The following is a 72,089-nucleotide window of genomic DNA, read 5'->3' as shown; positions in this document are numbered from 1 at the left end:
AGTAAAATATAGCTTGATTCCAAATTGTGTGGGAGAGGACAGAATGGATAACTGTTAGGACTGTGTTTAGTGAGCAAAACAGAAAGTCAACTAGCACAGCTTAAATCGATAGGAATATTTTTCCATAATAAATACTCCTTGAGTAGGAAACTTCAGGTTGGTGCAACTGCTCAAGCAGTTGGTGGAGGATTCAGGCTCCTTTTAGCTTCTTTCTTTGCCAGTCATACTGAGTAGCTTTGGTTCTCTTGGGCATAAGATGACTGTTCTAACTTCAGGTATCATGTCTGCATTTTAGTCAGAAAGAAAGGGAGAAAGATGAAGGGGGGAAAAAAGTGCCTCTTCATCTGTCCATTTTTACGAGAACAACAGCACTTCTAGAAGTCCTATACAGTAGACTTTAGCTGTTCTATTTTGGACCAAAACTTGATCACATGGCCACCCTCACAGGCAAGGAAGGTGAATCTTTTTAATTTGGCACATTGCCTCCCCAAATAAAAATGAGGGCATGCTAGTAAAGAGAAAATAGATATTGTGTAGGAAACTACCTCCAGGATTTCTACTTCTGAGAAGACACAGTAGTTGTATTTTGTCCAATTCCACCTACTAAGTATTACTAAAGACCTTGGACATTACATATAAGACAAACACAAGAAGATTCTGAAAGGTGAAGAGAAGACAGATTGTCTAGGGACCTTTGAGGAACAGTAAGGTGGTGACTTCTCTAGGTTTGATTTTTGCCTCACATATCACAACTTCGGAGCTGAAGAAAACTGCAAACCAGACGTACTGACAAGTAAAGACAAAAAGGGCACCAACAAAAACCTTTAATCAAGGAACAGGGAAAGGAGCAGCCTAGCAAGTCAGAAAAACTTTTAGACCATAATCACTCCACTCAGCCAAACACCACAAAAGAAATGTAAGAAATGTGGCCCCACCTGCATACGTAAAAACAAAGGCTGAGTAATGATCCTGGACTACCACCCTTGTGAATCTGTGAGGATGTACTAAAAACTTTTCCACTGAGTTATGTAGAGAAGGCCATGTAGGAAGGTGGAACTTATATTCCTCACCTTTTCATCCTTCCCTGACCACCATCAGTAAAGGCCACATGGGAGGCCTGGTTTTCAGCATCACGTGATAGCTCCTCTCTGCTGGGCTAGTGTCTGAGGAGACCTAGTGGAGGACGGACTTGCAACATCATCCAATGTTAAAAAGACCACCTACCATGGTGTCAGTGGAGAACAATTGATAAGCCAGAACTCCCACTCCTACCTGGCAATAAAGAGGAGCATCCTCTTTCTTCTGGGTGTCAACTGAGGCCACTAGGAACCCTAAACTTTAACCTCCATCTGCTAATAATGAGGTAGTACTGCTCTCCCTTTCCCCTGCTGGGGTGGTACCAAAGCAAGCTAGCTAAAACAAAAGTTTTAAATAAGTTCCAGTGTCTCATAATATGAAAATGTCCAGGTTTCAGTAAAGAAAAAAGAAAATCATTTATCATGCCAAGAAACAGAAAGTACTTAAACTGAATTAAAAAATAATACAAAGGTGCCAATAGCAAGATGACAAAAATGATGCTTGAGACAAGTGAAAGAAAAAGAAAGAAGGAAAGAAAGGAAGAAGAAAGGAAAAGAAAGAAAGAAAAGACAGAAAGGAGGGAGGGAGGGAGGGAGGGAAGGCAGGAAGAGAGAGAGAGAAAGAAAGAACAAGCTTTGGCAAGGAAGAGTCTCGAAATAAATAGAAGATATAAAGAGAACAAAATGAAAATGTTAAAACCAAAAATACAACTGAAATAAAAAGTTCAGTGCCTGGGCTCAAAAGCACGAATTGCAAGGCAGAGATTGACAGTAGTTTGGAGTAGTAGTTTGGACTCCTTCATTTTTTTATGTGTGTAGAAAAATAATTATGTATATATATATATATATAAATTTTAAGTTGATGATCTCAAGTTCAAACCCATTTTAATGATCCCGCATTTTACTCCCTCCTCAGGTTTACTGTTTTTTGACACTATATTTTACATCTTTTGTTTTGCGTATACCTTAACTACTTATTGTGTATGTAAATGATTTTACTACTTTTGTCATTTAACCTTCTTACTAGCTATATATACGGTTGATTTTCTACATTTACGGTATATTTGCCCTTACCAAGGAGCTCTTTCCTTTCATAATTTTCATGTTATTAGTTGTAGTCTTTTTGTTTTGGCTTAGAGAAGTCCCTTTAACATTTCTTGTAGAGCTGGTTTGGTGGTGCTGAACTCTTTTAGCTTTTGCTTATCTGTAAAACTTTTGATCTCTCCATCAAATCTGAATGACAGCCCTGCTGGGTAGAGTATTCGTGGTTGTTGGTTTTTCGCTTTCTTCTATTGTTGATTTTTTTCTAGTGTATTTTTATTTTAGTTATTGTATCCTACACCTCTGTTTAGTTTTTCTTTATATTTTCTCTTTGTTAAAAACTTCTAACTTCTCAGGCTGTTTATCCATTCTTCTCCTGAGTTCTTTGAACATCTTTACAGTTCATTACCTTGAACTCTTTATTGGGTAAATGGCCTGTATCCACTTCACTTAGTTCCTCTTCTGGGATTTTATCCTGTTCCTTCGTTTGGAACATTTTCCTCTCTGTCCCCTCACTTTGCCTAATATGCTGTTTTTATTTCTATGTGTTTGATTGGTAGGTTATGTTTCATGACCTTGGAGAAGTGGCCTTTTATAGGAGATGTCCTATGCATCCCAACAGCACAATTCTCTCTGGTCACCAGAGCTATATACTCTAGGGGTGTCCCATATTTGTGCTACACTGGTCCTTCTGTTGTGACAGGGTAATTACGTGGGTGACCTTGTAGGCCCTACCTTGTGTGGAGACTGCCAGCCACTGGTGTGTGGGACCAGGTCATGAATCTACTAGTTGCAGGGGCTGGGGATCCCAGAACTAGTGTCAGCCTACTGGTGGCCAGGTCCAGTTCCTAACATGGCTGGCCTTGGGGTCTGGGGTGTCCTAAAGCTGTTTTCTGCCCATTGGTGGGTGCGGTTGGATCCCAGCATGACTGGCTGAGGGCCCCAAGGTGTCTCAAAGCTAATGTTGGTGGGCAGGACCCAAGCTCAAGGGGTCTCAGCCTTGGGGCTGTCCTTCTGGTGGGTGGGATTGGAGTCCAGGATGTTCCAGGGATGAAGCATGCCTATTGGTGGGTAAAGCCAAGGCCTAGGGTTCTTAGAGCTTTCTTCAGCCCCTGGTGGTGGGTCCAAGGCCCAGGGCCGTCCTGAGGCTAGTTCTAGCTCACTGTTGGGTAGAACCAGGTCCCTGGGTCTCTGGTTGCAGGGTCTAGGGGTTCCATAGTTAATGTTCTGGCCAGCTGGTGGCAAGGTCCAGGAGGCAGGAGTCCTGGAGCTGATGCCTACTCACTGGTGAGTGAGGCTGGTCCTGGGCTTAGGGCCAGCCCACTTGTGGGTGGAGCTGGGTCCCAGGGTCCCTTGGCTGCAGGACTCTGGGGGTCTCAAGGCTAGTGCAGGCTAACTGGTGGGAAGAACTGGGTCCCAGGGTCTCTGGCTGTACATTCCTGGGGGTCCCAGAGTCGGTATGTCTGCCCTCTGGTGTATGGGGCCAGGGCCAGGCGTCCTGGGGCTGTTGCTGACCTGCTGGTAGGTGGGCTTGGTCCTGACATGGCAGACTGGGGCTATGGTGGTCCTGGGGCTGGTGTCCACATGCTGGTGGGTAGGGCTGGGGCCCAGGGGATCTCAGGACTTGTGTCCACCCACTGGTGGGTAAAGCCAGGTCCTGGGTTTAGTTTCTGCTCCCCGTGGGTGGAGCCAGGTCCTGTGTTCTCTGGCTGCCTGGCCCAGATATCCCAGAACTGGTGCCAGCAGGCTGGTGGGTGGGCAGTGTGCAGGAGGTCCTGGGGCTGGTGTGTTCTCACTGGTGCGTGAGGGCTAGCTGTCTTTAAATACTTGAAGGGCAGTAATGTAAATGAAGGGGAAAATACTAGAGGAGTTGAACTTATAATGACATGGTAGAGAAACACTGTTAGGTTCAATATCAGGAAGAATTCTTAAAGGCTATAGCCTCTCAATAATTGGACATACTTCCTGTGAGAAGGGACCACCCCATTATGGAAGAGTTGATGAGGACCTTGGTGAGCATTAGCCAAGAGTGTTAAAGAGGAAATGCCTTAAGGTCTGTGAGATTGAGTCAGATGACTTCCAATTCTTTTCTATAATTCTATGAGTTTATGGCAAAAATTACTGGTATATTTTCACCAATTTGACCCTATGATTTTACTCAATCCTATTTGCAGATGATAAATTATATTTGGCCTGAATTAAGACCAAAACCTGTAACATTTTAATTTAAAAGTATTAATTGAGTCACCCAAGATTCAAATATATTGCTTGGATTTCATAAAACAGTGCTCCAAGTAACTCAACTAAAAAAATCTCATCTTTAAATGGGGCCTAATTTATTACCCAAGACATATTGGTAACTAAGGCTCTGGTACATAATTCCTGACAACTGTGGCCTATTTCTATTTAGGAAGATATAATTTTCTTTGATATTGTGTTTTACACAGAAAACTATTCAGAGATGCATGGTTGTTTCTACAAAGACAGCTCACTTTTAAAAACATAAAAATGGTAATATTGTCTCAGTGTGCAAACAGAATGTGTGTCTCTCCAAACAATTCTTAAAAGAAATTTATATGATAAATTATAAAAGACAACTCCATTTTTATATGGCTTACGTTCTATAGCCAAAATGTATTTGCCTTCATTTTAAAAATTAGGTATTTTGAGAAAAGTAATTATCCCTATAATTATGAATAGCCATATAGCCTGAAGTATTAACAACTATGCCAATGACAAAAAATGTGAGTCTGGAACATTCAGGACTCAATATCTGGCACCACACAGAGCAACAATAAATGCTATATAAACACTAGTAAAGTGAGTGACATGAAATCTCACACTCACGAATTGTGTGACAACATAGAGTTCCAGTTGTCACACCATTAAATCTGATTTCCACATATGGATGCTGGAACAACCAAGTTAAAAGTCCACAGCCCTTGGGTGAACATTACTATTTATGCCTTTATAACAAAGAAATATTAAATCACGTCTCAAGATGCACAATATGAAGAGATAAGTGGCTTTAGAAGTGATGTCTTAACATTTGTAAGAGGGAAATAGTCAAGAAAAAAAGACTGAAATAGGAGGCGTTTAACTTTAAAACAAATCATGATTCTTGACATATTATTATCAAGAGACTCCGAAATTTTGTCTAACTATTCTCTGGTAAAGAAGTTATATTCCTTCATAAAGCCCTAGAGATACATTCTCTAAGATCTGTGAGATATCTGGTGAAGTCCTTCGGGAAATATATGAGTAAACCAATACTTTCCTCTTAAATCTTTGAAGCACAAGAAAGAAATATACCTATTTAGTATAAGCAGAAGATTTAAGAAATATGTGAGGAAAATATGTGCTCATGAAACTGTTTTATAAAGAAAGGATCTCCCGAGAAGCATGTGACTGCAGAATTTCTTCCATCCACTTTCTTGAAAAAATTGCTTCATGCACGGCTGATAAATTGATTATATAAAGATGGAAGGAGACAAAAATAAATGCCTTATTACTTTTTAAACAACTCACTAAAATAACTGAATTCAGAGACAAGGGACTTTAAAACTCAAGGCAATCCTGATTGATGAGAAAGGCCTAGTTTGGAGGGGAAGAAATATGGTACTAACCACCTGGGTGATTTGCGGTGAAGACACAATATCTGTGTCACCAGGACTACTTTGTTACAAGTCATAGCACAAGGATTACTACTACTGAGTGTCCTTCCTTTGTTGGACGCTTCACTCAGCTACCTTTTCTAGTTTGGTTAACCTGGGTGTATTATTTAACACCAATCTTCAGTTTCCTCACTGAAGCAAGGTCAATGATAGCTGTGTAGTTGTGAAGATTAAATGGGATAAGGTACTCAGCACCTAGCATAGGGCCTGGCACCTAATAACCATTTCATAAATGTTTTCTTAGTGTTATTAACTCTTGAGTCATACCCTAGAGGTAGGTATTTTTAAAGTATGGGGATCACAGTGAGGTAATGGAATAAGTTAGAAAACAAAGTCATGACACACTTACATACATTTTGTAAACAGGCTGACATGTTTCTTTTGGCAGACAGTACAGTATTTGGCCCACAGAATGTTTTTCTTTTCATATTTGGAATTATTTTTCAATGTATAGATTTCACAAACCAATTTCGATTTCACAAACCAATTTCATTTTCCCGCTTTTATTGAAAATGTGAAATATCTAGTGATATTAGACCTACCAACCCAAATGGCAACCATCAGGGTAAAGTTGGAGCTGTTCTTTTGAGTAGAGGTTCTCAAGTTTGCCATGGTTTCCACTTTTACTATTATCTCCACAACAACAAAAACACAATAAGTACAAATTATGATTATGCTTACAAAATTGTCCACAAATATTACTATTGTTCTTAGATTTTTTCCATCGGAATTGCAAACCTGGTGGTGCCCTCCATTTGACTGAAGTACACAGACTCCTCCATGTGCCTGAACTACCCAAGTAAGTAAAGTAAGTAGCTCTATTTTTATTTTTTTTAGGAACCGCCATACTGTTTTCCAAAGTGAATAAACCAATTTACATTCCCACCAACAGTGCACAAATTTCCCTTCTCTCCACATCCTCACCAACACTTGTTATTTCTTGTTTTTGGGGTACTAGCCATTCTAGTAGATGTGACATGATAGCTCATTGTGGTCTTGGTTTGTATTTCCCTGCTAATTAGTGCGTTGAGCACCTTTCATGTACCTGTTGGTCATTTGGAAGTCTTCTTTTGAAAAATGATTATTCGGTTCCTCTGTCCATTTTTCACTTGGACTGTTTGTTTTCGTTGTTGAATTATATGAGTTCCTTATGTATTTTATATATTAACACTTTTTCAGATATATAGCTTGCAAATGTTTTCTCCCATTATATAGGTTTCTTCTATTTTTTTAATGGCTGTGCAGAAGCTTTTTCTTTGATATAGTCCCACTTTTTGATTTTTGCTTTCATTGCTTGTGCTTCTGGTGTCATATTAAAAAAATCATGGACAAGACTAATATCATGAGCATTTTCCTTACATTTTTTTCCTAGGGTTTTTTATGATTTTAAATCTTTTTTTTTTTTTTTTTTTTTTTTTAAACATCTTTATTGGGGTATACTTGCTTTACAATGGTGTGTTAGTTTCTGCTTTATAACAAAGTGAATCAGCTATACATATACATATGTTCCCATATGTCTTCCCTCTTGCGTCTCCCTTAAATCTTATATTTAAGTCTTTAATTCACTTTGAATTGATTTCTGTGAGTGGTATAAGAGTCTAGTTTCACTTTTCTGCATATGGTAATCCAATTTTCTCAACACCATTTATTGAAGAGATTATTCTTTCTCCATTGAATATTTTTGTCTCCTTTGTCAAATAATAGTTGACCATATATGCAAGGGTTTATATCTGGGCTCTCAATTCTGTTCTATTGGTATGTGTCTATTTTTATGCCAGTACCATACTGTTGTGACTACTATAGCTTTGTAATATAACTTGAAATCAGGATGTGTGATGACTCCAGATTTGTTCTTTTTCTTTTTTTCAAGATTGCTTTTGGCTATTTAAGGTCTTTTGGATTTCATACAAACTTTAGGATATTTTTTCTATTTATGTGAAAGATGCCATTTGAATTTTTATAAGGATTGTATTGAATCTGTTCATGGCTTTGGGTAGTATGGATATTTCAGCAATATAAATTCTTCTGACCCACAAACACATCATATCTTCCCATTTGTCTGTCTTATCCAGTTTCTTTCATCAAAGTCTTGTACTTTTCAATGTTCAGATTTCTCACTTCCTTGGTTAAATTTATTCCTAAATATTATATTGATTTTGATGCTCTTATGAATGGTATTGTTCTTTTTATTTTTTCAGATATATTGTTGCTAATGTATGCAAATGTAACTGATTTTGGTATGTTGATTTTATATCTTGCAATTTTACTAAATTCATTGATTAGTTTCAATAGTGTTTTTTTGGTGAAGTCTTTAGGATTTTTTTATATAAGATCACATCATCTGTAAAGATAATTTTATGTGTTCCTTTCTGATTTCTCCTTTTATTTCTTTGTCTTGCCTGATTACTCTGGCTAGGAATTCCAGGACTATGTTGAATACAAGTTTTGAGAGTAGGCAACCTTGCCTTGTTCCTGATCTTAGAGGAAGAGCTTTAAAACTTTCACATTGAGTGATGTTGGCTGTGGGTTTTTCATATGGCCTTTATTATGTTGAGGTATGTTCCTTCTGTACCAATTTGTTGAGGATTTTTATTATAAAAGGATGCTGTATTTTGTCAAATGTTTTTTCTGTACCTATTGATGATCAATGATTTTTATTTTATTAATGTGATGTATCACATTTATTGATTTGGGTTTGGCAATATTTCATTGAGAGGTTTTGAATTTGGTTTGGCAATATTTTGCTCTTGAATTTGGTTTGGCAATATTTCATTGAGAGATTTTGCATCTATATTTATCAGAAATTTAAGTCTGTAGTTTACTTTTCTTGTAGTGTCCTTATCTGGCTTTGGTATCCTGGTAATATGAGCCTTGTAAAATGAGTTTAGGGGTGTTCCCTCTTCTTCAATTTTTTGGAAGGGTTTGGGAAGAATTGGCATTAATACTTCAAATATTTGGTAAAATTCCCTGGTTCTGGACTTTTCTTTTGGGGAGGTTATGATACTGATGAAATCTGCTTACTAGTCATTTGTCCATTCAGATTTTTCTATTTCTTCCTGATTCAGTCTTGGTAAGTTGTGTTTCTAGGTATTTATCTATTTCTTCTAGATTATCCAACTTTTTGGCATGTAAGTGTTCAGGGTAGAAGCTTATGATCCAATATACTTATGTAGTATCAGTTGTAATGTCTCATCTTTAACTTCTGATTTTATTTATTGAGACTTCTCTTTTCTTAGGCTAGCTAAATGGTTGTCAATTTTGTATATCTTTTCACAAAATCTTGCTCTTTGTTTCACTGATCTTTTCTACTGTTTTCTTGTCATATATATTTTTATTTCTTCTCTTATCTTTGTTATTGTCTTGCTTCTCTTAACTTTGAGCTTAGATTGTTCTTCTTTTTCTGGTTCCTCGCATAGTAAATTGTGGTTGTTTATTTAAGATCTTTCTATTTTCTTAATATATGCATTTATCACTTGTAAACTTTCATCTAAGAACTACTTTTGTAGAATCTCATAGGTTTTTATATGTTGTGTTTGCATCTTCATTTATTTCCAGATATTATTTCCTTTTTTATTTCTTCTTTGACCAATTTATGGTTCAGGAGCATGTTGTTTAATCCCCACATATTTGTAAGTTTCCCAGCTTTTCTCTTGTTGATTTCTAGTTTCATACCATTGTGGTCAGAAAAAACACTTAGTGTAAGTTTAATCTTATTAAATTTACTAAGACTTGTTTTGTGGCCCATAATATGATCTATCCTAGAGAATGTTCTTTGTGGACTTGAGGAGATATGTATTCTGCTGCTATTGGATGGAATGTTCTATATATGTCTGTTAGGTCCATTTGCCCTAAAGTGTGGTTCAAGTCCAATGTTACTGTGTTTTTGTTTATATCTCCTTTCAGATATGTTAGTATTTGCTTAATATATTCAGATGATCTGACGTTAGGTGCTTATGTATTTGGAATTGTTATATCTTCTTAATGAGTTGATCCCTTTTTCGTTATATAATGACCTTCTTGTCATTTGTTACCTTTTTCAGCTTAAAGTCTACTTTGTTTGATATAAGTGTAGCTATTCCACTTTTTTTTGGTTTCCAATTGCTTGGAATATGTTTTTCCATCACTTCACTTTGAACCTATGTGTGTCCTTAAAGCTGGAGTGAGTCTCTTGTAAGTAGAATATATTTGGGTCTTGCTTTTTTACTCCACCCAGCCACTCTATGTCTTTTGATTGAAGACTTCAATCCATTTACATTTCAAGTAATTATTGATATGTAAAAACTTAATAATGTCAACTATTAATTGCTTTCTGGTTGTTTTATAGTTCCATTGTTCCCTTTTTTCTCTCCTGCTGCCTACATTTGTGGAGGGGTGACTTTCTGTGGTAGTATACTCTGATTCCTTTATCTTTTGTGAATGTATTATAGGTTTTTGCCTTATGGTTACCATGAGGCATACATAAATTTTTTTTAGATACTGTTATATCTATATATATAGATATATAGATACATATTTTATTTATTTATATCTATATCTATTTTATGCTTATAGAATCTTAACTTTCATCATATACAAAAACTCAGCCCTATTACAACCGCTTTCATATTTTTAATGACACAGTTTACCTCTTTTTATATTGTGTATTTATTAGCAAATTATAAGAGCTATAGTTAACTTTAGTACCCTTTTCCTTTAATCTTTATGCTATAGTTAAGAGGTTAACATATCATCATATTACAGATTAGAGTTTTCTGTGTCATACTGTATATTTACCTTTACCAGTGTATTGTATACTTTCATATGTTTTAATGTTACTAATTAGTATCTTTTTATATCAGCTCAAAGAACTTCTTTTACAATTTCTCATAAGACAGGTCGAGTGATAAAGAATTCCCTCGGCTTTTATTTGTGTAGGAAAGTCTTTATTTCTCCTTTATATTTGAAGGATAATTTTGCCAGATAGAGTATCCTTGGCTGGCTTTTTGTTTTTTCTTTTTCCTGCGATTTGAATATACCATCCCATTCTCTCAACCAGTAAGGTTTCTGCCGAGAAATCTGCTGATACCTTAATGGGGGTTCCTTTGTGGCTTACAAACTGTTATTCTTTTGCTGCTTTTAGGATTCTTTTTTTTTTTTTTTTTTTTTTTTTGCGGTACACGGGCCTCTCACTGTCGTGGCCTCTGCCATTCCGGAGCACAGGCTCCGGACGCGCAGGCTCAGCAGCCATGGCTCACGGGCCCGGCTGCTCCGCGGCATGTGGGATCTTCCCAGACCGGGGCACGAAGCCATGTCCCCTGCATCGGCAGGTGGACTCTCAACCACTGCGCCACCAGGGAAGCCCAAGGATTCTCACTTGGTCTTTGAATTTTGACACTTTCATTACAATGTGTCTTGGAGAAGATTATTTTGGTTTGAAATAATGAGATAATCCATTACCTTCATGAACTTAAACATTCTGCTGTTGATGCTCTCTGCTGTATTCTTCATTTCATTCATTGAAGTCTTCAGCTCCAGAATTTCTATTTGGTTATTTTTTATCTTTTCTATCTCTTTATTAAACTTCTCATTTTGTTCTTGTACTGTTTTCCTGATTTTGCTGAGTTGTCTTTCTGTGTTTTCTTGTATAATTGAGTTTCCACAAAACAGCTATTTTTAATTCTTTATTGGGTAAATTACAGATCTCCATGTCAGTGGGTTTGTTTAAGAGGAATATTATGATCTTTTGGTGATGTCATATTTCCTTGATTTTTCATGTTCCTTGGGGTCTTGCATTGATGTTGTCACATTTGAAGTAGCAGTCACCTCCTCCAATCTTTACCAGCTACCTTCAGGTAAGAGTTACTTTTCATTAGTCCTGCTATATAAGCTGTGACTTTCTTCTTCAGCCTTGTATACTGCTCCATGTACCTGCTACATGTACCTCCAGATGTACCTGCTCCATGCCTCTTTCTCCCTCTTGTGGCATAAATCTTAAACTTGTATGTTTCCTCTTGATCTTACAATGCACCAGGCTGGCTGGCTGGCTGGCTGCTGGAAACTTCTATTTTGTTTTCCCAAAGGTGGCACTACAGCTCAAGATTGTGGGCGAGTTCCTCCCTTGCCCACAGACCTTGGACTGTTTTCTGTACACGTTCCCTGTCTACTTGAGCTCACTCCCACTGCTATTCTCAGGAGTACACACAAGGAGCTGATCCTTCCTGTCATTTCCATTTTCATAAAATATCTTTTTCCATCCTCCCACTTTCAGTCGTTGTGTGTCTTTAGTTCCGAAGTGAGTCTTCTTATAAGCAGCATATAGATTTTCTTTTTAATCCAATCAGCCACCATGTGTCTTTTCTTTCTTTTTTTTTTTTTTTTTGGCTGCGTTGGGTCTTCATTGCTGTGCATGAGCGTCCTCTAGTTGCAACGAGTGAGGGCTACTCTTCATTGCGATGGCAGTGCACAGGCTTCTCATTGTGGTGGCTTCTCTTGTTGCAGAGCACAGGCTCTAGGTGTGTGGGCTTCAGTAGTTGTGGCACACAGGCTTAGTTGCTCTGAGGCATGTGGGATCTTCCTGGACCAGGGCTTGAACCCGTGTTCCCTGCACTGGTAGGCGGATTCTTAACCACTGCACCACCAGGGAAGTCCCAGCCACCCTGTGTCTTTTGATTTGAGCACTTAGTCCATTGACATTTAAAGTGATTATTAATAGGTATTTACTTATTGCCATTTTATTACTTGTTTTCTGGTTGTTTTTATAATTGTTCTCTGTTCTTTCTTCTTTTAGTTTCTTCCTTTGTGGTTTGATGATTTTCTTTTGTGGTATGCTTGTGTTCCTTTCTCTCTAGGTCTTGTGTACCTGCTGCAGATTTTTGATTTGCGGTTAGCATGGAATTCATATATGTTGACCTATAACTATATCTACTTGTTTTAAACTGGTAGTCATTTAACTTCAAACACATTCTAAAAGATCTATATTTTTTTAACTCTCGTCCCCCACATTTTGTGTTTTGATGTCATATTTTGTACCTTCATATTTACCCCTTCACTGTTTATTGTAGTTATAATTGATTTTACAACTTTTTGCCTTTTAATCTTTGTACTAGCTTATTTAACTGTTTGTTCCTCAGCCTTCAGTATATATTTGTCTTCCCTAGAGGGATTTTTCCTTTCCTATAGATTTTTACTTCTTTTTATAGCTTTCTCTTTTCCATTTAGAGAAGAGCCTTTAACATTTCTTTTATGGTAGGTTTAGTATTGATGAACTCTTAGTTTTTGCTTGTCTGAGAAGTTTGTTAGCTCTCCTTCAATTCTAAATGATAATTTTGTTGGGTAGAGTATCCTGGGATGCAGGTTTTTCTGTTTCATCACTTTAATTATATAATGCCACCCCCTTCAGGCCTGCAAAGTTTCTGCAGAAAAATCACCTGATAACTTTATGGGATTTCTTTGGATACGACTTTCTCTTTTTCTCTTGCTGCCTTTAGAAGTCTCTCCTTATCTTTAACTTTTGCCATTTTAATTATATGTCTTGGTCTGCTGATACCCTGATTTTGGACTCTCCAACCCCCATAATTTTTTATGTGAGAAATAAATTTCTGTTGTTTAAGCCACCCAGTCTATGGTATTCTGTTATAGCAACCTGATCTGACTAAGAGACTTGTACTATAGAGAGAGAGGTGTGTGAGTATATCATATCTATATTAATTTATTCTACTTTCCATCTTTACTTGATTAACATATTCTCTCTTCATATGAATCTTACACACTTTTCCTGGTCCCCACGGCAGAAAACATGGTTTTGTACCTTTCTTGAGTGTTGTTGCTTTACTACTTGACTCTTACTTTCAAGTTCAAAATAAGAAGAGATTCATTGAACCAATTGGTGCCCACCTCCTGAATGAATCAAGAGTGACCAGAACTTGGGTCAGTTGATAATATGGTTGCAACATCTGCAATAATATGTATAAAGTTTTTGCCAGAGGGAGAAAGGAGTGGGGGACAGATTATCTGAAAGGAAGGGAAGGATCATTTCCAAAGGAGAAAGTTCAGACACAGAAAGCAATAGATCTTCGATGCATTAGTATTTACAAGCACTTTTCAAAGAGACCAACACATGAAAGTATTCAGTAAATACTGGTTTTCTTCATTCTCTGCTTAGCGATTTTTAGTGGCTTCAAATTATCTTAGCAGCCTTCCATTTTTTTAGTCTTTGTGTAAGTTTGTCAATTAAGGAAAGAGCTCTTAATTCCTTAAACAAATCTAACATTTATTGTCCCTTATGTCCTTTTCCTCCCTTTCTCATCTCCAACTAAGAAACTGTAGGTGGTTTCTTTGGCATAAGTTACACAGGGATTTTTCTCTAAGAGTCTGTAGAGTGTGTTGGAATTGAGTGTAATGTCTGAAGTCCATAGGATTTGTAATTAAGTTCTATTAATTTTATAATCGGGTAAGTCGGGTTTCTCTACAGTTCAGTAGTATCTATTTCACAGCATTGTTTCAGATATCAAGTAAGACAACTGTGAAAGAACGTTGTATATGGGGCAGCAGGTCCCTAAGGTGAAATACAACATGGCAGGAAAAGCTTCAAAAGTTTGGAAAATGTACTAGAGAAGAAAAGGACAAAGAATTCTAGTCTTAGAATGTATGCAGTGCAAAACTTTCTTCTGGGTAATAAATGGGATTTCAAGAATAAATATAACTTCTCCTTTCTTTTCACTCAATGTAAGAAATATGAAAAAAGGCCAGAATTGCTTTAAGAAGACCAAAGCGTTGAAATAAAATTATGCCAACTCATCAGCTTCCTTCCCATTTGACTTAACAAGAATGAGAGTCTCGATCAGTGGGGAGACTACTAGTTCTATTATTCTGAAGTTTTATTATGAGTTATCCCATAGAGAAGTCACAGTACTAATAGCTGGAGAATTCAGGGCAGTCACTATTCTCCTGGGGTCTTATTTAGTCACTAGCCACTGCAGCCGCTGACTTTCAACACACTTTGAAGGGAGTTCAGGGTGGAGATCAGGAATGACATACTCTGTGTTCTGGGAAAAACTGACAGAACAGGTCTTTGGATAGCTCAATACTTTCAGGAATTTTTATGAGCCCAAATTTTTGCATCTTCTCATACCTAGAAAAGCACTAAAATTATTAATGGAAACATCTGCTCCTCGTCACTAGCAGAAACCTTCTGCAAAAAATATGTGCTTGATTGCATGTATCCCCCTTCACCAGTCACATATACACTGACTTCCCCTGCTACCTCTTCAGAAGTTTCTCAGAGCTCTCTGAGATACTGTCTCCTGGGCTATAGTCCTCATTTTGCCCCACATAAAACTTAACTCACAGCTCTCACGTTGTGCATTTTTTTTTCAGGCAACAAAGTAAAAGCAGGAAGTCAACATCTATACTATAGCAGTAACATCTGTAGTGTGCATAGTAGACAACTGAAGTTTAAAGTGATTTAACTTCAGAGTTGGGATAAAATTTTCTGGGGTTCCCTGGTGGCGCAGTGGTTGAGAGTCCGCCTGCCGATGCAGGGGACACGGGTTCGTGCCCCGGTCCGGGAGGATCCCGCGTGCCGCGGAGCAGTTGGGCCCATGAGCCATGGCCGCTGAGCCTGCGCGTCCAGAGCCTGTTGCTCTGCGGTGGGAGAGGCCACAACAATGAGAGGCCCGCGTACCGCAAAAAAAAAAAAAAAAAAATTTTATATTTGAATATTCAATGTTGTTCCAAAAAAACCCCAAGTGTTTTCTTTCAGGAAAGCAAGGGATACTTTATTTTATTTTTGTCTGTGTTGGGTCTTCGTTGCTGCAGGCAGGTTTTTCTCTAGTTGTGGCCAGTGGGGGCTACTCTTCATTGCTGTGCGCAGGCTTCTCATTGCGGTGGCTTCTCTTGTTGTGGAGCACAGGCTCTAGGCACGCAGGCTTCAGTAGTTGCGGCACACGGGCTCAGTAGTTGTGGCTCGTGGGCTTAGTTGCTCCACGGCATGTGGGATCTTCCCAGACTAGGGCTCGAACCCGTGTCCCCTGCATTGGCAGGCAGATTCTTTTTTTTTTTTTTTTTTTTTTTTTTGGGTTACGCGGGCCTCTCAATGTTGTGGCCTCTCCCGTTGCGGAGCACAGGCTCCGGACGCGCAGGCTCAGCGGCCATGGCTCACGGGCCCCGCCGCTCCGCGGCATGTGGGATCTTCCCGGACCGGGGCACGAACCCGTGTCCCCTGCATCGGCAGGCGGACTCTCAACCACTGCGCCACCAGGGAAGCCCTGGCAGGCAGATTCTTAACCACTGTACCACCAGGGAAGCCCACAAAGGATACTTTAAAGATATATAATGTAAAATGTATCACTAGACTTCAAATGTTAATTTTCAAAAATAAGTATATAATTTGAATTTAACTTATATGTATAAATTACTAAATTCCACTTTGAATTAGAATTATTTTCAAAATTCCTTTTCTGGAATTATCGTTTAATGAGTCTTTATAAGCAAGACATTTTAATTACCATGTTTTCTTTCTACATGATAAATGAGATTTTTACAGAAGAAAAGTGACACTTTCATAAAACACTTTCGAAAATATAGTCTTACAAAAACCAAGCATCATTGTCATAATGATTCATAGCTCAAATCTATCCATAGAATTAAGGTTCTCATGTTTTCATGTTTTGATACTTACTTATGGGTTCTAAGTAGAGATATATTTTAATTTTGAAGAGAAATAATGTGATCTGTGAATTTTTTTAAGTCATAGCAAAGTGAAAATACACATCATTTGACATGAAAGAAGGTTGTTCTCTGAAGTTAATAAAGTATTGTAGCTGGATGTTTTTTCCAGTTATTTGTGAGAAACTACACAGAGTTCTTTCAGAAAAACCACATTATCTTTCAAATGCCTTTTTATAATTAAAATATAAATGAGACATGTAGAAGAGACTTGTGTATCCTAAAAGTAAATAAAAATGTTTGCTTCACCCTGCACTGGATTATCAGTAGACAGGGAATGTATGTATTTAGAGCACAAGGAAAACAAGAACAGTACTATTTGTATGTATATGAATTTAATATTTCAAAAATGGGAAAATGCGGGCTTCCCTGGTGGCGCAGTGGTTGAGAGTCCGCCTGCCGATGCAGGGGACGCAGGTTCGTGCCCCGGTCTGGGAAGATCCCACATGTCGCAAAGTGGCTGGGCCCGTGAACCATGGCCGCTCAGCCTGCACGTCCAGAGCCTGTGCTCTGCAATGGGAGGGGCCACAACAGTGAGAGGCCCGCGTACCACCAAAAAAAAAAAAATGGGAAAATGCACCTCTATTGTCCTTTCTCGCATCTATGTTAGTGTACAGTATCGAATGTATGTGTATATGCGTGTGGTGAAAAGGGAAATGAGACAGAAATATATTCTGTGCAAGCTTCCAGGAAACTGCTGACCTTATTATCAACCATCCTTCCTTTAAACATTCTTGTTTCTTGTCTCATTCATTTCCTTTCATTCCTTCCTTGAAATATGAAAACTACAGTTTCATAAAATAAACTGTCAGAAAATTTTCTATATTATACTTTACATTCTCAGAAGCCATTGAGCACTACATAAATAGAATACATAAAGTTAGAATCATCTAGAAGCATCAGAAAATTTTCTCAGCAATCTGTGGAGATGACTTGTATTTTTCACAAATAAAAGAAGGGAAGAAGATAGTGATATATTTTTTTTACCTGATCTCATGTTTATAGAACTCTTAAGTGAAGGCAATGCAATCCCAATCATGTTTTTGAAGGCACCTAGGCAATCTATTTTTTTAATCATAAATTTGCATTTTGGTGTGATATCTGACACAAGAATAAACTTCCGTTTCATGCCTATGTTTCCCTTAAAAATCAGACTTTCTACTTTTCCAAAGATTATAACAATTTACATCCATTTACATACTGATCATGTATTGATCTCCCCCCTTACCAAGAGGCACGACTGTTTAAGATATTAAAATGAATTACTTAGATGAATTTAGTTTTTTTTTTTTAAAAAAAGATTTTTTTATGGACTTCCCTGGCAGTCCAGTGGTTAAGACTCCACGCTTCCAACGTAGGGAATGCAGGTTCGATCCCTGGTCAGGGAACTAAGATCCCACATGCTGCGCAGCCAATAAACAAACAAATAAATACATCATTTTAAAAAAAGGTTTTTTATACTACTTAAGCACCTGCTAAAAAGTTCAGTAGTGTCCTTGAAAGCAGGGGAACACTAATAAATGTTGAACATCTAAGAGGGCAAATGTTGGGCATAGCTTTCCTCATGTAGTCTTTACAACTATCCTATAAAATGGTTATTATTATCCATATTTTATATCTGAGGAAGCTGTGGCTCAGTAATAATAAATTGCTCAACACAGTAAGTTGCACAAACAGTAAGTAGGAAAGCAAGATTGTAATTCAGATTTCTGTATCTCCAAAATTTGCATTTATTCACAGTGTAACTGGTTCTCCAGTCTTTACATTTCTATTACCCAAGTTTCGAGAGAGAGAGAGAGAATTAGAAATATAAGATTGCCAAATTTTTCCTTTACTGAGTGTGGACATTAAAAATCAAATGAGCAATTTTCTTCTCTGCTTATGCCGAAAAATTATAGAAGAGCAGCAGGGAGGAAAAAGTACAAAAACCCAAACTTCATTTTCTGCAAAATAAAGAGATAAGTGTAATCTATAATCTGCAGATGCCAAATTAAATATAAATGCTGATGTTAAGCAGAAAGTGAAAAGAAGAATAGAAACACATGAGGTTGAAGTATGAAGAAAATTCAGAAACACCAGCAAAAATTCACTTCCTGTAGGTGAGAGGCTCACCCTGAAATAATTACACTGCCTACTTAACAGCAGATATAGGGATTGGGGTTACCAGGACTGTTTGCAGAAACCTTTCTCCACACTAATTAATTCAGAGAAACAAAAATTGGGGAGATGCATAAAAATTGCATAGTTTGGCCAGAGCCATATTTTCAGGGCCATGTTTGTTGTCTCTATTATAACAAAAAATGTATTCTCTAGAGTGTAAAATCTTAAAACGTGCTCTAACCCTCCTCTTCCCTTTAATACTACAAAATGTTTACTTTTTACTATCCAATCTCTGATTATTCCAGTGTCTTATTACAGTAATTCTTTATACTAAAATTCTCCTGTTTTAATTACTGTGTGGTTTCTGTTGCCTGATTGGGCCCTGGGAAAGAATGAATGTTGGTATAAATGGGACCAGATTGGTCATGAATAGATAGTTGCTGGGACTGGTTAAATAGATGCATGGGGGTTTATTATACTCTCCTACTTTTGTGTATATACAGAATTCTCCATAGTAAGAAGACAGCTAAACCAGCTTTAAAAAATATGTCTGCAGTGGAACATATGACTATTCATTCTACATCATAGGAAAAAAGACTGTAGAGTTTTGCTCAGATTTTGCCAAGAAGAAAATTTGTAACAAATTTACCCCCCCAAAATTTACTTTTTAGAACTTTTTATATATCAGAATTGCAGATAAGACATGGATCTAAATACACATATGTAACAGTTGAATTATTCAGGTACTCGGCATGAAATAATAAGCTTCACACTCAAATTAGGGTCTTTCAAGGAAGGCTTATAAAGAGAATATTTTCAAAGGTGTGGGCACTGTGACGATATTAACAGCAGAGCTGTTACCACCCTAGGATGCAAAAATATGACCATAAGGAGCAGGTGTTAGAACCTGAAGGAGAAAGTTCTATAAAGAAGGCTACCTTGAAAGATCAAAGAGCACAGCAGTCTGAGGTAACCTCTCAGAAGGTCCCTGACTTCATTCTCCTCCCTCCTTCGGGTCTCCTGAACCTAACTGGAGACCACGTGGCAAAGGACCTACCTGTTGGTCCGTACCTGTCAGTAGCCTCTGGGACATAGATCAGCGTGGAATTAGATGGAAAGTACGTATGGGGAGGTCAAGGAAAAGCTATGATGCAGAGGTACAAAGACATACTCAAAAAATACTTACGGTGAATAACACTGGGGTATAGAGGAAAAGAAAGGGTGAGGGAAGAGGAAGAATAAGACACATGAGATAGATCATGGTACAGAGTAGCAAATTTATAATCTGTGTACAAAGTACACAGTACAAGGTGAGGACAATTCTGTAAACTTATAATCACTAAAACAAGAACAAAATCCTTGTCAAAGATCAGAAATACACACTGCCAAGCAAGAAAAAGTATGGCCAAATGGTCTTTCCCAGGTGTTGTAGCCACCTAGACACCTACCAGCAATATATTAGGACCTATTTTCCCACAGCCTTACAGAATTGTAAAACTTTTGAAATTTGCTGAGCTGAAAAGTAAAAAATGGTATCCTAATGTAGCTGACCCCATTTTCTCTTCAGTAATTTAAGATTCAAGGTATATCATATACCAAATTTCTACATGTCGCTGTATCTATTATTGAACTTCCTATTTCATTTCATTGTTTTGTCTATTCATTTGCCAACATCATCTTAATATAATTACACAGGACTTTTACTATGTTTTCATGTCTGGTAGAACTAGTCTTCTCAGACTCTTTATATTTTGGAGAATTTTCCAAAAATTCATTTGTTTATTTTTCCATATTAGCTTCAGTTTGTCCAGTTAAAAAACATGCTTCGTGGGGATTTTATAGCCATTGTGTTAAGTTACAAAAAAACTTAGAAAAAAACAACATATTCTGAAAGCTCTGTCTTCAGAATATTGTTGCAAATGTATATAAACTTTGAACTGCTAAGAATTTATCCTACAGATGTGGTGCACATGTATGAAATGCTTTAAGTACATGACTATTCATTGTGACATTGTTTGTTATACCATGCCGAACACATCATAATCTAAGTCAAAAGGCAAACGACACAACGGGAAAAGTGTTGACTCCTGGCACGGAGAAAGGGTTGACCTCCCTTACATATAGTGAGATTTCTGTAAATAGTCAAGAAAAATCCCCATAACACAATAGGAAAATGGATAAAAACATGAAATGGCAGCCCATCTCCACACCAACCAAAAGCAAACAAATAAACACAAACAGCCCCTAAGCAAATGAAAGCTTGCTTAAAATGACTCACATGTAAGATAAAATTAAATTAAAACTTACTGTGTAAAAGTGTCCTCTGTTGAGGAGGCTGTGTGGAAACAGTTGCTCTCATACATTGTTGGTAGGAGTACAAACAGGCAGAGTGTCTGTGGAAGGCAATAGTCAAATACCAAAATTACAAATCACATACTCTCTGATTTGATCATCTCACTCCTGGGGATGTGTCATGCAGATACACATAAATTTACCACAAATATGTATAATTATTTTTAAGCCATAAATTAGAAATGATTCAAGTATCCATCTGTAGACCATTACTTAATTAAAGTATGGTACTTCATAATGCCATATAATGAAACTGTAAAAAGAAATGCGGAATCTCTCGATAAACTGTGACATTTTTAATGATATCTTACTAAGATAAAAGAAAAAAAGTATGTGCAATACTCACTCGAAAGAAAATGAAATACTTAGGTATAAAGCTAACAAAACATACAGAATTTATATGTTATAACTTACAAAATGCTGGTGATAGAAAGAGGATCTAAATAAATTAAGAGACATACCATGTTTATGGTTTGGAGATTCAACATAGTTAACATACAATTCTCCCCACATTGATCTGTAGATTTAATGCAATTGCTATCAAAATTGGAAGGTATTTCATAGACATACACAAGCTTATTCTAAAATTTATGTGGAAAAGCCAGGAACCTAAACAAGCTAAGACTATTTTGATAAAGCAGAATAAAGTGGGAGAAATTACTATACCTAAAGTTAAGTCTTACTATAAAGCTACAGTATTCAATTTTTACTATAAAGTATTCAGTATTCAAGGCTTACTATAAAGGTACAGAACTATAAAGCTACAGTATTCCAGCTACAGTATTGGCAAAGGTGTTAATACATATATCAACAAACAGACTAGATAACCCAGATAGAAATACAGTCAACTGATTTTTAATAAAGGTACACAGTGCACAGCAAAGGAAACCATAAACAAGACCAAAAGACAACCCTCAGAATTGGAGAAAATATTTGAAAATGAAGCAACTGACAAAGGATCAATTTCCAAAATTTACAAGCAGCTCATGCAGCTCAATAACAAAAAAACAAACAACCCAATCCAAAAATGGGCAGAAGACCTAAATAGACATTTCTCCAAAGAAGATATATAGACTGCCAACAAACACATGAAAGAATGCTCAACATCATTAATCATTAGAGAAATGCAAATCAAAACTACAATGAGATATCATCTCACACCAGTCAGAATGGCCATCATCAAAAAATCTAGAAACAATAAATGCTGGAGAGGGTGTGGAGAAAAGGGAACACTCTTGCACTGCTGGTGGGAATGTGAGTTGGCACAGCCACTATGGAGAACAGTATGGAGGTTCCTCAAAAAACTACAAATAGAACTACCATATGACCCAGCAATCCCACTACTGGGCATATACCCTGAGAAAACCATAATTCAAAAAGAGTCATGTATCAAAATGTTCATTGCAGCTCTATTTACAATAGCCTGGAGATGGAAACAACCTAAGTGCCCATCATCGGATGAATGGATAAAGAAGATGTGGCACATATATACAATGGAATATTACTCAGCCATAAAAAGAAACGAAATTGAGCTATTTGTAATGAGGTGGATAGACCTAGAGTCTGTCATACAGAGTGAAGTAAGTCAGAAAGAGAAAACCAAATACCGTATGCTAACACATATATATGGAATTTAAGCAAAAAAATGTTATGAAGAACCTAGGGGTAAGACAGGAATAAAGACACAGACCTACCAGAGAATGGACTTGAGGATATGGGGAGGGGGAAGGGGAAGCTGGGACGAAGTGAGAGAGTGACATGGACATATATACACCACCAAATGTAAAATAGATAGCTAGTGGGAAGCAGCCGCATAGCACAGGGAGATCAGCTTGGTGCTTTATGACCACCTGGAGGGGTAGGATAGGGAGGGTGGGAGGGAGGGAGATGCAAGAGGGAAGAGATATGGGAACATATGTATATGTATAACTGATTCACTTTGTTATAAAGCAGAAACTAACACACCATTGTAAAGCAATTATACCCCAATAAAGATGTTAGAAAAAAAAAAAGGTACACAGTGATTCAATGGAGGAAAGATAGTATTTTCAACTAATGGTGTTTGAACAATTAGGCACCCATAGACAAAAAAAAGAAAAGAATCTCAACCTAAAACTCACACTTTAAGCAAAAATTAACTCAGTTTGGGACGTGGGATTAAATATGAAACAATATAAAACTTTTAGAAAAAAAATGATCAGAAGAAAATATTTAAGATCTAGCAATAAAAGAGATTTTAGCCTTGACACAAAAACCCAATCCATGAAAGAAAAAATTGATAAATTAGATCTAATCAGAATTTAAAACTTTTTGAAAGCCCATGTGAAGAGGGTCAAAAGACCCACTGCAGATTGGGAGAAAATATTTGCAAGGTATATATATCAGACAGATGTCTTATATCTAGAACATGTAAAAAATTCTTAATATTCGATAGTAAACTCCCCAAGTCCAAATATTAAATGGGCAAAGACATGAACAGACACATCTTCGGAAATAACATACACATGGCAAATAATTACGTGCTAACATCACTAGCCATAAAGAAAATTCAAATTAAAACCACAATGAGATACTACTACACATGTATCAGAGTAGCTAAAAGACACAGTGGTAACACCAAATGCTCGCACTCGTATGCTGTGGTGGGGATGTAAAATGGTACATCCGTTCTGGAAAATAGTTTGGCAGTTTCTCATAAACCTAAACATGCATATGTCACTTCACCAGCACTTTTACTCTTGGGTATTATCCCAGAGAAATGAAAACTTACGTTAACGTAAATGTTCATAATATTCATGAATGTTCATAGCAGCTTTACATTTGTAATAGCCAAAAGTTAGAAACAACCCAATGTCCTTCAATAGAAGAATGGTTAAACAAACCAAGGGACATCTTTATGGTGAAAACTACAGCAGTCAGAAGGAACTAACTGTTGATACATGCAGCCACTTGGATGAATCTGAAGGTGACAATGCTGAGTGAAAAAGCCTGTCTCAAAAGGTATATATGTAAGTTTCTACGTATATAACATTTTCAAAATGAAATTTTAAAGATGGAGAACAGATTAATGATTGCCAGATTTCACTAATTTTACACAAATACATGTAAAACTGGTGAAATCTAAATATGCCCTGTAGATTGTACCAATGTCAATTTCCTGGCTTCAATATTGTGTTAAAGCTATGCAACATGTTACCACTGAGTAAACTGGATGAATGGTACAAGGGACCATCCTATACATTTTTTGCTACTTTCAGTGCATCGGTAATCATTTATATATTTTTATATGAATACAAATATATTTCATATATTATTTTCTATATATTTATCAAAATCATTTCAAAATGGCAATGTGAAGAATTATGTGTATAATGTGCTATTGTTTTGTGGAAAAGGGGAGAGGGGAAATAACATATATTTGTTTTTGCTTACGTATCCATAAAGGAACTCCAAAAGTATACTAATGACAGTGATTACCTGAATGTTTGTAGGTTGGGGGAACTGTAGCAAATAGGAGACAGATGTAGAAAGACATATATATATATATATTTTTTTTTACATTTTGAACCATGTTAATCTATTTCTTTTTTTTTTTTTTTTGCGGTACACGGGCCTCTCACTGTTGTGGCCTCTGCCGTTGCGGAGCACAGGCTCCAGACGCACAGGCTCAGCGGCCATGGCTCACGGGCCCAGCCGCTCCACGGCCTGTGGGATCTTCCCGGATCGGGGCACAAACCTGTGTCCCCTGCAACAGCAGGCGGACTCTCAACGACTGTGCCACCAGGGAAGCCCTATTTCTTATTTTAAAAAGTAAATAATTATTATTCTAGGCATAAAAATAATTATAATGACCATCATTCATAAAAGAACACAACACCAAAATATTTGAATGATGTAACCTTGGATTTAGGTCAGGTATTCAAATTTTATTACTTTATTAAAATTTTACTTCATTATTATTTCTCTTATTTCTGTTGATTTAAGGAAACTTGACCACTGGTCAGGGCTGGTTTTGAAAATAACACTCAGAAAACACAGCATTCATTCACACCAATGTTACCCAGCTGCCAAAATGAATCTCTTTTTGATTTGCAGTACTGTGTTTCAGCATATGCAAAGCATTGTTCTTTTGGACTTTAGAAACAGGAGAAACAAAGAGATCCTTTAAATAACCTCCACAAATTGAAATAGAATATGCCTCTCTGTGCTTTAGTGTTCCTTGGGAAATAGACTTATGTGGTACTAGTTGTACATTTCCCAAAAAAGAAAACAAAGAACAGGAGAAAAGCAAATTTCAAAACTCAAAAGAATTTTTGGAAACAGTCAAGAGCAAATGAGGGGCCTCAATAAAAAATGCACAGGCAGCCTCTAAGCACAATTTATTAATGCAGCATATAAAAGTAAAATGCCAGCCACCTCAGATACTAATGGAAATCAATAAATGTCAATGTGCATAGTGCTGCTGTGATGGAAATCTCTGCTTTTTTATTTATCTGCTACAACAGAGAAAAGTGAAAGTTGGTAACTTAGGCCAATAAAATATTAAAGATACTCTGAGGTTATTCACATTCAAAACTGCAATTACCTGCTAAGTTAAAGGGCCATTTTTCTAGGTATCTAAGCTTTATGTATCAAAGCTAATTTTATTTATTTAGCCACACCACAGGGCTTGTGGGGTATGAGCTCCCTGACGAGGGATTGAAACCATGCCCTCCGCAGTGAAAGCGCAGCGTCTTAACCACTGGACCGCCAGGGAGTTCCCAAAGCTAATTTTAATATTAGCTGTCTATGCATTTACTTTTCTCGTTGCTTCTTTCAGTATACATACAAAGCAGTGATCAGTTTAGCCAATGTTTACAGGAGAAAGGAACAGACTTTAAGAAACTATGAAAGCAAATTTAAGAGCTCTAAATTCATGTTGTTGTTTTTTTTAAGTACACATGGGAACACACAAATGTGTTAGCAATTGGACAATCTATCATTATTGGGGAAAGGCAAATGTCTTGAATTTCAATGGCAGCAACTCAGTGAGGCCAGAGGGTCTACAGGAAGGGTGCTCTGAAGAGGGAACGCGTCTGGGAGCAGAGTCTCCCTCTGTACACACTTTCTTCCACTGAGACCACTGTCATCACTAGCATGTCTTCCAAGTTTGGGGACATTCAAAGCAAGTATTCAAAGAATGATAACAGCTGACCCCTCTGGCCTGGTCAATTTTCACCCATACCAGTTTGGCCCACGCTCTCACTGCTCTACCCTTTCTGCTCAAATGTCCCCTTACTAAAGAGGCCTCCCTTGGTACTCCTCACTAAAAGAGCACACCACTGTGTATCACTCACAGTTTTCTTCCCAGCACTATCACCACTGCCTGTTTTATATGTACTTGGTTATTGTCTCAGTCCCTCTCAGGAATGTCAGCTCCATAAGGACAGGGATTGGACAGTTTGATTCAATTCTGTGTACCCAGTATCTGGAAAAGCAATAACTCAGTAAGTCCTTCTACTTAAACCTCACAATGATTCTGTAAGTAAACGGATGCTAAAAATAACTGGGTTCCCCAAAGTTACCCATTTGATCAGGGGGAAATTTTATGACTCAAAGTCATATCTCTGAGTTCTAAATTCTATGTTTTTTCCAGCATATCACGCAGCTTCTCATTTTGATTCTGTGAATTACTTTAAATCTGGAAATTCTCATCAAGTCTTTGTGGAAATGGGGCATTGTGAAGAGTAAGTGTCCACCTAAAAAGAGCACGTACTTTTTTAATTAGTTTGTTATATAATTCCTCCTTCATGTGCACAAGCAAAAACTTTTTTCCAGAAACACAGAAAAATATTCAAGTATACTTATAATTAAGAATAATATGGAAACAAAAAAAAAGTGTCACTTTTCAGGATAAATTTAGATGCTAATGCAAGGGCATTAATAAATCAATGAAACTAACTGCAACTATTTAACAATTTACTAAACATTTATAGAGTATCTTTTATAGGTCAGAACCTCTGCTAAGGCCATGGAGTTATAAAGATAAATAAATAAAAATCCACGTCCTTAAAAGTGTTAAATCCACTTCAAGATATAGACATATAAGTAAAAATACAATATAATGGAACCAGAGGCTTTTGTAAGTCGTTAGGAGAGCAAAGGGAATCAGTAACCAGTTCAGCCTAGGAGCATCAAACAGAAGAATTGCAGTTTGAGCTGCATCTTGGAATATAAGTAGACATTCCCAGGCCCAATAGCAAGAGGGAGTAGCAAATATATGAAGCCGGGAAATGATATGTGTATTTCAAGGACTAGGACATTTAATATGTCTGGGCGTCAGGTACATTGAGAAGGTACAGCTGGAGATGGGACTGTCAAAGAGCATAGCAATACCACCTAAATATCCTTAAGAAGATTCAGTGAGATGATGCATGTAAAACCATCAGCATAGTGCCTCACTATGTTCTGAATAAATGCTGGCACTTGGAATGGAATGGAGGAATCGAGATTTTTATATATCCACAATTCCAAAAGAAAAAATGTCTCTTGGTGTAAAAATAAATCCATTATTTATCAAATAAAATTCTTTATTGGGGTCCCCACGTGTTTAGAAATGGCAAGCATATTATTTACACAGAGCAGTATTCAAAACCAGATAGCGATCTTATCTGATGTTTTCAGCAAGAACCGATATACGTGACAGGGAGTTTAAGAAGTAATGAAACAATCCTGTATTTAGAACCAGCCGTGATATGGACTTCACTTGCTTGAATAACAGGCTGATTTTACAGAGAAGAGGGTGTGAGTTTGATTTCTTTTTTCATTACTCATGACTTCAATCCTTAGGGAAATGACAAGATAATTTAATTCCCAAACACTCATTTGGGAGTGTCAATGATAAATGATTGGAAATATTGCTGCTCCCATCACACGGCTTTTCTTATTGGTTCTTGCCTCTGTACTTCTTTCTTCTCTTCACTCAGCCCCAAGGAGCGAACTTGATATTGGAGCGATAAAGCTTGTCACAATAAACGTAATCTTCTGTCACAATCTTTCTCTTTTTCCCCTTTTCTGTTGTCTTCCCCTAAAAAAATCTTCAGTTTGATCCTTGCATGGCAACTTCATACTTCTGTATGACTGAGGGACAACAGGAATTAATTCCACTGTTTGTGCCAGTCAGCACAAGAAAGTTGTAATTTTCCTTGTCACTGCATCTTACAACCTCCTAATGAGCAGCTCTAATGGTGGGCTATTGAATTACACAATAAACAAAAGTTTTCCATCATTTAACATTTGTTCAAAGACTCTGCTGCGGGTCCACGAGAGGAGAAAGAAGAGAAATGTGCACTTATCCAGTGAATTCAATCAATGCAAACTGCAAATTTAGTTATTCAGGCTATCAAAATCTGTTGTTGTTATTATATTAATGCCTAAATTATTTGAAAAAAATTATCCTAACCTTACATGAAAGCTTGGCCTTTGTTGACATAAATGTGCCTAACAAAAAAAAAAAAATGATTTTGTATTCTAATTGAAGAATTGTTTATTTTGCAAATGAGTAAAGGGAGATACTTGGGCTAGTTATGTTTGTCTGAAAGGATGTAAGGGCTTTATTACATAGAACAGGGATCAGAACCCTTTATCTTGTGGGCCAGACTGAGGTCTTATGCCCATAAAAGTCTACTGTCTCTACCTCTGGACCTATGAACTGCCAACCCACATGGTTGCAGCCAGGATTCCCACCAGGCTCTTCCTCACCACAATTCCCACTGAATAGCAGGGACTCAGTGGGAAGGACACAAGAGCCAGAACAATGCCTTCCTTCTGGGGGGCATGGCCTTCCCACCCTAGCTCCTGCCAGCTTCCCTCCTGCTTTAGGCTTCCTTCCATAAGACTCATTTAGTTCATCATAACCTCATCCCTTCAGAAAAATCTTCCTTCACCATCCTGTGCAAAAGTACAGTAGGCATTTCTAGAAGGAAAATGTGATCCCATGAAGGACCAGTGTATGGAAATTTGTATTTAAAACATTAATGACAATGGAAGTACAATTGTGCAGAAAGCATAGAAAATGAGGTTGCCCATTTAACTTTGCTTTCTGGTGCTGAGACGTTATTTGGCTCTTAAAGTACCATGACCTTTAATTGTGAACTTTCCTGTTGAAAATCTTCTTAGAATGTATTAGTGCACTTTTCATCCTGAGTAAGTAATATCACTTAGCCTTTTTTGATGATTCAGCATCTTGCAGTAGTTTGTTAAGAACAGAGAGGCAGTTTCTCTTTTAAGATAACACATTTTTCTTTCACTTGTACGCTTTTAACTAAAAGACTTTTACAAAACTATGTGGTTGAAAAATATTTTACTAAGCATTATCCTGCAAGGTGAAACATTCATTCATTCATTCTTCATGCATTCATTTACTGAGCACTTAAGTAGTTCCTACAAAGTGCAAAGCACTGTGCCAGGCTCTGGAATGCAATGGTGAAGAACACAAAAACCTCTAAGAAAGGAAGAATGTGCGGGCCAAGTTCACCTTATATTCTCTTAAGATACTGTTGAACACTCCCGAAAACCCATCTGTACACCTGCAGCATTACCATCCACACAGCATGTGGTAGAAAGACTGCAAACACAGCATAAATGCAAGACAAATACCTCCATCTGGAAGAACCTGAAAAGATTCTCAAAGGTGACCGGGACTTAAAGAATGAGGAAGAGGAGGGGTTTAGCATTTCAACCACATTTTTCAATAACCCTACATTTTCTTGCTCTGCTAACAATTATTCTTAACTTTCTGGGGAGCCCCATAAAGAATCTAATAAAAAATGTTAATAAGTTGTATATCCATATACCTATACACGCACACACACACGCACACACACAACCTCTTCTTTATCAATGGACACAGGTTGCTTCCATATCTTGACTGTTGTAAATAATGCTGCAATGAACATACTGGTGAATATATCTTCTCAAATTAGTGTTTTTGTTTTCTTCAGAAAGATACCCAAAAGTGGAATTGCTGGATTGTATGGTAGTTTTACTTTTACTTTTTTCAGTAACCTCCATACTGTTTTCCATTGTGTCTGTACCAATTTACATTTCGATTAACGGTGCACAAGGGTACTCTTTTCTCCACACCTTTACCAATACTTGTTATTTCTTATCTTTTTGCTGTTAATCATCTGATGTCTTTTTGTGAGGTTGTAGTTCATTGTGACTTTGATTTGCATTTCCCTGATGATAAGTAATGTTGAGCATCTTTTCATGTGCCTGTTGGCCATCTGTATGTCTTCTTAGTAAGAATGTCTCTTCGGGTCCTCAGCCTTTTTTTCATCTTTATTGGAGTACAATTGCTTTACAATGGTGTGTTACTTTCTGCTTTATAACAAAGTGAATCAGTTATACATATACATGTTCCCCTATCTCTTCCCTCTTGCATCTCAGCCTGTTTTTTAACGGGGTTGTTTGATTTTTTTTTTTTTCAGTACGCGGGCCTCTCACTGTTGTGGCCTCTCCCATTGTGGAGCACAGGCTCCGGACGCGCAGGCTCAGAGGCCATGGCTCACGGGCGCAGCCACTCCGTGGCATGTGCGATCTTCCCAGACCGGGGCACGAACCTGTGTCCCCTGCATCGGCAGATGGACTCTCAAGCACTGCGCCACCAGGGAAGCCCCTGATTTTTTGATATTGAGTTGTAAGTGTTCTTTGTATATTTTGGATATTAATCCCTTATCAGATATATCACTTGTTAATATCTTCTTCCATTCAGTCAGTGCCCTTGTTGTTTTGTTGATAATTTCCTTTGCTGTGCAAATGTTTTTTAGCTTGATGAAAACTATTTATGTATTTTTGTTTTTGTTTCCCTTACCAGAAGAGACATATCCAAAAAACTATTGCTAAGATAAATATCAAAGAGCATACTGCCAATGTTTTCTTCTGGGAGTTTTATGGATTTAGGTCTTACATTTTAGTTGTTAGTCCATTTATAGTTTACTTTTGCATATAGTGTGAGAAAGTAGTCCAGTTTGATTCATTTGCATGTAGCTGCCTAGTTTTCCCAACACTATTTATATAAGAGCCTGTCTTTTCCCCATTGTGTATTCTTGCATTCTTTGCCATAGATTAATTGCCCATATATGTGTGGGTTTATTTCTGGTCTCTTTAATATGTTCCATTAATTTATGTGTTTGTTTTGTGCCAGCACCATACTGTTTTAATTACTGTATCTTTGGAGTATAGTTTGAAATCAGGGAGCAGGGTACCTCTAGTTTTGTTCTTCTTTCTCAAGATTGTTTTGGCCATTCAGGATCTTTTGTGTTCCCATACAAATTTTAGAATTATTTGTTCTAGTTCTTTGAAAAAAGTCATTGGTATTATGATAGGGATTGTATTGAATCTGTAGATTGCCAATGCCCCTTTTTAATAATATTAATTCTTCCAATTCATGAGCATGGTATATGTTTCCATATGTTTGTGTCAATTTCAATTTGTTTTGACATCTTATGGTTTTCAAAGCACAGGTCTCTCACCTCCCTGGTTAAATTTACTCTTAGGTATTTTATTCTTTTGATGCAATTATAAATGGGATTGTTTTCTTAATTTCTCTTTCTGCTAATTCATTGTTACTGTAAAGAAATATAACCAAAAATATATATATATATAAAATCAATTTCTGTATATTAATTTTGTATCCTGAAACTTTACTGAAATATTTATTGTTTCTAATAGTTTTTTGTTGGTGCCTTTAAGATTTCTATATATAGTATCATATCATCTGCAAACAGTGACATTTTATGTATTCCTTTCCAATTTGGATTTCTTACATTTTTTTTTCTTGTTTGATTACTGTGGCTAGAATATCCAGTACTATGTTGAAAACAAGTGGTGAGAATGGGCAGCCTTTTCTTATTCCTGATCTTAGAGAAAATGGTTTCAGCTTTTCACCATTGAGCATGATGTTGGCTGTGGGTTAGTCGTATGTGGCCTTTACTATATTGAAGTATGTTCCCTTACTACCCACTTTTTTGAGATTTTTATTATAAATGGATGTTGAATTCTGCCAAAAGCTTTTTCTGCATCTATTGAGATGATCATGCGATTTTTATCCTTCCTTTTGTTAATGTGGTGTACTGAATTGATTGATTTGTGGATATTGAATTATCCTTGGATCGCTGAGATAAATCCCACTTGATCATGGTGTATGAGCTTTTTCATGTGTTGTTAAATTTGGTTTGCTAATATTTTGTTGAGGATTTTTGCATTTATATTCATCAGTGATATTGGCCTGTATTTTTTTGTGTGTGTGTGTGGTGTCTTTATCTGGTTTCATTATCAGGGTGATGCTGGTCTTATAGAATGAGTTTGGAGGTGATTCTTCTTCTTCAATTTTCTGGAAAAGTTTGATAAGGATAAGTGTTAACTCTTCTTTAAATGTTTGATAGAATTTACCTATGAAGCCCTCTGTTCCTGAACTTTTGTTTGTTAGGAGTTTTTTGATTACTGATTCAATGTCACTACTGGTAATCATTCTATTCATATTCTTTATTTCTTCTTAATTCAGTCTTGGGAGATTGTATGTTTCCAGGAATTCATCTATTTTTCTAGTTGTTACAATTTGTAGGCATAGAATTGTTCGTAGTAGTATCTTTGATCCTTTGCATTTCTGTGGTGTCAGTTGTAACTTCTCTCTCATTTCTGACTTTATTTATTTGGGTCCTCTTTCTTTAATTAGTTGGTCTAAAGCTTTATTAACTTTGTTCATCTTTTCAAAGAACCACCTCTTAGTTTCATTGATCCTTTCTCCTGTTTATTTAGTCTCTATTTCTACTCTGATCAATATAATTTCCTTCCTTCTATTAACTTTGGGGTTTTTTTGTTCTTCCTTGTTTTTTTCGGTGTAAGGTTAAGTCACTTATTTAAGATTTTTCTTATTTCTTGAGGTAGGCTTGTTTTGCTCTAATTTTCCTCTTTGAACTGCTTTTGCTAAATCCCATACATTTTGGAATGTTGTGTTTCCATTTTTATTTCACTCAAGGTATTTCTTTATTTTCTCTTTGACTTTTCAATGACCCCACTGGTTGCTTAGTAGCAAATTTTTGGATTCCACATGTTTGTTTTTTCCACTTTTTTTTGTAGTTGATATCTGGTCTTATGCACTTGCAGTCAAAAAGGATGCTTGCTATGATTTCAGTCTTCTTAAATTTACTGAGATATGTTTTGTGGCCTATCATGTGATCTATCCCAGAGAATGCCCTATGTGCATTTGAAAAGAATGTGTATTCTGCTGTTTTGGAATGGAATGTTTTATATATATATATATATATATATACACTCTATATATATTCTATCTGATCTAATGTGTCATTTAAGGCCAATATATCCTTATTGTATTTTTATCTGGATGATCTGTCCATTGATGTATGTGAGAGTTAAAGTCTCTTACAATTATTCTGTTACTTTCAATTTCTCCCTTTATGTTTGTTAATATTTGCTTTATGTGCTTCTATGTTGGGTACATATATATTTACAATTGTTATATTTTCTTGTTGGATTGATCCCTTTATCATTATGTGATGTCCTTCTTTGTCTCTTGTTACAGACTTTGTTTTAAAGTCTATTCTGGCCTTTTTGTTGTGCTGCCCACACTCATGGGCCACTCTCCAGTGGTGTCTGATCCCCATGTACTCCTTTCCTCCACACTGGCACTGACATGATGCTGTCCTGCAGCCTAGCCAGCACCTGCTTCTGCTAAGCACCATCACCTCTGACATCATCGTGATGGCCAGCCACAGCTGGCTTAAGTCGAGTGACAATATCCACACGTTCTCACTGTGATGGTGATATTTTCACAAGAGTGGCTACAGCAGGACTTACAAGGATGGCTGCCAGATCGTCATGACGTGCATGTGGGGAAGGGGAGCTGCCACCAAGCCCTTCTGTAGCTTTATCATCCTGGTGATCTGTTTCATCCTCTCCTTCTTTGCCCTCTGTGGATCCCAAATGCTTGTCCTTCTGAGACTGAATGGTGGCTTCCTGGCCCTGGCTGCTGTGTTCCAGATCATCTCCCTTGTAATTTACCATGTGAAGTACCTAGACTTTCAACCTCATACCAACCCTCCTGTCACTACATCTATAACTGGGCCTAGGTCTTCAGATGGGCAGTCACAATTATCCTGATGGCTGTGCTTTCTTCTGTTTCCTTCCCAACTATGAAGATGGCCTTCAGGGAAAAGACAAGCCCAGGTATTTGTACACATCCACCTAAGTTGGGAAATGAGCAGAAGAAAATCACTGCTACTGAGATGGACTACAAAGAAACTGTTTTCCTCAGAATAATTTGAACTTATTTTTATGGCAATGTTCATAGAGTTAAACTAGGCAAAGTGCTAAAATAATTTGGGAGAAAATGTTTCTTAAATGGTGTTATAGTTTTATATTCATATTTTACATGTGTCTTGTAGAGTTAAACAAGACTTACTCTTTTAACTAATTATCTATAAGATGCCAATATTTTCTTATAACTATCTATGCCATTTATACTGCATTTGTAAAAGAATGTGAATATTAAAAATACCACTTTATAAGGTAATAATAAGAAGGCTTCAGCAATTTGAGTAACCTAATCAAGTTTTTGTTTTTCCCAGATGGAATGGACTAGGTCTATTAAGCACTAAGGAAAAGAGGGAGATATTAGTAAAAATTGTTACTGACCCAATATTCTAAAAGAAGTACAATAAATAAATATTTTTTAAGCCTCCAGCTATTTAAAGCAAAAATATTTCTTAAATATGTATTATTTGTGAGAATTTCTAATTAATAACCTTAACAAGTGAGTTCTTTCTAAGCTTCATGTTAACTTGATATGGCATTGAGGAAAGTATTTTTTCATGGCCATAGCCTGTTGCAGTAGCAAGGCCTCCTTAAGTAGTAAAATTTTAAGATAAAATTTTCTCATTTAAAGTGGTTTATAGGGTTGGAGTGTGGGAAAATGCTATACTAATAAATCTGTACTGTTTTGTGTGTGTGTGTATGTGTGTATTTAGTACCAGAATAGATGAGACTGAAAGATGGACTGGTCATGACTGATGGATAGGATTAGGCTGTTCAGTAAAGCATCAGCGGTTGGTTCCTATAACAAAAAAGTAACATTAAAAAAGGCTAAAGAGAAGAAATGGCTTGAGTTTTTTATCTTAGTTTTGACTGGGCTCTAATCATATAGACACAGCTTCTAATAGATTGCAGCTATAAGCAAAAACTTAATCTAGTTAAAAACCTGGTTTTCCTTGACAAAGAGATTTTTAAAATCTGATGCAAAACATACAACAGGAGAATTCAGGGATCTGAGGTTTATCTGAATGGCAAATATATGATACACCATATGGATTTTTTTTACCCTTTGTACTTACATAATGAAAACAATTCATTTTATATATCAAATTATTATTTTATAAGTTGTAAGAGTGAGTAATTGTAGTTTTCAGTATGAACTTTTCCCAGTAAAACAAGTGTTCTAATCTTGAAAATAAATAAATACAGTCTATTTTATCTGATATAAGTATCACTACCCCAGATTTCTTTTCATTTCTATTTGCATGGAATACATTTTCCATATTCTCACTTTCAGTCTGTGTGTGTCTTTAGATCTGCAGTGAGCCTCTTGTAGGCAGCATATATATCAGTCTTGATTTTTTATCCACTCAGCCACTCCATGTCTTTTGCTTGGAGCATTAGTTCATTTACATTTAAGGTAATTATTGATAGGTATGTACTTATTGTCATTTTGTTCGTTGTTTTCTGCTTGATTTTGGAGTTATTCTTTGTTCCTTTCTTCTTCTTCTGCTCTCTCCCCTGCTCGCTCCCCTTGTGATTTGATGACTATAGTTAGTCTTACGTTTGGATTCCTTTCTTTTTGTTGTGTTGTTGTTATCTAGTTTTGTTATATAGCTTTGGTTGGTGGTTACCATGAGGTTCATATATAATAACCTGTGTATATATGTGATTATTTTAAGTTAATGGTCCCTTAAGTTCAAAAACATTCTAACTACCCTTCATACTTACTCTCCCCATGTTCAATGTTTTCAACATCATATTTTACATTTTCTGTTTGGTGTATCCCTTTAGTTATTGTGTATATAGATGAGTTTACTATTTTTGTCTTATAACCTTCCTATTAGCTTTATGAGTTGTGGATCTACTACATTTACTGTATGTTTGCCTTTACCTATGAGATCTTTTTTTTGTAATTTTTGTATTTCTAGTTGTGGTCTTTTCTTTTCAGCTTAGAGAAATTCTTTGAACATTTCTTATAATGCCAGCTTAGTGGTGCTGAACTCTTGTGTATTTTGCTTGTGTGTAAAATTATTTATCTGTATTTCCAATCTGAATGACAGCCTTGCTGGATAGAATATTCTTGTTTGTAGGGTTTTTTTCTTTTACCACTTTCAATATTTTGTGCCACACCATTCTGGCATGCAGAATTTCTCCTTAAGAGTTTGCTGACTGTCTTATGGAAATTCCCTTGTACTTAACTAGCTGCTTTTCTCTCAATCCTTTGAGAATTCTCCCTTTATCTTTAATTTTTGCCGTTTTATTTATAATGTATCTTGGTGTGGACTCTTTGGGTTCATCTTGCTTGGGACTCTCTGTTCTTCTCAGGCCTGGATGTCTGTTTCTTTTCTCAGATTATGGATGTTTTCAACTATTATTTCTTCCAATAAGTTCTCCACCTCTTTCTCTCTCTCTTCTACTGGGACATCTAGAATGTGAATGTTAGTACACTTGATATTGTCCCCCAAGTCTCTAAAATTATCTTCATTTTTTAAAAAGTCTTTTTTCTTTTCTGCTTGGGTGGTTTCCACTACTCTGTCTTCTAGTTTACTGACCCATTCCTCTGCATCATCTAATTTACTGTTGATGCCTTCTAGTGTACTTTTTATTTCAGTTAATGTATTCCTCAGCTCTGTATGGTTCTTCTCTATAGTTTCTAAATCTTTGTTAAACTTTTCACTGTGTTCATCAATTCTTCCCTGAGTTCACTGTGCATCTTTATGATCATTACCTTGAACTCTTTTTTTTTTTTTTTTTTTTTTAAATTAATTAACTTATTTATGGCTGTGTTGGGTCTTTGTTTCTGTGCGAGGGCTTTCTCTAGTTGTGGCAAGCGGGGGCCACTCTTCATCGCGGTGCGCGGACCTCTCACTATCGCAGCCTCTCTTGTTGCGGAGCACAGGCTCCAGACGCGCAGGCTCAGTAGTTGTGGCTCACGGGCCCAGTTGCTCCGCGGCATGTGGGATCTTCCCAGACCAGGGCTCGAACCCGCATCCCCTGCATTGGCAGGCAGATTCCCAACCACTGCGCCACCAGGGAAGCCCCCTTGAACTCTTTATTGGACAGGTTGCTTAGCTCCACTTTGCTTAGTTCTTCTGAAGTTTTGTCTTGTTCTTTTGTTTGGAACATATTCTTCTCCCACCTCATTTTCTGTAATTCTCTGTGTTTATTTCTCTGTATTTGGTAGATAGGTTACATTTCCTAATCTTGGAGAAGTGACCTTATGTAGGAGATGTCCTATGGGCCCAGCAGCTCACTTCCCTCTGGCCACTAGAGTTATATGCTCTAGGGGTTCCCTCTATGTGGACTGTATGCACCTTTCTATAGTGGCAGAGCCAACTACTATGCATGTGCTGGTAGGTGGGGCTGGCCCTTGGCTAGTTGGCTGCCAGGCCCTGCCTCATTCAGTGGCTGCTGACCCACTAGCAGGTGGGCCTGTGTCCTGGCATGGCTGGTAAAGGGCCTGGGGGTGGAGGGCGAGGGCTGGAGCTGCTGTCAGCCCACTGGCAGGCAGGATTGTGTCCTGAGGCAGCTTCCTGGAGGACTGGTGGGTCCTGGAGCTGATGCCAGCCTGCCGGAGGATGGGTCCAGGTTCTAGCAAGACTGGCTGCTTGGCCCAGGTTTCCCAGGACTCTTGTTGGCTTGCTGGTAGGAAGGTAAGCCCCTGGTACTAACCAGCTAGAGAAAGGACACTGAAATGGAGTGTCCTTGTGGTAGAATGAGTACCCTAAAAATTGCTGCTGTCAGCATCTATGTCTCCAGGGGGTATCCCAGTGGCTTCCTTCCTGTCCAAGATCAACAGATGTATCTGACCCAGGCTTCTTTCAAATTGCTGCCTCTGCACTGGAACTCAGAACATGTGAGATTTTGTGTTTGCCCTTTAAAGTGGAGTCTCTGTGTCCTACAGACTTCTGGATCTCCTATATGCAAGCCCTGCTGGCTTTCAAAGCCAGACATTCTGGGGTTTTGTCCTCCTGGTACAGGACCCCTGGGCTGGGGACCCTGATGTGGGGCTCATACCCCTCACTCTTTGGGGAGAATCTCCGTAATTGTGATTATCCTCTTGTTTGTGGAAGTGTGAATCTTGGTTATACCTTGTCTTTGCCCCTCCTACCTGTCTTGTTTCGGTTCCTTCTTTTGATCTAAAATAGGTCATAGGTATCATTTCTTAAAGGTAGGGGAGGGAACTCCTTCGTGAATGAAAATAATCTGGCCAGTCCATTCGCCCTGCTGTGTTAGACTGTGGCAGTTGCTATAGCAAATATCTGTGTTTTATGAACATCACCAAGTAACACTAGGAGTCAAAGATGAAAACAGACTTGATTAAATGCAGACTAAGTGACCTTTAAAATTATTTCATTGCTTCCGGACAGTGGTTTGGGTTATTGTGGACAAATAGCTACTCAGTAGATACTTGTGGTACTTGGGGCTGCATCTACATGAGGCCAGGAAAGCCCCCTCCATGTGTCTGCCAGAGTCTTTCCCCTTAGAAATACACACCAGCCAGCCACCTTTACTATGGAGAAACCCACAGTGAACATTAAGAAGCACAGCAAGACAGCTTATATGTGCTCAGTTCTGTTTTTCTAGCTGAATACAGTGATATATTTACCATCCCAGATTATCTTTTCTTCTGGCAAACTTGAATGCTCATGGTATCTAAAATAATCAAAAACCTTACAGAAATATACAGTACAAAATGCAACCATACTGTTAACTAAAACTAGAAAGAAGGTAAGTTTTGTGTTCAATAATCTCTTAAATTTCACTCTTCCCCTGGGGCCCTCACATGACTGCTTGTGACATGCTGCTACTCTTTCTCGTCTATCTAGAAGTATTTGAGTTATAGCTCAAAACCAGTCCTTTCTTATCCCCTAATATTCAAAAATCAGATTATTTTAGGGCTCCCTTGGTGGCTCAGTGGTTGAGAGTCCACCTGCCGATGCAGGGGACACGGGTTCGTGCCCCGGTCCGGGAAGATCCCACATGCCGCGGAGCGGCTGGGCCTGTAAGCCATGGCCGCTGAGCCTGTGCATCCGGAGCCTGTGCTCTGCAACGGGAGAGGCCACAACAGTGAGAGACACGCGTACCAAAATATATATATATGGCAAGTGGCTGAACGTTCTCCATGAATGCTCTTGGGATATGATAGCTTTAGGTATGCAATGGTTAAGAGCACAAGAGAATTCTGATTCTAATGTGTATTTGATCTAACTTTGAACAGATTACTCTCTCTCAACCGAATTCCTATTATTTAGATTGAGATTACACCTCCTCCTAGGATTGTTTTGAGGATTAAATGATATAATATATAGACACTAAGCACTGTGCATAATGCAACATAAAAGCTTAATAAGTTGCAGTGTATTTTTACCGATATTATTTTCTGCTACTCTGTTGCCATGTTATCCTGTAAGTTTTACTTTACTGCAAACAAAAAATCAGATTATTTTAATGTTCTGGGCTCCGACAATCTACAGCACTCAGAAACTCATTTACATTAAGGTGTAAAGGACTGATGGCTAATGGGATGTAATAAAACTTCAAGAAGTATTTATATTTTAAAACAAAGGAAATGAATCCTTAATTAATAAACATCAGGCAGGAAACAGGGTAAGTTTTCTAGAATCTCTTAAATCCCAGCATATGATTGATTTGCAATAGCATCAATAGAACTGGTTCCAAATCATAAGTCTGTACAGTTCTCACTTTCAACAATAAAAGGGATCACAATGATGAATGGTCCAAAACATTCACTGTTTCCAGCAGAACTACAGATGTTGGCAACTTCCTTCCTTGGATGTCTGAGTGACCCGAGATCTTACATGTAACTTATATGTGCTGTTGTATGTCTAGTGTCTATTAGATTGATTGCATCAGGCTTAAAGAGTCTTCCATTTGAAGAACTTGTAATAAAATATTTTTTCCTCTTCAGGAAAAAGAAAAACAATAAAAGGGATGTTATGAACACGGAAGCATAGCATATAATATCAGACCCTTGCTCCTAAAGACAGGAAAGGAAGCTGACAGAATAGAATACTAAGTTCTACTGAGCAATCACATTGCTCCAAGAACTGTCTCAGGTGTCTGCACTTATTATATAATGCAATCTTAAAGTCTTTTCAAGAGGGACATATTAGCCCTATTTTAGGTATAGGAAAACTGACATTTACAGGGATTAAATAGCATGTTCCAAATTGCATACTAATAAGGAGAAAAAACAGAAGTTTAAACAGTTTTTCTGACTCAAAATTCCATGGTCTCTGGATAGACACCTGGCTTATTCTGTCTGAACAGAGGGAATCCAATCAACAGCTACCATGTTTTAAGCACCCTCTGGACTGAGCACTGCCACATGGCAGTTTGCTTAATCCTCATCACAAATCTGTGGGTAAGACACTATTTGGTCCACATTAACATGTGAAGAAATGGATGCTCAGTGTGGTAAAGGTCACAGAACTGGCAAGTGGTAAATCTGGAATTGGAGCCAAGGTCAGCCTAGGTCTAGATTCTAATTCCAAATTTACCAAAGTTTGTATGCTGTGTATTTTTTGTTTCAACTAAAAATGGGTGATGATACTCAAAGACATAGGGCAAAAAGCATTGGGGGCAGAATTTTCTCCAATTTATATATCTCTTTTATCCAAAACAGAGGAGATTCCACAGCCCATACTCACTATTGTAATGTTTGCTCCTTGATGGAAGCAAATTTTTTCTTTTATGTCTAGTCTAAGTGTTTTGGTTTTATGTCAGTTTAGTGAATACTGATAAGTTTTTGCCTCCAAGATTTACTGCTTTTGTTGTTAGTGGTAGTGTCTTAGAATTCTGGGGAAAGATACAGAGGGGAGAGGAAAATAACGAAAGGGAAAGCTCTTGGCAAAGAGGGGCTGTGATAATAATACACACAATTTAAAAACAGAGAAAAAATAGCATTAATTTAAAAGTTTTTATCTATATAATGAGAAAACAACCCTAATACCTGAAAATATCCTGTTACTTGCCTGAATTTACTTTTCACTCAGAAATTTGACTCCATGTAAAAATAGGCATATGTCTCAAGTACCCAAGTTTTTGACATATGTATATCGCTCAGTAACTTTCCATAAAAGGGAAATATCTCCTGCCATGCATTACTCATCACAGCCAAAGCATTTATATTTAATACTGCCAAATCCAGCAGTTTAAATGTACCTTTTTATCTATACCAACTCCCTTGGAAGAGGCAGGGGCCATGATGTGTTCCCTGGATGGTCAAGGTTGTAGTCAGACAGAGAGGGACAAGAGTTTGGGAGGAGACCAAGAAGGAAACCTGTGTTCCCTAGACACAACACTGAACTTATAGATAAACCCTTAAAGTTCTATTCTACTTTACTGTTTCAGATTAGCATTTAGAAAATGCTCTTCTTAAAGACTAACTGAAACAGACCTGATATTACATCTCCTTTCCAAGTATAATGATACAAATTATTCAACTGGGGCTGCTGCCATAATTCTCTAAATCACAGAACTGGATGAAACTGTTGTAATACCTCGTTCATGATAATGACTGTGATGATGATAACATAAAAAAATAATACCCAATTCACGATAGTGTCATAAGGTCTAATGGGGGAGGGCGGTTATTTAAAGTATGTGGCACAGAGTAAGTCCTCAATAATGCTACTTCCTCCCCAATCTCTTTTAAAGTGAAGCAGTTAAATTCCCAGCAACATGTCTGGAATCCAACTCTACGCATCAGGATTACACATGGAAGAGATGAAAGACTTTGAACTATGTTCTGTAATGTAGAATGAAAACCTGGTTGGATACTGACACTATTCGTTTCATTTTAAACACTCAAGAAATAAATAAATAAATAAATAAATAAATAAATAAACAAAAGACAGGATCCTTTGTGGAGTATCCTTTGATTCTTGTTCCCAGCCTAGGCTTAGGAAACTCAACAGTGTCTCTAGTTGAATGGGTGGGTACCAAGAAATTGACAAATATTTCTCACAAACAGTTTAAATTACTGCCACTGAAAACAAAAAAAATCACAAAGTATTTTGGGAATAAAACATGGGGAAGGGTTTTCTCTGGAATCAAAAGGCTGCTAGATCACTGCTCTAGGATATTAAGTCTCTAAACTATAATAAGAATAAAATATAATAGATGGAAAGCACAGAGCTTTCACCTTTGATTATATAGTTACTTGTGTTTACAAAAGATGAACTCTACATAATATGTAAGTGTGTACGTGTCTGTGTGTGTTAACAGATGGAATCCAACTGGGCTTACTAAGTGAAATAGATTACAAGGAAATCATGCCATTTGCCATATGCTCACAATTGTTATTTCTTTCTTTTATTTGTTGTTTTATCATTTGTTTTGTATTTTTAATTAATTCTTTTTTTTTTTTTTAAACAGAAGACAAAGCCCTTATTTGGAAGTGATGTAAAAACAAAGGACTGAATCTGAGAGTCATGCTTTGCTGACCAAGATCCAGAAGTAAGCTGTTTGTTTTAGGGTAGACAGGATTTGAAGCATCTGGGGAAGAGCATGTAAGGGGAAGCATTCAACATCTTCTGAAGCTGAGCCATGAATACCATGTAAACAAGTCAGGAAAACAATGTATTGTACATTAAAAAGCACATTTTCTCATCTGCAAGTTTTATGTTGCTTTTGTTTTGGAGATTATATATATATATATATATATATATATATATGTATATATATATATATATATATCTCCTTAGGAAATGATAGATACTCTATAACTAAGCTGTTATACTCAGAGTGTGGTCCATGGAGGAGCATCATTGGTGTTTCCTGAGAGCCCGTCAGAAATGCATAATCTCAGGCCCCACCATAGACCTACTGAATCAGAATCTGCATTTTAACCCAGGTGACTCAGGCTCATTAAATTTCAAGAAGCACAACTATGAAAGAGCAATTCCACTTGACTTTCTATAGCATTCAGGGACCCCTTTCACACCCAAGGATCCTGCGTGTGCCAAGCATTGTTCTAAGAGTTTCATATAATTATTCTCAGTGTATCTCACCCTGGTCACACATTAGAATTACCCAGAGAGAGTTTTTTAAACAAGATTATCAGGCCCTACTCCAGATAACATAATTTAATTAGTCTGAGACAGGGTCTGAGCAAAGGTCTTTTTAAGCTCTCCTGATAAATCAAATATGCAGTCAAGGTTGGAACCAATTGCATTATCCCATTTAATTTTTATATGCAAACATAAAGGTGCGTATGATTACATTCGCAGAGGAGCTTGCTCATGGTTGCAAAACATGCATTTAAACTCGTCTTTCTGATTTTGAACACTCACGCTTGCAGTTTAAATCTACCAAAGTGTTGGGGACCTTCATGTCATCCGATTCCAAGCTCCCCATGTGTGATTATCCCAACATGCTATACTCTGTTGGAAAGTCTCTGAGAGAGAGGAGAAAAGAGAGTGGACTCTGGGACCTTAAGGTTGGGCAAGGCTAGGATAGAAAGATGAAGAACCATACAACTGCTTCTCCACAAAAACAGACCGGCCCGGTGCTGAACCCACTGAGAGTATTCAACAGACCAAGAATGGGCTGGTGAATCACAGGGGGGAGGTGTGGATCTACACACACTATCCCAAATTCGATTAGCACATAAGTTTACAAGAGACAACCAGGTGTGTTTACAAAAGTACCCTGGCAAACACATGAAAGAATGCTCAACATCATTAATCATTAGAGAAATGCAAATCAAAACTACAATGAGATATCATCTCACACCAGTAAGAATGGCCATCATCAAAAAATCTACAAACAATAAATGCTGGAGAGGGTGTGGAGAAAAGGGAACCCTCTTGCACTGTTGGTGGGAATGTGAATTGATACAGACACTATGGAGAACAGTATGGAGGTTCCTCAAAAAACTAAAAATAGAACTACCATGTGACCCAGCAATCCCACTACTGGGTATATACCCTGAGAAAACCATATTCGAAAAGAGTCACGTACCACAATGTTCATTGCAGCTCTATTTACAATAGCCAGGACGTGGAAGCAACCTAAGTGTCCATCAACAGATGAATGGATAAAGAAGATGTGGCACATATATACAATGGAATATTACTCAGCCGTAAAAAGAAACAAAATTGAGTTATTTGTAGTGAGGTGGATGGACCTAGAGTCTGTCATAAAGAGTGAAGTAAGTCAGAAAGAGAAAAACAAATACAGTATACTAACACATATATATGGAATCTAAAAAAAAAAAAAAGGTCATGAAGAACCTTATTTTATAAAGGAATAAAGACACAGACCTACTAGAGAATGGACTTGAGGACACGTGGAGGGGGAAGGGTAAGCTGGGACAAAGTGAGAGGGTGGCATGGACATATATACACTATCAAATGTAAAACAGATAGCTAGTAGGAAGAAGCCACATAGCACAGGGAGATCAGCTCGGTGCTTTGTGACCACCTAGAGGGGTGGGATCGGGAGGGTGGGAGGGAGGGAGGCGCAAGAGGGAGGAGATATGGGGATATATGTATAGCTGATTCACTTTGTTATAAAGCAGAAACTAACACACCATTGTAAAGCAATTATACTCCAATAAAGATGTTTAAAAAAAAAAAGTACCCACAGCCTCTGGACCAAGTAACCTACCCTTTGTAGGCTGCTCTATCACTGCAGTCCCATCAACACACTTGCGAGCAAAAGATAGCCTGAAATTTCAACTGATTATACCAACATGGGATGACCAGTCAGAGGCTAATGTGTGGAATGTTCCTACAGAGTCAGGGAGGATGTGAGTCATGACTTCACGCATCATTTGAACAAGCCATGTGTAGATTCTTTTAAGCATTTGCCATAAATGGCTCCTTATATCACCATCTGTTCACTTTAGGTACAAGAAATATTATAAGATCATTCTTGTTACATAGATTTCCAGTTTGCAGTTTTGAAAAGCGTTTCTCCTATCTTTTGAAAAACGTGCAAATATGTAAGAAGAAATGGGCATTTTCTTTTACAAACTATACTTGCAATGGTGTTAAGACAATCTCTCTGTCAGCTGGCCCAACTCCAGGGACTGGGTCTCTCTCAGGGAGCACTGAAAATCCTAGTATAATCCTAAAATGTGGATGTTGACTTTGAAAGTCTAATTTAACTGACAGGTGTGTGAAATGGCACATAGAAAACTCCCCATTGGGGACAGTAAAAATGCTAGGGAGTAACAGTTAAGGAGAATGGCAATGATATAACCTCACTTATTTTCTCATTATATATGATCCTTTTCTAACACAGAAATTTATTTTTGTGATATATAAGATTTTACTCACATTTATAAACACCTGTTTTTAAAGTAAATGTCAAAATTACACAGACTGGAAAGTCTGCCTTCTGGGAAAAACTGACATATAACACACATTACTTCTGCGGGGGGGGGGAAGCAACCCTCTCTTTAAATGGTAGGTGGCAGTGTTCTACCTTTGAACTATGGATATATTAACTTCAAGCCAATGAAATTCTGAAAAGAAAACACAGTGATGAGAAAAATCATAATGATGAAAGAGTTTAACAATTTGTTTTCTCTATTTTGCATATAAATTCTGTGTATTCTAATGTCTGACTTCACCCAGTGTCACATTAATCAAAGGTCACAATGTTTTAAAGCACTAAGATTTTAGCATTACTTCAGGATAAGAGAAGAATAAGAAAATAACTAAGTTTGCAAATATGAAGAAAAACTTTAGATTTATTTTAGGGATCCTCTGCCTGAATGTGCAGTTCTGAAAAAGCTGCTATTTTGAATAAATGATAAACCCCTTATCTCTTGGCTCATGGAGCTTCATGTTCACTGAGTCTAGAGAAGTTGATACCATTTGCAGGGTCCAGGAAGAGGGAGTCAGATTATGAACGGTGAGCACCTGCGTCCTCTGCGCAATTCAGAGGCGCTCTGCCCCCTGGTGGACTGTTCAAGCATAGGCTTTGAGAAAGGGTTTGGAAGCCTCATTTCCCGCCCCCTTCTCCTACTGGCCTCTTCTCATCTGAAAACTCCAGTAGAAGCCCCAAGTTGAAAGCTTTCGCCCATTCGTTTCGGTCAAAAATTTCCTTTGATATAATATAAAAACCCTCGGCTACCTAATCAGCCCTGCACGGCTAAAATAAGAACCATATGAGATCAACGCGTTATCCTTGGTTATCATGGCTTTCCGTAGGTAAGAAAAAAGCAGAGAAGTGGAAAATGAGACACTGGGGAGAGACGTGGAAGCGGTGAGGGCCTTTGGAGTCTGGGAAACAACTGGAAATCTCTGGACAATAAAGAGAAAAGAGAGTTTTAAAATGACTGAGAGGGGCTTCCCTGGTGGCGCTGTAGTTGAGAATCCGCCTGCTAATGCAAGGGACACGGGTTCGAGCTCTGGTCTGGGAAGATCCCACATGCCGCGGAGCAACTAGACCCGTGCGCCACAGCTACTGAGCCTGCGCGTCTGGAGCCTGTGCTCCGCAACAGCAGAGGCCGCGATAGTGAGAGGGCCGCGCACCGCGATGAAGAGTGGCCCCCGCTCGCCGCAACTAGAGAAAGCCCTCACACAGAAACGAAGACCCAACACAGCCAAAAATAAATAAATAAATAAGCCAAGCATTTGAAGCCTTTAAAAAAAAAAAAAAGACAGAGAGGGCGCTACAGGAAATGAAATATTCGGCAGTTTCCTCTGGGCCACCAGAACCACAGCAAACCGTCTCTTCTGCTCCCTTTTGGCCGCTTGGCTGTGTGTCGCCAGCCCAGGGGGTAAGTCTGAAAGGCTCCAAGCCTCAGTTGCTTCTAGCTTAGCCATGTTTCTCCCATTTGGGCTAGTTTGGTCTTGCCCAGTGCAAGCTTTCTCAAATAGCCCTCAAGGTTTTCTCAGCTACAGGTGCCCTGCACCCACAAAGAAGGCCGTGACAAAATCATGGCTAAAGAGGAAGTATCATCTGCTGAGAGCTTAGAAATCTTGATAAGCGCTTTACATGTATAGGCTCTAAGCCTTTGCAACAAATCGCAAACCACACAGCGATAACAAGCTCTATGTGCAGCTCAAACCTAGAACTTTCTGATTCCAAAAGCTATGTTTTCTGTCTACTTCTCCAGTGTTCAGATAGGTTGGTCTCCTCCTCTTAGGTCTCCCCCAGGCCTGCTTCTAACTCAGGTCCTCCCTTTCCTTTTTCTGTATTTCAAGCACCATGTAGTGCCTTGGAATCTAATTCCCCAGCCTAGAGACTAAACATTCCTTCTAAGAATGGTGATCTGGAAAACCCCTGGGATAGTGGAACTGACTTGCCCTCTTTGCAGACTGTGTCTAATTCCTTTTAAATTCTTCCTCCGGATATAAACTAAATCCCTCAAATTGTGGCAGTACTTGCACCAGAGTATCATTTATCATCAACTTTTCTCTCTTGAAGGTTCAAACTCCTAATTGCAACCCAGAATCCAGTGAACCAGTCTTTCCATAATAATAGAATTACCACCCAATGCTTTTTAGGACACAAAAAAGGACTTTTATTTCATTATTTTCCTAAACTTCATTTTGAATTACACATGTTTTGAAAGGTGGAAAAGGCAATTTGCAGTCACATTAACTCCATCAAATACACATAATGTGAGCTTTTGCTGCTTCAGTGAATTACAGTCCACTCAGGGTTTCCTGACGCAAGAAGGTAATACTAAGATAATAGAGAGGAAGAATGAAGAAGATTGGTCTGTAGAAAATGTGTTGAAGTCAATAACTGTTCATTCATAGGTGCAGTGTCCATTCTTAGAAAGGAAACTCTAAAATTCCTAGAAACACAAGACAATATTGGTATTTGGGGATGAACACACATTCATATATTTGTGTGAAATTTTGTGCAGTTCAACACTGCAGTGCAGTGTTATTTGTTACCACAGCCAATGAAAATATACTTTCATTTCTATGCCAGTTAAATATTTCCATCTCCCATATAATGTTCTGCAAAAAAAGCCATACTATGCTATAGGCAGCAGTAACTGAAAAGGCGCTTAACAGTCTTAACTACATACCCCTAGGATGAAAAATACGCTTTGCATAATCATGTGCAATGGTGGATGAGAAGTCTGGATCTCTTATAACTACAAGGGTTTACAAGCTTCTACTTCATACAGTATGACCCCAATCCAGTCAATTCAGCCAAATAGTCAAGCAAAAATTTAGGTAGGTCATCTATAAGTGGCAAACAACCCGTTTGACTAAATTGACCATGTTTTGTTAATATGAGGACACATCATTGCAGGTGCCCTATAAAGAAATCACTTGTAAATGGCTATTGGTTTCGATTAATTTTGCCCTCTTAGGCTCCTAGAAGTTGGCTTAATTGTTTCTAAGGCCCAAGAAAAAGCCTTGACAAAAACACAAACGTACTAATAACATAAAAATAAATATCACGCTCTGTGCACAGTCTTCTCGGTAGTAAGCTAGATTTCTCCATGGGAGAAATGTCACAAAAAATGAACAGAGAGACGTGGGGATACAGCAGAAATTTAGGATTATCTAATGCCTACAATTTTCTCTTACTCCAGTGACAGGTGTCAATGTTGATCAAAATCTTCTTTTGTACTTAGTTTACGTGTGAATCTTTGAATAGGATATTTTCAAGAGTCATTATGCCAGAGTAAAGGGCTGCACAGCAGGGAAGCAGTGTACTTCAGCTCAATACATCTACTGTCTGACAGTCTGGACTGGGGAGCTTCAAGCAGGGAGTGAATCCATTTTACAAAGACAACTTGTTTCTGCAGACAAAAGGTATCACCTGCAGAAATCTCTCTAAAGAACGGAGTGTGAATCTTCTTTGGCATAATAAATGTTCCACAGACATTCATTTTTCATGCAGGTAATCCTTAGGGGCTACTCCATTTTATTCATATCATGCATATTTCATCTATTAGTGTGTGATCTTGCCCTGTGTCGGGGAGTCCTCAGAGTGAATTTGAGATAACAACTAAGTAATTTTAGAATTTGAAAAAAAAAAGAGATAAATTTAAAGTATTACTGATAGTATGTATTTTCATTGAAGTGTCAGGTCAATGACAAATCTCCAAGGTTCAAAAGCTTGTTAGTTTCCTAGTTGCCCAGCAAGTCTGAGGTTTGGTTCCGTGAGTTACAGGAAAACAGGCTCAATGTTAGCTTCTCTAAGCTTTTTGAAAGTCCTTGCATGTCATTTTCTAATAATCTTTGTTCCTACTCAAACTTCAATAGCAAGGGAAAAGAAACAGGTTTTTATCTTTAACATGGTTTTTAGAGGTTTTACTATTTTGAAGATTTTTGGAGAAAGGAGCTAGTTCTATTGGTTACTTTATATGTTAGCACACAAAGGAATTACAGATGGGAAGGAGCGTGCAAATGACTGTCAGAAAAAAGTCTCATGCATTTAAGATTTTTTACAAGTCAAAATATACATCCTCCTGTTGCCACCCATTCCTTAATTGTATAAGAACCATTCCTATCTCATCTGTCTCCTTCATAGCTCACTCAATTGGGATTAAAAATACTTTTCTTGCAAAGGAACTTATATATCTTATACCCATCAGTTTCATCAGTGGCGTTAATAGGAAATATAGCAGCAGCTTGGGTTGAGTCACCCATCATATCCCCCATTTCTGGGGATTTAATTGTGTAAAATGACAGGTACATGGAATTAGGAGGAAAAAGCAATCTGCAGACTTTGGCACTAGCACACGTAACATTTTGTTTGAGTTGTTAAGGAATGAGGTTTGACAATCACCACACAGGAATTACAAAATTAGAGATCTGCAGACAACAAACAATCATAGGCATTGGTTTTCAGCTTAATGCCCCCATCCACCCCCCACCCCATATAGTTTCAATTATAATAAAAATAGAGATCTTAACATCAGAATTTTGCTGTTAACTCTTCAAGCCACACATAGGGTTTGAAGCACCAAATCCACAAGTTTCTCCAATCAAGTTTAAATGAACAAAAACTGAATGAAGACTGAAGGATGCCAAAGTAACTGTTCTTAAATGAAGCTGTAACACAAAGTTCTCCCCCAAACACAGGGTATTAGTGTCTAGTTCAAGTACTACCAGGCTGTATGTAGATCATGTCTCAGACAGGCTCCAGACAAGAACTACAAGTACTTCTGGTTCTAGGGGGCATCATCCATGATACCAAAGCAGGGCAGGGATCCCTTTTCCATCATCGATTTTCTGAAAGTTGCAACCCCCCTTGCGATGGGCTGTGGCAGGGTCGGTGCTGAAACTGGGGTTTGAGGGGAGAAAGTGAGCCCCCTCCTCAGCTGTTTGAACAGTTCTCCTTTAGAGCTCTCGCAGGGCTGTCCTGGCTTCTCAGGATCCATTGCCCTTGCTCACAAGAGAGAGCCTCACTCCGACCCAGTAACAGTCAAAGAGTCGACCTACCTGTGGAACCAGACACAACATGGTCCCCCAAAGGCCGCTTAGGCGACCCCACTGCAATTAACAAGTCAACTTGTGCACTTAAAGCGTATCAGTTTATGGAGCGCTTGTTTGAAGTCCTCGTTGGACATGGTATAGATGATGGGGTTGATGAGGGAGTTGACATAGCCCAACCACGTGAAGAAGTCAAAGATGGCCAGGTGGAACCAGCAGGCATCCTTGCAGATAGGCATCACCAGGGAGATGATGAAGAAGGGCAGCCAACACACAATGAACGCTCCCAAAATGATTCCCAGGGTCTTGGTGGCTTTGCGCTCCCTAGCGGCCATGAGTTTCTTCTTCTCCAGCAGGGCGTCGGAGACTCGCACTTTGACTTGGTTCACGTACACAGGAGACCCCGATTCGCTGGGTAAGTCTGCAGCCCGCGAATTAATGGAGGTGACGGAAGACGTGGACCCGGGCGAGTCAGTAACCAGCTGGGCTCGGGTCAGACGCTTGCCGGTTCTGTTGGGCGTCTGTTTCAAAATCCGGGAGCGGGCTTCCACGTAGATGCGGCCATAGAGGGCGATGAGCAGCAGGGTGGGGAAGTAGAAAGCTCCCACCGTGGAGTAGACAGTGTAGAGGATGTGATCCGTGTTCACCACGCAGTTCGACACCTCCTCCTCGGCTTTGGCCTGACGCCAGAAGAAGGGCGGCAGCGAGATGGAGATGGAGAAGACCCACACGAGCGCGATCATGACCGCCGCCCTCCTGGGAGTCCTTTTAGCCGAGTACTCCACGGCGTCCGTGATTGCCCAGTAGCGGTCCAGGGCGATGACACAGAGGTGCAAGATGGAAGCAGTGCAACAGGTGATGTCCGATGACAGCCAGAAGTCGCACACCACCTGGCCCAGCGTCCAGCGGCCCGTGACCGTGTACATGGTGCTGACGGGCATGACCAGGATGGATACCAGCAGGTCGGTGACCGCCAGGGAGGCGATCAGGTAGTTGGCGGGGGTATGCAGCTTCCGCGTCCGGTACACAGTGGCGATCACAAACGCATTGGAGAGCGTGGTGGCCAAGGTGAAGAGCGCCAGCAGCACGACCAGTACTACTTTCCAGGGCAGGGCTATGGAGTCCTGGTAAATGTAGCTCTCGGAGCTGCAGTTGTGGGAGGGAGCAGCAGAGACGTTGGCTTGCGAAAGCCCCGTCTGGGAGCTCACGGACAGCGGCGAGGCACACTGAGCGCCCGCTTCCTCCATGTCTTTCCAAGCGCAGCTCTCGGGCATGGAGCGGACGAGGACGAGGAAAGGACCGCTGAAGGGACCAGAGTCTTGTCCCCTGGTGGCTAGTCGGATCCGTGGGTTCCTCAATTACTCCTCCACCCAGGTTCCCAGGTGAACCTAGAGGTCAAGGGCGAGGCAGACGAGGCCGGCGGGCGCGTCCCCTGCACTTCGGGGCGCCCGTCGCTGCCGCCGCGTCTCTGGCTGTTCCTCTCTACGCCCCGTCTTAGCCCCGGGTTGTTAAGGGCTGGTCCACAGAGCCCCGCTGCGCTCCGGCTCCCACCGGGGCGTCTGGAGGAGGAGGCTGTGGTTCTGTTTGAGGAGGGAGCATCGGCCAGGTGGGAGGTCTTACCCCAATTGCGCGGGGCTAAGCGTCTCCTAAACCGGGCGCTCCGGGATCTGCAGACTCGGCCCGCACGAGTTTCCTAGCTGTCGAGACCAAATCTTGCAGGCCATTGAGGGGTCCTGATCTTGCATTCCCGCCCTCCTCCCCAGGCTGGGGCAGTTTTCCTGCGGCGGCCGCGGTCGCCAAAGCTGGGCGGGGTGAAATGTGGGAGCCGCGCTGCGCCGCGCCTCGCGCCGGAGCTCTGCCCGCCCTTCTTTTCACGCGCTGTCCACTCCGGCGAGCTGCCCCGCGGAGAAGGGGCCGCAAGAGGTGGGACTCGGGGGCTGCGGCTGCGGCTGATCGCGCCGCGCCGCCGCCGCCACCTCGGTCCCAAGGGCGCCGCTCGGAGCCATGCCGCTGGGCGCACGGGTCTGGGGGACCTGGCGCGGCGGGCGGGGAAGGGGCAGGTGTCTGGGGGAGCTGCAGGGACGCGGCATACGCCGGTCCGGGAGGAGCGTGTGAGTGGCGGAGCGGTCGGGCTCCTTTTATAGAGTCCAGGTCCGGTCCGCCGGAGCCGTGCAACTCTTGCCGCGCGGCGAGTGCCAACGCCGGCTCTCCATCACCTTCCCTTTTTCTCTCTCCCTCCCTCCTATCCTCCCTCCCGGTTCTCTTCCCCGCCAAGGAAGCTCCCGCCGGGTCCTATCGCCGTCTCCTCCAGGTCCCATCCCCTGGCCCCTCTCCCAATCCGAACACCCGGAAGCCACGGTTCTGGCCGGAATGGGGTTGAGGGCGTCCTGTCCATGCTTCTATCTTCTTCCGAGCTTGCTGCACGCCCCTCCAGTTACACTCGCACCCTCAGCCGCGGGCACGTGCACAGCCTCACTAGGCTCCTTATTAGGTCCCTTACTAGGCTCCTAAGTACCGTCCCCCCCACCCCACCCCACCCCCCGACCCCAGTAGGCCCGGCCAGCGCTAGGTGGAGCCAGCCGCAGTCTCTGACCTCGCCACTCTGGAATTTTATCCAGCCCTGAGGGCCACACCCAAGTTAGAAGGAGGCGCCAGTAATATCGCCTTAGAAGGAAATGGCCAATACTGCATTTTATACTTCGGGATTCAAGTCATAAACTCTCGGTACAATACAAACTAATTTTTCATATCTGATTTTAGGAATCTGTGCTTTCCATTTAATCCCTCCCCTTTAACTGTGAGTCGACAGGAAAGATGAGAGAGAGGAAAAAAAACAACTGCAAAACTGTACAAGTATCACAAACACAAGCACACTGTGAAATTAAACCGTCCGCTCCACCCTCCCACTTCAGCCTCTCAGCAGTTCAGTGTCTCAGGAAAACAGTTTGCAGTGAGCGCGCTCGCTCCTACAGCCCGTCTAGAAAGGAGGTCATCAGAATTCAAGAAACAAACGGGCTCTGGGACCACGACCACCAGCACCATCCGTGCGCCTCCTTCGGCTTCAACAAATACATCGGGGTATCACCCATACGCGGCTCCAAGCAACACCAGTACCTAGGTCCAATGACCCCGGAGCTGGTGCTCTGTACCCGTTCCTCCTCCATCCCTAACAGAAACACATGTAGAGTAGAAGTACAAGTCAGAGAACATTTAAAGAAAAGTACCAGGAAAGGACACCGTATTTTCAGCCGTGAGAGCTAAGTGATCCCAACTGCGAGTTCCAAGCGTCTAGCTCCGTGTTTGGCAGCTAGAGTGCATTCAATAAAAATGACCTTATGATTGCACTTATCAGGATAAATGTAAGCACATTTTAAAGAGAATTATTCAGTTTGGGGCCGGAGATTATCTGGCCCGTTCAGTTTAGAAGAGTCATTGAGATCCTTTGAAAGAAGAGCTTTTTATCCAAGGTGACACAACCCTAACCCCAGTTCCCTTGATTCCCGCGTCTCTAAGCCAACCAGACGGGCAAAAAATCTAGTGCTTGCTCTATGCTGGGAATTCTTCTAGGCACCTGGGTTGTAAAGGCCAGTGGGGTAGACCCAGACCCAGTTTTCAAGCAGTTTACATTCTAGAAGAGGCAGGCATGCAATAATAACATGAACAAGTAAATAATTAGCATACTTTCATATAGCGTTAAGTGTTATGAAGAAAATAAAACACAATCATGTCTCGAGAGTGAGGGTACTTCTTTAGGTGAAAGTTCTCCAAAATCGTCCTCTGGCTGCAGTCTGGGCTGCAGCAGCCAAGCTGGGTATAAAGGCACCACCTTCTCTGGCCTCTCCTGCCTTCCCTAGCGCCCAGCACCGCTCCGGTAAATTTAAGCGTCATTTGCACCGCATCTTAAGGGGTCCTGCCCATCCTTCCACCCCACCCACCTACATCAGGCCGCTGGCGAGTTAACTTATTTTGCAAACTGCAGAGCTCTCTTAGAAACCGCAGCAAAGGAAAGCGAAGCAGGCGAGCCTAAACCACTAGGTGGAGGCGTTAGTCAGAATGGAGCAAAAGTGTGTGTGGGTGCTGGGGGCAGGCGGCGTGAGGGGAACGGGCAGGAAACTGTTTTCCTGCTACCTAGGGGAGCGGGGCAAGGTTAGAGAGAACTGCTGAAGGGATGCGGGGAAGAGGAAGGCAAAGAGGAATGCTGGAGGCTGCAAGCAGCCTTTCATTTTGCAATTTAATTGCTCCTCCTCGGGCTTGGCTTTAGCGAAGTGGGGAACCTGTGGCTTTCTCCAGCCACGCCTTCGCTGCTTCGCGAGTCCCGGACCCTGAGTGCAATCTGCCACCACTGGGAGGAGTTTGATTTTTCCTCCTTTGGTTAAGAATTTGCGTGAACACACCCGGCCATCACTCGAATGGGATTTTGGCAGAATTTAGTGGAGAACCGTCCTTCATTAACTTGGCTCCCTTGTTTCACTCACTTTTTTTTTGCACTTAAAAACATATAAAATATAGATAGTTGCACATGAGTGCATGTTTGTGAAACACTCCAGAGACCAGGAAATCTTTAAAGTCGCCTCTGCCAGGGTCGCCCCTGCGGAGGAGGGTCCCTTGGCCGCTCTGCAGTCCGCAGCCGCGCTGGGCAACGTCCCTTCAAGTCTGCAGGAAATTCAGCCGACACAGACTCAGCTGGAGGGGCAAAGAGGGAACCGAGGTGGGGTGCTGAGCTTCTGCTCGACTACCGGTCACTGAAACTGCGAATTAATGTGCTCCCCTCATCAGCTCCAAGCAAGCGGGGTGGCCTTTCAGCAGAAACTGGGGATGGGGGATAACACTGCAACTGCAGCGACGCCTGTGATTAGACACGAAGCCTGAGAAGGTGAACTGCAGAGGGACCACAGAAGAATCGCCCCTCCAAGAGACCGAGCCTATGCTAGAAGGAAATGCTGCCGCTGCTGCCGCAAAACACGAGGCGCGGTCCTCGGGGGTTGCAGCGCAGCGCTAACGAGACCCGACGCAGTGAAGACAAGCCCCTTCCACCTCCACGCAGCCCCAACAGACACCCGGTAGAACGTGCTGCAGCTCAGCTCTTGCTTGGCTGGAAGCCAGCCAGCCCTCTGGTCTGTGCGCTTGCAGCATCCCTACACTCTTTCCTGCATCTCCCAGAAAGAGACTTTAACTTCAGGGCACAGGAGCAAAGAACTTCCTTGTGAATTTTATCTTTGCTTTGCAGAAAGAAAAAAAAAAAAAAAAAAACCTGGAACACTCACGCTCTCGTCGCTTTGCTCTTTTGATAAAGCAAAGTGCAACTTCACACGCTCCATCCCCACCAGTTGAAAAATCCACAAGCAGTCCCTAACCACAAAGTGTGAGGATCTGGCAAGCTACTTCTTGCAGATTCTGCTCCCTCTATCTATGGCCATGTTCTTTTTTGTTTGCTTGCTTTTTTTTTTTTTTTTTTTAACTTCCACCCAGGAAATGGGCAGCAGGAGATGACCATGAGCTCTGTACATCCTCATGCATGGTGGTAGCCTGTTTCTAGGTTTCTCTTATATTTCTTCCAGTAACGATTCCTTAAGAAGAATACTGGTAGTAATGAAAGTTACCTCTTACTTATGTCTGGCTTGAAACTATGGAGATGTTCCGATAAATGAACATTTACATACATACAGATGTATATATACAATTTTTGCAGACAATCTCTGGGGTTTACCAGACCTTCTAAGGCTCAGATCCCTCTCCATATTATTGACCCAACACTGGGCTTTTGACTTGGTATCCGTGTCACTGTACTTATGTGTTGTGTGCTCCTCAAGGGGTCTTTAACCCAAATAATAAAAATGGGTGCTTTATTCTCTAAGTGCCAGGCTGGCATAAATTAATGCCTGAGAATTAGTAACTCTGCTACGTGTTTGTGTATGAATACAAATATTGTATAAGCTATATCTGCATTTAAAGAAGAATGCAGACAAAAATTAGAGCACGTATGTATAACTTAGACATGTTCTAATGCCTGTGTCTGTAGTAACAGCCACTTTGCTACACAGGTAGCAAAGGTAGGTTACTGCTGGTTCAAAGCTAGCCCAGTTCCAACTAGAAAAAGAGTCACCTCCCAACTTAGATCTCAGTCACGTATTACCTCACTGAAGACCTAGGTTTTAGAAGATAATTTCTAACCTAAAGCTTATAGTAACATAAGCAAGGTTGCGTGGGGGAGAAGAGCACTGATTTTTTTTTTTTGATAAAGAGCAGGTTTTGGCAGTAATAAGAAATCACTGAATAGGAAAACAATGCCAGCAAATCCACCAAAGTTGAGAACAGCTTGCTGCCACCAGCAGGCAGTTCTGTGCAGGATGAAGTCTTTCCTAAAGAATGAAATCCAAGAATTTAATAGTGAAACTGTCCATTGGCTTAAGGAAAGAAGCAATAGAAATTGGGTTTTGCCTTATTTTCAGACTAGGAAAAATTGCATCACTGTGTGATTCTTTCCAGTTTTGCAAAAAACCAAGCCAAGCTATTTTACTGCTTCTTCATCTGTAAATAACGAGTAATAAGCACTGTCTTTTATTGAGGGCTGTGTGCTAACTAAACCTGCATGTTCCACGTACATTCTCTCACTTAATTCCTATAACAGCACTAGCAGTTGTCATGATCATCTTCATTTTCTGGATGAGGAAGCTGAAGCTTAGAGAATTTAAGTAAGTCTGCCAACAGCTGGAGAATGATAGAACTAGCCTCTCTAATTTCAAGGTCCTCCTCTTTATCAATGGTCTACACCCAGTCAGCCAGGCAACTCAGCACTGGCAGCCCTTTTAACCATCCTGCCTGTGGCTTTATTTCATCTCACTTGTGAAGTGGCATCAATACTGATAGCTATTTAAATCTCCAGAGTAGTCTTTGGTTAGGTGCCTATACATTTTTTTCTGGGGGGTGGGCGGTGGTAACGGTAAAAATCAGGTAGAGAATTGTGCACCATGATTATGTTTAGCCAGTTAATCATCACTTCCTAAGTAGCACGGTTAGGTGATCACATACCACATACCACATATTCTAAAGTTCACAGCCCAAACAGTTTAACTTCCTTTCCTGGTCCCATTCAGTTACCTTCAGGGTTCACTTTTTTTTCTTTTCTATCTCATCTACCTTTTGTTTTTTTCTCCTCTTCATTATCCTTCCCAGTCTTCTCATCCTTAATCACTTCCCCCTAAGCCTGACACACATATGCATTAAATAAAAAACAATAAATTAAAGCTTTTACAATTTGTTTGGAAGAAATACGTTAAATACAGTGACACTCCCTGTTCTCCATTTTTACCTATGTTAATGTAAATATCAGTTAAAAAAAAAAAACTAAAAAAATTGAACTGCTAAGTCTGTTGAATGTAATTAACTTTTTTCCCACCAGTGGGTCAGTCAGTGACTTAACCAAAAAAAAAAAAAAAAGAGGGCTTTTCCTTGAAAGAAAATTATTCAGATCAAAGTTCTTTAAAGGACATCTTATCAACCAGATATCAGCAGTTTGGCAAGTTCATCTACTAAGAACTTGCCAAAACCAGGAATATAAACAAAATGAATCTAGATTCCTATGTACTAAAATTTTTGCCCTTTATGCACAGAAGAGTTCCTCCCAGCCCCACTCAGATCTTATTTGTATTTTTAAAATTTTTTTATTTTTAAAATTTTTATTGGAATATAGTTGATTTACAATGTTGTGTTAGTAATGTACAATGTGTACAGCAAAATGAATCAGTTATACATATATCCATTCTTTTCCAGATTCTCTTCCCATATAGGTTATTACAGAGTATTGAGTAGAGTTCCCTGTGCTCTACAGTAGGCCCTCATTAGTTATCTATTTTATATATAGAAGTGTGTGTATACGTCAATCCCAATCTCCCAAATTATCCCTCCCTACCTTCCCCCCTGGTAACCATAAGTTTGTTTTCTACATCAGATCTTACTTCTTCTTGCTTTACATACACTTCTAACATGTTTAGCTATGTGATTTCCAAGGCCCCGAAGATTAGAAGCATCACCTTAGAAACGGATGAGAAATTATGTCAGGTAAACATATTGAATGCATTACAATGTCACAGCTGTTATCATTATTGCAAAATAGTTGGGAGAATCCAGGTAAACTTTAAAAAATAAAAACCTAAAATAATGACAATAATATTATTATTTGTATTAACACATTTGTTTTTTTAAAGTCTTTATTGAATTTGTTACAACATTGCTTCTGTTTTATGTTTGGTTTTTTGTCCCCAAGGCATGTGGGATCTTAGCTCCCCAACCAGCGGATCAAAACCCACTCCCCCGGCATTCGAAGGCAAAGTCTTATCCGCTGGACCACTAGGAAAGTCCTTAACACATTTAATAGCATGAAGTATAGTATTAACTCAGACATTTATTACAAGTGATGGAAAACCAATTTAATCATACCTAAAAACAAAAGAGAATTTGCTTCAAGGAGAGCTGGACCCCTCAAAATCAAGAGAGGAGGGCTCCCCTGGCGGCACAGTGGTTGGGGGTCTGCCTGCCGATGCAGGGGACGAGGGTTTGTGCCCCAGTCCAGGAGGATCCCACACGCCGTGGAGCGGCTGGGCCCATGGGCCATGGCCGCTGGGCCTGCGCATCCGGAGCCTGTGCTCCACAATGGGAGAGGCCACACAGTGAGAGGCCCACATACCGCAAAAAAACCAAACCAAAACAAAACAAAAAAATCAAGAGAGGAATTGAGCCACCAGCCACCCTGGACCAGGAAGGAATGCAGCCAAGCCTTAGGAACCATCCTCACTCTGGACACCATCACGACTCTCCTTTTTCTGTTGGTTCTTGTCTCTGTGTTGACTTTTTTCATCTATTTCACTGTAGACAGGCTTTCTCCACATTGTTGAAAACACAATCATTAATACCTTTTGAGGATTACATTTTAAAGCTTCAATCATCTTGTAGAAACTAATTTGAATCCGTTCCAAGTTCATAACTTCTGAGAAATGGGTTCTGCTTCTGAATAAAATGTAGACCGTGACAGGTCAACATTCTGAAAGAAACAACTAGAAAGGCTGAAAAACTGGGGAAGCAAGAAGAATTAGACAAACTAAAATCCCAGAGAAGGAAATGTATTTCCTTGAGGAGCTGATGATTGCTGCCTGTTTTATTTCCTTAAGGCATTTGCTGGTTCTGGACACAGGTTGTGGATTAAACTTGGTCCAGGCAGAGGGATTCTACTGGGAAAAGAGAAGCAAAGCTTTTCATAGTCATTAGGACCAGTGTGACAATTTTGAATCTAGAAGTGCCCCAAATGCATGGCCAGTTTTCTTTGAGGACATTTGCTATGTGTTGCAGCAAAACAGGAGACCAAGGAAGTGGGTAGGAAAATTCTAACAGGCAAATTGAAATCCCCCAGTTTTGGAGTGCTTAGAAGAAAAACTCTCTCTAGGGAGAAGGAGGCCTACATTAGACATAGACTGAAGATGCAGAGAGACAGAGACCTTCCAGGCTCTCAATCAAAAGGCCAGGATGGCAAAGCCCAGAGAAGAGGATACATCACAGATGGGCTGAGTCTAGTTGCAAATCAGCCTGGACACAGCTTGATGTCTGACCGGTCAATGTAGTCAGTTCTACATGCATTCTGCCTAACATAGGAAAGGGTGAATGCTCTCTGGACAAAATCATATCATTTGGGGCCTCTAGAGTCCATTTATATACAATATCTGATTGCAATTTAAAAATGATACATGCACAGAGGTAATAAAAATGTGACAAGTAATAATAACTAGAAAATCAAGACAGCAGAAGTAAATCCATACACAATCCAGATATTAGAGTTAGCAGGAAAGGACTTTTTTAAACTGTCATAAGAGGGTGTGGAGAAAAGGAAACCCCCTTACATTGTTGGTGGGAATGTCAATTGACGCAACCACTATGAAAACAGTATGGAGGTTCCTCAAAAAACTAAAAATAGAGTTGCCATATGATCCAGCAATCCCACTCCTGGGCATATATCCAGACAAAACTACAATTCGAAAAGATACATGCACACCAATGTTCATAACAGCGCTATTTACAATAGCCAAGACATGGAAACAACTTGAATGTCCACCGACAGACGAATGGATAAAAAAGATGTACATATATGCAATGTACCACTACTCAGTCACAAAAAAGAACAAAATAATGCCATTTGCAGCAACATGGATGGACTTAGAGATTATCATACTAAGTGAAGAAAGTCAGAAAGAGAAAGAAAAAAACCATGTGATATCACTTATATGTGGAATCTAAAACATGACACAAACGGACTTATCTACGGAACAGAAATAGACTTACAGACATAGAGAACAGACTTGTGGTTGCCAAGGGGGAAGAGGGGTGGGGGAGGGATGGACTGGGAGTTTGGGATTAGCAGATGCAAACTATTATATATAGAATGGATAAACAACAAGGTCCTACTGTATAAGCACAGGGAACTATAGTTAATATCCTGTGATAAACCATAGTGGAAAAGAATATGAAAAAGTATATACATATATGTATAACTGAATTACTTTTCTGTTCAGCAGAAATTAACACATTGTAAATCAACGATACTTCAATAAATAAAAATAAAATAAAATAAGTGTCATAGAGTGTAGGAGACAAAGGAGACATGTCACATAATTTCTCAGTTTTGGTAAATGTTCCATGATTATGTTAGATATTAACATAAGGGAAACTGGGTGAGGGGATGTAGGTATTCAATGTAATATTTTTACAACTCTTTATAATTCTGAAATTATTTCCAAATTTTTAAAAGTTTTTACCTACGAGAGGGCTGAAAGATTTAGGATAATGGATCAGGGGTAAGCACAAGACTTCTTATGAATACGTTTTGTGTAATTATGATTTTTGAACCATGTGTAAGTATGAACCATTAAGAAATAAATTTAATATTTTAAAATAAATATAAATAAGAGGAAAGTTTTTTAAGGAATTTATTCTTTAGCTACTCTTTAGATTTTGTCTGAAGATGTATATACAAGGCTGTTCACGTGACATATGATGCAATAATATACACTATTAGAAGGAAGAGGTAGATAGATATCATTAATAAAGCAAAATAAATTAAAAGGATTTATGTAGAATTTACTGCAGAAAGTATTCAGTCCTTAGGATCTCATATTCTAATTTAATATCAAAGTGAAGTTTCCATTACTACTGCTTATAAAGTACAAAATTACATCACCAGCTTTGCCAACAATAATTTAGAGAAAATGTAAATGCTTTGCCTTAATCAGACTCCTAGTAAATGTTCAATGAATGAGTCAGTGTTGCCTTTCTCTACCTCTCCTCTACAGACTTCAGATGGCCTTTGTCAGCAGAAAGGAAATAGGATGGAGCATGGTTTTATGGCAGCCTCTCCGTAGACTGAAATATACTTCGAGTACATGAAGTAATGAACAGAAAGAAAACTGATTAGAGGGGCATATATGATAATAAAAACCTTTTCATGTGTTTTTTCCCTAAAATTGCATTTCCATGTTTAACTGAGAATCCAATTGTAAGTACAGGGTTTGGGTCTGCAGATTTGCAATTATTTAATTGTACAGAATAAATTAATATTTTCTCATATTTGCCATGTGCCATTGCAGGCTAATTGCACAGTACTGTGTACCTAAAGGTCAGATTTTAAAATCTGACCACATTTGCTAGTGAGGTTTAGCTGTTGACAGAGATATTAACGTGACTGTGCTCCTGGTATCTCTTCTGTGATAAGAGGCAGCTGCTCTATGGCGTGCCATCCATCAGGCAATGGTTTCCTTATATTTTTTGTTATTATTCTTCATATCTCAATTTACATGAATTTAAAATCAATTTGGCTGCCAAATAATGAACTGGGACACATATTCCTTTTTTATGCAGTTACTCTATGTGCTTAGGGAAAACACAAGAGTCATAAGAAAAGCTAAGTCATATTTTCTTTAATGCCAGGTAACTTACAGCCGTGATTTGCTTCATGGATTTGCCAATGCCCAAATTAACTTTGCTCTCCTCATCAAGTCTGAAGATAAAGCTGGGTTTTATCAGCTTTTCATACAACTTTTCCAGATTCCTTCTGTGGATTTATAAAGGCTGATTTCTGACACCAGGGTTATGGAAACAGCTAAACAATTTGTTTTTATCAGTACTTCCTACATAGTAAACATTATTTGATTGGATCAGTCCCTCTGAAATGTGCTTTTTCTCAATTTTGAATGGGAAATTCTAGATTAAAGTGTTGATTTCTCTTGCTGGAAAATTTTACTTTCCTATCAAATTTGTGCTCTATACTCAATTTCCTATTCTCATTAGACTATACTTTCATCACGTCTCGGTCTCTTTGTGTCCCAGTGGAAGGACATTTTTTTCCTGGATGTTTTTGCGGGGTGTTTTTGTTATTGTTGTTGTAGTATTTGCCTTTGTGTGCAAATGTGTGTATTAAATTTTTTGTTTCACTGAATAAGGACTTACAGATTAAGAATTCCCTAGTACCTCAAATCCCTTATGCAAACTTCTTTTTGAAGGGATGTTTCATTGAGCTTATGTTAAGTTTAAGCTATTGAGTTTAAAACAGAATACCTAAATGAATTTTCATTTCATTTGAAATATTTGGGGGAGAACAATGTGTTATTATTTTTGTGCCTAGTTTCAGTGCTGAATAAGTTTCAGGGTCTCTGCTGCCACACAGACCTGAAGGCTGAAGAATCACTCCTTCATACAGCTAAAACCCTTTCCCAGCACGCTTTTTGGAAAGCTCTGATTTTGTATCCCCATCCAGTAGTTACTTTTCAAACATCACAGATGTTAGACATTTCAATGTTCCTTGTCAAAAGTCTCAGGTTCATTCACAGGAGCAAATGGCTTCAACTAGTCAGAAAAGGCAATCATGCTAGAGCGGGGTTGCTGCACTGTGGAAAGATCTGAGCTGAGAGGTCTGAGTAGCTGTGGTAGGAAAGAAGACCTCGCTAAGTGGGCTTAGATGAGAACGACCAACCAATGTGGAAGTATACTACATTTCATCCAATCTAAGAAGTCATCAATGGTAAAAAGAACCATTATTTTATGTATCACTAAAAAAAAGAAAAATGCCACCAATTAAATTCACAGGGCTTCCTTATTATTTAGAATTTTATGTTACCCCATTGAAAGAGATGTCTAGACATGTGGAAATTTAGATGTTTGACTTATATGTCACTTTTTTGCATACATAAAAAAATGAAATTAATTGGTTGAGGCACACTCATGAATTTATATTAAGAATGTCAGTCTTCTGAATCACTTTCAACATGCCATCAATTTTCATATTTTCTCACACATCATCATCTGTGTCACCCAGAGCATAAGTAATACAACATTTCTATGAGAGTGTCGCACTGTTATCTCTGCTATTTTTCTCCAACGCAATATTCTGCTAGCTCTTTTTCAAGATGTGTAAAAACAAGTAGTGAGTGACAACCGCATCACGACTCTCCCCAGTAATTATACAATACAACCTATTTCAGAGATGCTCAAATATGGAAAAAAATGTTCTTATTAGACTTGATAAAATACAGTAAATTCAATATGTTTAACAGCTTGCATGACTATACTGGTCTGATGATTATCAGCCTTTCCTATATATTCATTATAATTGGTATTTACATAGTCTGTTTTGTGTGAGAAAACCAAATACTTCTCAAGTATTAATAGCACATCTTCTAATTATAAATATTTAAAACCTATAAGTGATACTACGTCCAACTCAGAAGTTTGACAAAAATTAAAAATTTCATTGTTTATCTGCCAAGAGCTAGAATGAATATTACAAATCAAGAGAAGTTAGGTAAAATTTGTGAATTAACTTTGTGAGTCTAACTTGGTAATCTGAACTTTCATGAGTAAACTGGGAAAAATCCAAATTGAATACAATTTTTAAAACTATGATGAGAAAACAATACTGTCCATCTAAAAACTAACAAAATAGCACAGAGAAGGATTTTTTTAAAAGGAAAAGGAAATTTGAGAATTGCTAGATACATCCAAAAAGATGTGTAAGAGCATGAAACTAAGGGAGATCGATGGAAGTGATTGTTTAATGTGAAGCCAGAGTTCCAAGAGACTTTTAAATGAGACAAGAATGCAAGAAAGCCTTAAAATATCAATACGCAAGTCCATTCTAGAATTAATTAAGAAAAAGCAGTAATGCCACAGAATACTGAATCAGTAATAGAAAGCACAGAATTAAGAATATCTTAGAATACAGAGAAAGAGAAGCAAGAGATGAAAAGGAAAGAAAGATGAGAGAGATCTATGGGGATTCTGGAGAAAGAAACCAGAAGACATGCAACAATCAATGATACAAATGAAGAAAACTTTACTGCACTGAAGAAAATGTTTATTCACTGAAAAGTCTACTTATTGAAAGCATTTAGAAATTGTAGGCCAAATAATAAGAAAAGACATACATATAAATATAGCCCATCATGTTTATTTGTTTGATTTCCAGGATATACTATTTTTTTAAGTCCTGAAAGAACTGATGCAGAGGAAAATAAAACATATTACCTTCAACAAGGGGATGAGTAGGGAATGTTTCTTTCATCAGTACTTCATCACCTTCCGGTGATGATGAAATGTCTGTAGAGTTCTGAGAGAATAAATTTTGCAAAAACAGATTTCTATATCCAGCCAAATTGCTTTTCAGTATTGCTATACTGACAGATGAATGGATAAAGAAGATGTGGTACATATATACAATGAAATATTACTCAGCCATAAAAAGGAATGAAATTGGGTCATCCGTAGAGATGTGGATGGACCTAGAGTCTCACACAGAGTGAAGTAAGTCAGAAAGAGAAAAACAAATATCATATATTAACACATATATGTGAGATCTAGAAAAATGGTACAGATGAACCTATTTGCAGGGCAGGAATACAGATGCAGACATAGAGAATGGATGTGTGGACACAGAGGGGGAGGGGAGTGTGGGATGAACTGGGAGATTAAGCTTGACATAAATACACTACCATGTGTAAAATAGATAGCTAGTGGGAACTGTGGTATAGCACAGGGAGATCAGCTCAGTGCTCTGTGATGATGGGTGGGATGGGAGGGGCAGAGGGAGGTGCAAGAGGGAAGGGGATATATGTATACATACAGCTGATTCACTTTGTTGTACAGCAGCAACTAACACAACATTGTAAAGCAATTATACTCCAATAATAATAAAAAAAAGGAACATGAAGACAGACTTAGATATGCAAGAAATTATATACTTAAAAAAAATCAAAGCTATATTTAACTGAAAACTTTGGAATGTTATGTACCAAAATGCTAACCATTGATATTCTTTGGGTAGAAGGATTAGAAATGATTTTCACTTCCTTATTCTCTTTTGAATTGTTATTTGCATTTGAAATTAAGTACGAATTGCTATTATTTCCAAAACTAAAACTAATTTTATTTTTAGAAGATATTCATTAAGCACCTTATAGCAATGTAGAAATTATATTGTTACACCATCCTAACCCTCAGAATTTATTTAATATTATGCATATTATGCACAAGTGAAACAAATTAGTTCAATTTTAACAGGTATTGAAATTACACGCTATCTCTTAAAAATAAAATTTACCCAAGGTAAAATCTGCATGTGAAACATAACTAAAACCCTTTTAAAGTAAAGAGAGCTTATGTATAGATTATGTGCAAGTACCTGATTTCTAAACATATGTGCATCTATTGCTTTGTGATACTTTTAAAAATTATATTTAGGGATTCCTCGGGGGGACCTTGAAGATGGCGGAAGAGTAAGACGCGGAGATCGCCTTCCTCCCCACGGATACACCAGAAATACATCCACACGTGGAACAACTCCTACAGAACTCCTACTGAAGGCTGGCAGAAGACCTCAGACCTCCCAAAAGGCAAGAAACTCCCCACGTAACTGGGTAGGGCAAAAGAAAAAACAGAGACAAAAGAATAAGGACGGCACCTGCACCAGTGGGAGGGAGCTGTGAAGGAGGAAAAGTTTCCACACACTAGGAAGCCCCTCCGCGGGCGGAGACTGCGGGAGGCAGAGGGGGGAGTTTCGGGACCGCGGAGTAGTGCACAGCGACGGGTGCGGAGGGCAAAGCGGGGAGATTCCTGCACAGACGATCGGTGCCGACCAGCACTCACCAACCCGAGAGGCTTGCTGCTCACCCACCGGGGCGGGCGGGGCTGCGAGCTGAGGCTCGGGTTTTGGTTTTGGACGGAGCTCAGGGAGAGGACTGGGGTTGGCGGCTTGAACATAGCCTGAAGGGGTTAGTGCACCACGACTAGCCGGGAGGGAGTTCGGGGAAAAGCCTGCACCGGCCGAAGAGGCAAGAGACTTTTTCTTCCCTCTTTGTCTCCTGGTGCGCGAGGAGAGGGGTCTAAGAGCGCTGCTTAAAGGAACTCCAGAGACGGGCGCGAGCCGCGGCTAAAAGCGCGAACCCCAGAGACGGGCGCGAGCCGCGGCTGAGGGCGCGAGCCCCCGAGACGGGCGCGAGCCGCGGCTGAAAACGCAAACCCCAGAGACGGGCGCGAGCCGCGGCTAAAACCGCGGACCCCAGAGACGGGCGGGAGACGCTAAGGCTGCTGCTGCCGCCACCAAGGGGCCTGTGTGCGAGCACAGGTCACTCTCCACACCCCTCTTCCGCGGAGCCTGTGCAGCCCGCCACTGCCGGGTTCCCGGGATCCAGGGACAACTTCCCCGGGACAGCGCACGGCGGGCCTCAGGCTGGTGCAACGTCACGCCGGCCTCTGCCGCAACGTCACGCTGCCTCTGCCGCCGCAGGCCCGCCCCGCACGCAGTGCCCCTCCTTCCCCCATCCCCCAACCCCCGGCCTGAGTGAGCCGGAGACCCCGAATCAGCGGCTCCTTTAACCCCGTCCTGTCTGAGCGAAAAAAACAGACGCCCTCCAGCGACCTACACGCAAGAGGCAGGGCCAAATCCAAAGCTGAGCTCCTGTGAGCTGTGAGAACAAAGAAGAGAAAGGGAAATCTCTCCCAGCAGCCACAGAAGCAGCGGATTAAAGCTCCACAATCAACTTGATATACCCTGCATCTGTGGAATACCTGAATAGACAAGGAATGATCCCAAATTGAAGAGGTGGAATTTAGGAGCGAGATCTATGACTTTTTTCCCTTTTCCTCTTTTTGTGAATGTGTACGTGTATGCTCCTGTGTGACATCTAGTCTGTATACTCTAGCTTCCACCATTTGTCCTAGGGCTCTATCCGTCCATGACTTTTTTTTAAAAATTCTTTTTCTTAATAATTAAGTTTAATTGTAATAACTTTATTATACTTTACCTTCGTTCTTTCTTTCTTTCCTTCCTTCCCTCCCTCCTTTAGACAACGAATCACCCCAAATTGAGGAGGTGGTCTCAGGGAGCAGGATTTATGATTTTTCCCCCTTTACCTCTTTTTGTGAAGGTGTATGTGTATGCTTCTGTGTAAGATTTTCTCTGTATAGCTTTGCTTCCAACATTTGTCCTAAGGTTCTATCCGTCCCTTTTTTTTTTTTCTAAATATTTTTTAATTCAATAACTATATTATACTTTATTTTATTTTTACTGTATCATCTTTCTTTCTGTCTTTTTTTCCTTCTTTCCCTCCTTCCTTCCTTCCTCCCTCCCTCCCTCCCTCCTTTCTTTCCTTCTTTGCTTCTTTCTTCCTTCCTTCCTTTCCTCCTTTCCTTCTTTCTTTCCTCATACTTCTACTAATTCTCTCTACTTTTTCTCCCTTTTATTCTGAGCCGTGTGGATGAAAGGCTCTTGGTGCTCCAGCCAGGAGTCAGGGCTCTGCCTCTGAGGTAGGAGAGCCAACTTCAGGTCACTGGTCAACAAGAGACCTCCCAGCTCCACATAATATTGAACAGCGGAAATCTCCCAGAGACCTCCATCTTAACACCAGCACCCAGCTTCACTCAACGACCAGCAAGCCACAGTGCTGGACAACCTATGCCAAACAACTAGCAAAACAGGAACACAACCCCACCCATTAGCAGAGAGGCTGCCTAAAATCATAATAAGGCCACAGACACCCCAAAACACACCACCAGACGTGAACCTGCCCACTAGAGAGACAAGATCCAGCCTCATCCAGCACAACACAGGCACTAGTCCCCTCCACCAGGAAGCCTACGCAACCCACTGAAACAACCTTAGCCACTGGAGACAGACATCAAAAACAACAGGAACTACGAACCTGCAGCCTGCAAAAAGGAGACCCCAAACACATAAGATAAGCAAAATGAGAAGACAGAAAAACACACAGCAGATGAAGGAGCAAGATAAAACCCACCAGACCTAACAAATGAAGAGGAAATAGGCAATCTACCTGAAAAAGAATTCAGAATAATGATAGTAAGGATGATCCGAAATCTTGGAAGTAGAATGGACAAAATGCAAGAAACAGTTAACAAGGACCTACAAGAACTAAAGATGAAACAAGCAACGATGAACAATGCAATAAATGAAATTAAAATCACTCTAGATAGGATCAATAGCAGAATAACTGAGGCAGAAGAACGGATAAGTGACCTGGAAGATAAAGTAGTGGAAATAACTACTGCAGAGCAGAATAAAGAAAAAAGAATGAAAAGAACTGAGGACAGTCTCAGAGACCTCTGGGACAACATGAAACGCACCAACATTCGAATTATAGGGGTTCCAGAAGAAGAAGAAAGAAAGAAAGGGACTGAGAAAATATTTGAAGAGATTATAGTTGAAAACTTCCCTAATATGGGAAAGGAAATAGTTAATCAAGTCCAGGAAGCACAGAGGGTCCCATACAGGATAAATACAAGGAGAAATACGCCAAGACACATATTAATCAAACTGTCAAAAATTAAATACAAAGAAAGCATATTAAAAGCAGCAAGGGAAAAACAACAAATAACACACAAGGGAATCCCCATAAGGTTAACAGCTGATCTCTCAGCAGAAACCCTACAAGCCAGAAGGGAGTGGCAGGACATACTGAAAGTGATGAAGGAGAATAGCCTGAAACCAAGACTACTCTACCCAGCAAGGATCTCATTCACATTTGGTGGAGAAATTAAAACCTTTACAGACAAGCAAAAGCTGAGAGAGTTCAGCACCACCAAACCAGCTTTACAACAAATGCTAAAGGAACTTCTCTAGACACGAAACACAAGAGAAGGAAATGACCTATAGTAGCGAACCCAAAACAATATATAAAATGGAAATAGGAACATACATATCAATAATTACCTTAAATGTAAATGGACTAAATGCTCCCACCAAAAGACACAGATTGGCTGAATGGATACAAAAACAAGACCCTTATATATGCTGTCTACAAGAGACCCACTTCAGACCTAGAGACACATACAGACTGAAAGTAAGGGGATGGAAAAAGATATTCCATGCAAATGGAAACCAAAAGAAAGCTGGAGTAGCAATTCTCATATCAGACAAAATAGACTTTAAAATAAGGACTATTAAAAGGGACAAAGAAGGACACTACATAATGATCAAGGGATCGATCCAAGAAGAAGATATAACAATTGTAAATATTTATGCACCCAACATAGGAGCACCTCAATACATAAGGCAAATACTAACAACCATAAAAGGGGAGATCAACAGTAACACATTCATAGTAGGGGACTTTAACACCCCACTTTCACCCATGGACAGATCATCCAAAATGAAAATAAATAAGGAAACACAAGCTTTAAATGATACATTAAACAAGATGGACTTAATTGATATTTATAGGACACTCCATCCAAAAACAACAGAATACACATTTTTCTCAAGTGCTCATGGAACATTCTCCAGGATAGATCATATCTTGGGTCACAAATCAAGCCTTGGTAAATTTAAGAAAACTGAAATTGTATCAAGTATCTTTTCCGACCACAACGCCATGAGAATAGATATCAATTACAGGAAAAGATCTGTAAAAAATACAAACACATGGAGGCTAAACAATACACTACTTAATAATGAAGTGATCACTGAAGAAATCAAAGAGGAAATAAAAAAATACCTAGAAACAAATGACAATGGAGACACAATGACCCAAAACCTATGGGATGCAGCAAAAGCAGTTCTAAGGGGGAAGTTTATAGCAATACAAGCCCACCTTAAGAAGCAGGAAACATCTCGAATAAACAACCTAACCTTGCACCTCAAGCAATTAGAGAAAGAAGAACAAAAAAACCCCAAAGCTAGCAGAAGGAAAGAAATCATAAAAATCAGATCAGAAATAAATGAAAAAGAAATGAAGGAAACAATAGCAAAGATCAATAAAACTAAAAGCTGGTTCTTTGAGAAGATAAACAAAATAGATAAACCACTAGCCAGACTCATCAAGAAAAAAAGGGAGAAGACTCAAATCAATAGAATTAGAAATGAAAAAGGAGAAGTAACAACTGACACTGCAGAAATAAAAAAAATCATGAGAGATTACTACAAGCAACTCTATGCCAATAAAATGGACAATCTGGAAGAAATGGACAAATTCTTAGAAATGCACAACCTGCCAAGACTGAATCAGGAAGAAATAGAAAATATGAACAGACCAATCACAAGCACTGAAATTGAAACTGTGATTAAAAACCTTCCAACAAACAAAAGCCCAGGACCAGATGGCTTCACAGGTGAATTCTATCAAACGTTTAGAGAAGAGCTAACACCTATCCTTCTCAAACTCTTCCAAAATATAGCAGAGGGAGGAACACTCCCAAATTCCTTCTACGAAGCCACCATCACCTTGATACCAAAACCAGACAAGGATGTCACAAAGAAAGAAAACTACAGGCCAATATCACTGATGAACATAGATGCAAAAATCCTCAACAAAATACTAGCAAACAGAATCCAACAGCACATTAAAAGGATCATACACCATGATCAAGTGGGGTTTATTCCAGGAATGCAAGGATTCTTCAATATACGCAAATCTATCAATGTGATAAACTATATTAACAAATTGAAGGAGAAAAACCATATGATCATCTCAATAGATGCAGAGAAAGCTTTCGACAAAATTCAACACCCATTTATGATAAAAACCCTCCAGAAAGTAGGCATAGAGGGAACTTTCCTAAACATAATAAAAGCCATATATGACAAGCCCACAGCAAACATCATCCTCAATGGTGAAAAACTGAAAGCATTTCCACTAAGATCAGGAACAAGACAAGGTTGCCCACTCTCACCACTCTTATTCAACATAGTTTTGGAAGTTTTAGCCACAGCAATCAGAGAAGAAAAGGAAATAAAAGGAATCCAAATCGGAAAAGAAGAAGTAAAGCTGTCACTGTTTGCAGATGACATGATACTATACATAGAGAATCCTAAAGATGCTACCAGAAAACTACTAGAGCTAATCAATGAATTTGGTAAAGTAGCAGGATACAAAATTAATGCACAGAAA

The 72,089-nt window shown here is 39.3% G+C and overlaps 1 protein-coding gene and 1 pseudogene across 1 annotated transcript; one reads left to right on the top strand and one right to left on the bottom strand.

Moving 5' to 3' along the window:
- The first annotated feature begins 19,465 nt into the window (after nucleotides 1-19,465).
- On the top strand, nucleotides 19,466-34,196 carry LOC116763331 (annotated as a pseudogene).
- Nucleotides 34,197-47,753: 13,557 nt separating this feature from the next.
- HTR1B (5-hydroxytryptamine receptor 1B) lies at nucleotides 47,754-53,063 on the bottom strand. The gene has a single exon (XM_032651689.1). The coding sequence runs from the start codon at nucleotides 51,927-51,929 to the stop codon at nucleotides 50,730-50,732; it is 1,200 nt and encodes a 399-aa protein (XP_032507580.1). The 5' UTR covers nucleotides 51,930-53,063; the 3' UTR covers nucleotides 47,754-50,729.
- Between the last annotated feature and the right edge of the window lie 19,026 nt (nucleotides 53,064-72,089).

This window comes from Phocoena sinus, chromosome 12 (genome assembly GCF_008692025.1).
Source record: "Phocoena sinus isolate mPhoSin1 chromosome 12, mPhoSin1.pri, whole genome shotgun sequence".
NCBI lineage: Eukaryota > Metazoa > Chordata > Mammalia > Artiodactyla > Phocoenidae > Phocoena > Phocoena sinus.
The sequence above is the reverse complement of the archived record's forward strand: the minus strand, read 5'-3'. Positions and strand labels throughout refer to the sequence as shown.

What these genes read in the sequence shown, in the direction of transcription:
- HTR1B (XM_032651689.1), bottom strand. Translation starts at nt 51,929, where the DNA reads ATGCCCGAGAGCTGCGCTTGGAAAGACATGGAGGAAGCGGGCGCTCAG.